This window comes from Spermophilus citellus (assembly GCF_964194105.1).
Source record: "Spermophilus citellus genome assembly, contig: SCAFFOLD_94, whole genome shotgun sequence".
NCBI lineage: Eukaryota > Metazoa > Chordata > Mammalia > Rodentia > Sciuridae > Spermophilus > Spermophilus citellus.
The window spans coordinates 446808-518896 of record NW_027672722.1 but is presented as its reverse complement, the minus strand read 5'-3'; the positions used below and the strand labels follow the sequence as shown (position 1 = coordinate 518896).

At 34.8% G+C, this 72089-nt stretch overlaps 1 long non-coding RNA gene across 2 annotated transcripts; it reads left to right on the top strand.

Moving 5' to 3' along the window:
• Nucleotides 1–31544: 31544 nt before the first annotated feature.
• Nucleotides 31545–51521, top strand: LOC308640714. 2 transcript variants are annotated; one of them, XR_014020342.1, is made up of 3 exons: nt 31545–31592; nt 45656–45782; nt 51481–51521. It is a non-coding gene; the product is annotated as an uncharacterized lncRNA (long non-coding RNA). The 2 variants fall into 2 exon arrangements; XR_014020343.1 differs by lacking the exon at nt 51481–51521 and adding an exon at nt 46711–47108.
• The last annotated feature ends 20568 nt before the right edge of the window (nt 51522–72089 follow it).

The window sequence follows — 72089 nt, the reverse complement described above, 5'->3', positions numbered from 1 at the left end:
GTCCCCCAAACTCTTTGATAACTCAATTTTTTAAGGATATTTCTGCCTCTTTGAGAATACTATTAAGAGCATATCCATTATCTACTTAATTTTAACAAGAAAGGGGTGACAAACAACTTTTTTTTCTGGGAAAATTGTTTTTTTCTTTTTTTCTGAAGTGTCTGACATATAACAAAGACATGGTCTTGGTTAGTGACACTTTTGTCAATTATTCTAGAATCTTGGGAGAGAAGGTGATTTCCTGTCATAAAATTTTGTCTGTTGTTGATGGGAATTCACATTGGAAATGTTGACAACTAAACACTAGAATCATTTTAGCAGTTTGATGTGAGAAAAGAGTTGGAAAGTGACAACAGTGTGTACTATAGCAGGTCTGAGTTGAGTAGAATATACATTCATGTCATCACTTAGGGGCTGGGTTACTTACAGGGATTGGATTGAACCCATAGGTGCTCTACCACTGAGTTATAGCCATTTTTCCCTTCTTGAAATGGGATCTTCTGAAGCTGTTGAAGCAGTCTCAAACTTGGGATCCTCCTGTTTCAGCGTCCGAAATTGTTGGGAATACAAGCAAGATGCTTCATGCCCAATTGTAATCACTTTTAAAATAACCCTTTCTACTCACTGGTGTTCATATTAGCAAATTTGAAAATGTAGATAGATGTACATATACCAGTCTTTGTGGTATGACTCATTACAAATTATCTTTTCATTTGAAACACTAGCTATGACACAGAAAAATTAAAATAAAGTTCAGCTTAAACTAGCTACAGTGTAACAAAAATTTCATCAACTTGTTTAACTCTAAAAAGGATATATATTTTGATTTTTTAAAATTCTTGTAAGGTATATGTTGCTTATTACTATTGAAAGGTGTTGTGAAAACAAACATGTAAGTAAAGACTTCTTGGAAGAGGATATATTTTCAATTGTCTAGAGATATATTGAATCTCTTTGACCTGAGAAGTCAGCCAAGTTGAAAATAATTAATTTTTAATTTTTTGAGCAAGTAAAATGTTCCATAGTAAAAGAGGTCTGTACTGTTAAAAAATACTGTTAAAAATCACTACTTTTTTTTCATATTCACATGTTCCTAAGTAAACTAAATAAATAATGAATTACAATGATATTGAAAATGTTCCAGTTTCTAAGCATAGAGGATATGTTTTCAATGGACAAAACATGCATGCCTTTATGTTGTTTTTCATTTGAGAGACATAAGAGTTAGCTAGAAGGAAAACAAATACTTTACCATACAATTTTGTGGTTTATAATTAAGACATTTCATTAATTTTTAAGATGCACATCTGAGATAGATGGAATTTTAAAATTGGCATGTTGTAACCACATGGCATTTTTTCTAGTGAGTGGTACATATAATAAGAATGTTCTAAGTGTCTTAAAGGTGATGGCATCTCAGAGGCAATGAAATATAAAATAAATAAAAATGTCAGGACATTGGTTTATATTTAGCATGAAAAACTATTCAAGGGTGACTTGCAAAAAGAAGATACACAGTTCTTTATCCTTCTTTTTTTTGGGGGGGGATGGGGAGGGCGTGAGTACCAGGGATTGAACTCAGGGGAACAGAGCCACATCCTCAGCCGCATTTTATATTTTATTTAGAGACAGGGTCTCACTGAGTTGCTTAGTGCCTCACTATTGCTGAGGCTGTCTTTGAATTTGAGATCCTCTTGTCTCAGCCTCCAGAGCTGCTGGGATTATAGTCGTGTGCCACTACATTTAAATTCTAAATCCTTCTGTCTAAACTAGAATTCTTTATTCAGAAGATTCTTATAGAGATCTTTCTCCTCATGTAAAACAAATGGAAGGCCAGTGTTCATATAAATGAGTACATTTTTTTTTTTGAAAAGGATTTGAGGAAAACAAACTTCTTGGTTCTTTTTCATGGAGAGCACATGGTGGGCAGTTAATGCATTTGAGGTTAATTTGTTCAGAAAACATGAACAGAATTTATGAAATATGGATTATTTTTGTTTCTTCTATTTTTGAAAGCTTGTAGGTCCACTCATACTTTGTTTCAAGACATCCTTAAGTTGAATTTTGATGATTCATAGTTGTTATTGTTTTATAAGAATGTGTTTGATAGCATTTATTCTCTGTGTACACAGCTTATGTGGGAAAGTAGCTCCATGATATATCTTGGCTAGGAAGCCTGTAAAAGGACTTTTTCCATTTGATACTGAGGACAGGTTTCATAGGAAACTCAACCATATGAAGGTTACATACCTTTTTCCCCCAGGAGGACTTCAGCTTTGCTTATCCAAGTGTGGTCCTAGGTCCTGGAGCTTGTTTGAAATGCAGACTGGTGCTGTTGTGAATCTGTGGGAAGCACCAGACAACATAGGTGATTCTCAGACTTGAGGGTATTACCAGGATTGCTGGACTAGTACAAAGTTTCTGATTCAGTAGTCTGGGTGGGAGCCTGAGAATTTTAATTTTAACAAGTTATCACATGATGCTCATGCTGCTGGTACAGGGGCCATATATGGAGAACCATTATACTAGAGTGTCCTCATTGTACATTTCTCTCTTCTTTCCTAATTTCTTACTCCTTCAAATAGCTTTTTAAAAACAAATTACCATATTCTTTAAATTGATTGAAGGGGGAAAAAGCATATGTTTTTGCGATGACCACACGAAGATTGATTTTCAGCATCTAATTTCAGAGCAAAAATCTATTTAAAGCTTGTTTTTAAGTCTTATCTATAGGTGTCTCTTTCTCTTCTTTTTATAAGTATTCTTTTTAGTGTTTAAAAAACTTTTTAATGTAGATAACATGTTCTTATGGTTCAAAAGTTAAAATGACACAGGCATGCTTGGGAAAATCTGATTTCCAATGGCTTTGGCGCCCCCTTCACCCCTCTATCTTAGATAACCTCCTTCCTCCTTTAATTTATTTCCCATAGATGTCAATTGTTTCCTTTTATAGTTGGAGAAATGCCAGTGTACTATATTCTTTTTATATAAACTGTAGCATAATATGTAACTAATTTTGTCCCATGGCTTTTTCTTTATATGCTCTTGAGATCGTTTTCTATTAGTATTTATTTAGAAAGAATATAATCTTTGTTTATAGAAAACACTTTTTTTAAAAAAACAGCTGTGTTTAAACAGCATCTATTAAGTGCTTTGTTTACTTAACCAGCGCCCCTTGTGGGTATTTGGGTCTTCTCTAGGTTTATTACAGACCATATTGGGGTGAAACAGCTTGTATACATATCATTTTACATGTGCAGGTACATCAGTGGGATACATTCCTAGAAGTGGGATCACTGTGCCAGTGGGCAGGGCATTATGATTTTGTTAAATACTTCCTTTCTTAAGAGTTGCACCATTTTAAATTCCCAAAAGTACAGTCGCTCTTCCTTATCCATGGAGGATTGGTTTGAGCACCCCTTTGTGGATACTGAAATTCAAGGATGCTTGAGTCTATTATATAAAAAGCATAATAATTTTTATAACCTATGCACATCTGCCGCATACTTTTAAATCATTTTAAGATTGCTTACAAAACCTAATACAATATTAATGCCATGTAAATAGTTGTTACACTGTATTGATTAAGGATTAATGACAAGGAAAAAAGTTGGTATGTTGTTCTGTATGACAATTTTTTAAAAAAATATTTTCACCTGTGATTGTCGAATCCAGTCTGAATACCACAGATACAAGAGGGCAGATTGCAGTGTATGAGAGAGTCCCTGTTTTTCTGAGGCCTTTCCAATGTACTGTGTCTTTGAATTTGTTAACAGTTTGAAGTATGAGAATTATCAATACAGAGTCGTTTTAATGTACATTACTATTATTATTAATGAGGCTGAGCTTTGAATTTGTTAACAGTTTGAAGTATGAGAATTATCAATACAGAGTCGTTTTAATGTACATTACTAATATTATTAATGAGGCTGAGCTTTTATGCTTAAAAGCTAGTTGTATTTCTTTTCCTGTAAACTCTGTTCATGTGATTTTTTTCACATTTTTGTTTTGAATTGCGTTTTCCCCATTATCAATTTCTAGAAATTTATAAATTGTAGATATTAGCCCTGTGTGATATAAATTGTAGTTTTTCCCCAAATTTTCACTCATTTTTTATTTACCTTCACATATTTTGATATACAGAAGTCGTACATTTTTTTTTGAATTGTATAGTTTATATTACTCATTATGGTATCTTGATTTTAAAAAAAAATTGTTCTTTATTTCTATGTGGTGCTGAGGATTGAACCCAGTGCCTCACAAGTGCTAGGCAAGCGCTTTACCACTGGGCTACAGCCCCAGCATAGGTATATGGATTTTAAGTCACTCTAAGGCCTCCAATAGTTTTAGAATTTGCCCATGGTTTCTTTTAGTACTTTTATGGTATCACTTTTACATTTAAATGTTCAAACTAGGATTTATTCTGGTGTTCAAAATGATGCATAGGTTCAACTTTATCTTTTTCTGTGTGCCTGTTATTTTCACCTGTTGATTTCAGAACCCTTCTTTGAATATTCTTTGGTATTGTTAACTTTTGGATGTATTAGGGTGTCTCTTGGGTTTGTATTCTATTAGTCTTTTTCTTCATATACCAGCATCACATTATCGGTTTTGTAAAAGTTTTAACATCTTTTAAAACTAGTTTCCCCTTGTTGCTTTTCATATTCCTGGGAATTCTTGCTTGCTTATTTTTCCATGAATACTTTTGATGTATTTTGTCTAGTGCCAGAAAAACAAAAATCTAAACGAAATAAACATCAGATTAAATGTATACATTTAAAATCTATTTAACTTCTCCAAACTTTTTTTTTCTTTTTTTCAGGTTCTTAATAAAGGTGCTAAGAAAGAATGTAAGACAGGAAAATAATTAAATATTTTCACTGTGATGTTTTATGATTTTACATTTTAAAAATTCTTTAATTGTTATTATTTTGTATTCTGCTTCCTTAAGTTGTAAAAGGGATATTGTTTTAGGAGTGTTTGAGTTCATAGAACCTGTGGGTGGTAAGGTGAATGCCAATAATATGGGCTGTCTGAATGATGATGTTTGTCTTTCCCTATCTCTTTGACTCTAATATTTTAATTTCTATTATCTTGTCATTTTAAAGTGTGGTCCTGAGAAGGAGATCCTGTATGACATCTACTTGCAACATTCAATGAATTCTTTCCTCTTAAATAGGAAGTTGAAAAGACTTGAAGTAATTTTGGTGATTTAGAGGCACTTGTTTATCTTAAAAGTTTGTTGTGATTTTTTATTGTAATAATTAGAAAAATCTCTACCCATAAAAACAACATAATGACAAAAGTAAGCCCTCAATTTTTTGCACAAAGAAATGGCCACCATTAACTCACTTTTGAAAACTTATTGATGGATATGAAAGTATATAGAAGGCTTCAAATAAACAGCAGTTTCTCTCTATATGAAGCTATGTGGTCATTTTTAATGAGTTTTATATATCTCTATTTGTGAGTTGAAACTGATGTGCATAATCATGGGTGATCATTTTACTGGCTGCCTAGTTTTATTTTTTTAATTATTATTATTTTTTATTCATCAGTAGATCTTTATTTATATATTTGGTGCTGAGAATCAAACCCTATTCTTCACAGGTGCCAGGCAATTGCTTTACCACTGAGGTACAACCCCAGCCCTCGATTCCTAGTTTTCCATCATTTAGAGGCATCATACTTTATCTGTCTACTCCTTTGATAACCATTTAGATTGTTACTTGTTTTTCTTTCTTGTGATTAATGGTATGTTGATGATAGTATACTTATTTATCTTCTTAGAGGCATAACTGTCAGGTCAAACATTATATATATATTAAATATGATAAATATGACTAAGCTGTTATCTGTAAAATGTCCATGAGAATCTTCAATGTCCATGAGAATCTTATTTTCAAAACCCTTCCTCACACCAAGTTTTGTTAATCTTTTTAATCTTTGCTAATCCAATAGGTAAGAAAAAGTACGTTTTTGAGATAACATGTTTTTAATTGGTACTGGGGATTTAACCCAGGGGCACTTCACCAGTAAATTAGATCCCCAGGATCTTTTATTTTATTTTATTTTATTTTATTTTATTTTATTTTATTTTGAGACAGGGCCTTGCTAAGTTTCTGAGGCTGTTCTTCAACTTGTGATCCTCCTGCCTCAGTCTCTTGAGTTTCTTGGATAACAGGTATGGTCCACTGTACTCAACTATTGAAGGAAACCTTGTGTAATTTAAAGATTTCTTTCATTCTGTATTTTTATTAACAGAGAATTCTCTCCCTAAGACCATACTTGTGATTCTTATGTGTCAGATATTCTTAGGCTTAAATGTGATTAAAATATTTAAATATATTGAGTTGTTTGTAGGACGTTTGCCTTGATTTTAACTCATTATTAATATTTGAAAACTTCAGAGTTGGGGATGTGGCTCAAGTGGAAGTGTGCTAGCCTGGCATGTATGAGGCACTGGATTCAATCCTCAGCACCACATAAAAATAAAATAAAGATATTGTGTCCACCTAAAAAGTAAATATTAAAAAAAATTGAAAACTTGATCAGCCAGCTATAATTGTTTTGAATACAAAATGTTTTCCTCTGCAAAGAGCAGTACTTTTGTGTTTCATTCACCTGAAGGGAAGTCTAAAGTAACTTTCAAAATAAATTTCTTAACAATTTTCAAACATGGATACCAATGGTTGAATAGCATACAGAATATTCTTTCAATAATTGGTTGATAATATAGTGTTTTAGAGTCATGTAAACTATGTGATTGTGTGTTCATGTGTAAACCTATGTGTATTTCTTCTGTCCAAAAGATTTTATCACTTCCTGATGTAAATATAATTTTTAATTTTATGTTTGCTTTAGATTTTATTTCAATCAAATAAGAGTTACATATAAGGATGGCCTCACATGAAGCAGATTCACAGCTTTGTCATTGACCTACTATTTATTTTTTGGCTTAATAAGACAACATTAAACTGTCTTCTATATATAAAGTACATCTAGATTGCCTTTCCTGAGGGGGCTTTTGTTTTCACTTCAATTAACATTGTCTACAGAATACCCCAAGGTTGGGACTATATGGTCCAACTGGTGGTTTATTCACCAGTTTTTATTCAGCACTGAATATCTACCTACCTGGTGGGCATCCACAAACATCCAAAGCATTATTTACTTATTTGTTTACTTTTTTGGTACTGGGGATTGAATCTAGGGGCAGTTTACCACTGAAAAACATCTCCAGCCCTTTTGTTTATTTATTTATTTTTTATTTTGATAGGGTCTTGCTAAGTTGCTTAGGGTCTCACTAAGTTCCTAAGGCTGGCCATGAACTTAGGATCCTCCTGCCCCAGCCTCAATCTCCCAATGGATGATGTGTATTCATTATTAGGTTAAAGATGTGAAAATGAATACCCATACATTTTAATTTAGAGAGTACTAACATAGTTTCATTTAATTTAGATGTGCATAACTGTATGGCACTTGCTACTATTTCACTTGATGGTACTTTGTTTCAAAATTTGATTTGGACTATATTCTAGTTAATTTTTAGAATCACATAAGCCATGCATTTTGAATCTTTTTTTTCTTTATGGGCAGAGTAAGTATTTAAACTAGGTATGCTGCTGGATATTGTTTAAGATCTGTTTATGTTTACCAGTATAGACATCGCAATATTTTTTACAATATGTTTTTTGAAAATAAAAATAAAGTAAATGCCCCCCAAATAAAGGAAATATAATTGTATCGTTCACATTTTTAAAAATAAAAGCAGAGATTTAGATTGCCAGACTATGTAGAATGAATAAGTTGTTGTCTGGCACCTGTCTGTGAAAGTTTCCTGACTCCTAAACCAGTTTTTTACAGCCAAAGTAAGCAGAGAGATGGAAAAATTGATGATATAATAGATTTAAGCAGTGTTTTAGTCTGTATTTTTTTAAAAAGAGAGAGTGAGAGAGGAGAGAGAGAGAGAGAGAGAGAGAGAGAGAGAGAGAGAGAGAGAGAATTTTTAGTATTTATTTTTTAGTTCTCGGCGGACTCAACATCTTTGTTTGTATGTGGTGCTGAGGATTGAACCCGGGCCGCACGCATGCCAGGCGAGCGCCCTACCGCTTAAGCCACATCCCCAGCCCTTAGTCTGTATTTTATATAGTTTATTTCTATTGGAATACAGGGTTCTAAAGAATAAATGTAACTAGTTTTAATTAGTATTTTTGCAGAAGTCATTTGCATGTGAAAATTTTAAAATCAAATAATCCTATAGAAATTTTTATTTGCACTTTAATTTGCCTAGGAATTGTTTCTTTTTTAATATTCATTTTTTAGTTGTAGTTGGACACAATACCTTTATTTTATTGATTTATATGTGATGCTGAGTATTGAACCCACGGCCCTGCATGTGCCAGGCAAGTACTCTCCAGGTAGAGCCACAACTCTAGCCCCTAGCAATTGTTTCTTAATACATAGTCCAAAATTAAATCAAGGCAGACTTGGAATTTTTGAGTCTTCATTATTGGGCCAAATTAATGAGGTTTTCCTGTACTTTTCCTTCTGGGATCTTATTGTGGCTAAGGATGTAATCTTATTTGTTTTCTAAAATATTGAAGTTTGATGTTTTTTAATCTGTTTTCTGTGGCAGTAAAGGAATTTGTTTATATCAGTGCCTTTTGTTTTACTGATGAGTTCATTTCTTTAATTGTGTGCCCTAAAGTCTACAAAAATATTCCTGGAAAGTGAGGGATTAAATAGAAGTTGTAACTAAAATGAAGGCTTTATCCTTTATTTCTCCTGTTAGCTTTAGCTGCATTTGTTAAAAATTTTTATACTATATTTAAATAGATATTTAGACTTTATTACAGGGTTGGGATTATGGCTCAGTGGTAGAGTGCCTGCATGGCATGTTGAGGCACTGGGTTGATCCTCAGCACAACAGTCAATCAATCAACCAATCAATCAATCTATTATGTTTATCTACAACTACCAAAAAATGACTTTATTACATATTACATGGGTTGGATTTTGTGCATTTGAAACAGTTTCTTCCTATATTAGGCATAAAGCTTAGTTTAGACTGCCATAGTAAGTGATCATTTGATTGGAAATTTGGGTAGACAGAGAAGTTTAGTCTTCCTGTGCAGAATTTGAAACTTTGTACTCTTTGCGATGAAACAGCTTTGCAATCAGGGTGGTAGTACTGAGCTGCAGTAGGAGGAGAGATGCCAAGTTCTGGTGTACAGTGTAAATGAGAGCCGCTCATCTTTTCCTTCTGTAGACTCTGCAACTGACCAGATCTCCCCAAGGGGCACTGTTAACTCAAAGTATTATGAGTGGAATTTTAGAAAGGGGAGGGAATAACAGTAGCTTTTTGGCACAAGGTCCATAATGAGCTCAGAGCTTAGTGAAACTCCCAAAGTTCTGAACATCCCATCCTCTTGAGAAATTTCCTCTCCTAACCCTGAAAGTTTTTTCCAGTGTGTGACATAATGCAAATTTGTAGGGAGCCAGGCAGAGCAAGTCTATTACTACAGAGTCTAGATGCTGTCTTTTAATGGACATCCAGCATGGGAATATGGCTGAAAACCACTATCCCCGTCCCCACATCTTATCTATAGCAGTGCAATTGGAATTTCACACAAGCTTTTCCTTCTTTGGTTTGTTTAGAGAGGACACCTAGGTACAGGTTTTGTTTGTGTATGTTAAACCCCCTGTGTTTTGTTTTAGATATATTTCAGTCTGTTCAAATATAACAAATGTTTTTAGTCTGAACATTCTAGCAGCCGTCACTCAAACATTAATTGCTGTAAATGAAAAAGGATATCTTCCCACATTTTTTCATGGTGATTAAACCATCCCACTTCTTTTTTCTTTTACCTTAATAACAGATTACTGACACTTGGAAATTATAATCATATTGGCTCAATCTTTATGGAAAGGTTACCAATTATTGCACAGCAAAATAGGCATTTCTGTCTAATAGAGTGTTTCTTTCCATGTCTTTCTCTCTCTCAGTTCAGTGCATTTAAATACATTTTAGGTGAATGAATACATTGTGTCATGCTGTGATTTAATATTTTTAAAGACTTTATTGATAACTTTTTAAAAAACTTATGTGGGAGGGGAATGAAGGGGGAAGATTATTCATTCAATGTGAAATCTTCATAGATCTTTAGATGTTTACAAGGTAGAAGGATGGCCAATGTTAATTACCCCTACTCTGGTACAAGTTCTGAAATGAGTATTTGCTGTGAAGAGTTGTGAACAGCAAGGATTTTTGTGCTGGGCTGTGGATTGAGCATTGCACTGTGCTCTTTGTGTGCATTACTTCATTTTGTTCTCAAAACAACAAGGACTCAGTAAAATTGTGAAATTTTTCCTTAGGCATGTAGCTAGCAGGTTTAAGAAAAAAGAAAAACAAACACTTGAATTCAGATCTCTCTGTCCCTAAGTTCTAGTGCTTTCTTATGCATACAGAGAAGAGTATTGGTTAGAATCTTAGAAAGTTCTATGCAACTTCACAGGCTGCAACAGGATGATGGATAGTATAAGGCCAGCTTCAGGAACTTGGTGAGACCCTGTATTAAAATAAAAAGGTGTGGGGATGTTACCCAGTGGTAGTACATCCATGTATGGTTCAATCCTAGGTTCTACACACACACAAAAAAAAAAAAAAAAAAAGGAAGAAGAATGTTGTTAGACTGTTTCCATTGTTGTATTCTAGATAATGGAAATGTTGAAAAGACTGACAATAACTCTATTCTCTCATCACCCCTGCCCTCATTCATACTATCCTTTTTATTTTTAATGTTCCTCAGCATCAACTAATAAAGTCTAGGAGCATGCCACGGTGTCTGGCTCAATGTGTTCAATACAACATACGCTAGTTTAATTTAGCAGCACTCCAAAATGAAAGGTTCATGCTGCCAAGTACAAACAGACCTTCTGTGGGATGTTAATTTGATTATAGGAGAGAATGCTTGTCTTTCCTTGCTATGTGCTAATAAAGAAGCTGGCAGATTTTCTTATGAGTATAAAAGATTTTGACTTGTTTATATCCATGTAATTGATAAGAAGTGGGTAGTCCTAATAAACATTTTTCTTTTTGTAGTCTTTGGTTAGTTTCATTCTGTAACCTACCAGCTAATTGTGAATTGCATGCTCTTTTGTTCTTTGCTATTTCTACTTTGGATCTGGTTTTATGATTGGTTGCAATAGGGATTTATTGGTAGGAACATAGATTATTTCCCCATTTGAACAGATTGTATGTTTTTATGACAGATTATTTATTCTGTCACCAGCAGAGTGATTCAACCAGAGCCTCTTGCAGACGTGTTACTATATGACTTTGTGCAGCCATTTTTAAAAATAACCACTTTATTGATATATAATTCACATTACCATCAAGGTCACTCCTTACAAGTGCAATTCACTGAGTTTTAGTATACTCACATAGTTGTGTGCCTATTCTGCTGTCTAATTCTGAAACACTTTTGTTACCTCCAAAAAGGATTCATACCCTTTAGTCATCACTCTGCACTCACTCTTGCTCCATGTAGCAATGAATCTCCTTTCTCTCTTTGTGGATTTACTTGTTCTGGTCATGTTACATAAATGTAATCATTCAGCCCTTTGTGTCTGGCTTCTTAGCCTGTTTTTGAAATAGCACATAACAGAACTTTATTCCATTTTTATTGCTAAATAGTGTTCTATTATATGGATACACTGCAGTTTCTTTATCCATTTATCAGTTGATGTATATTTGGATGACTTGCACTTTGTGGTTCTTATGATCATGCTACTGTGAATATTTTTGTTTTTGAGTTATGTTTTCTTTTGGGTAGATACTTAGGAGTGAAATTTATTGGCCATAAGTAAATCTGCCAGACTGTTTTATTTATTTATTTATTTTTAACATACATGTATTTTTTATTGGTTTTTCACAACATTACAAAGCTCTTGACATATCATATTTCATACATTAGATAGAAGTGGGTTATGAACCCCCAATTTTACCCCAAATGCAGATTGCAGAATCACGTCGGTTATACATCCACAATTTTACATAATGCCCTATTAGTAATTGTTGTATTCTGCTACCTTTCCTATCCCCTACTATCCCCCCTTCCCTCCCCTTCCATCTTCTCTCTCTACCCCATCTTCTGTAATTCATTTATCTCCTTGTTTATTTTCCCATTCCCCTCAAAACCTCTTATATGTAATTTTGTATAGCAATGAGGGTCTCCCTTCATTTCCATGCAATTTCCCTTTTCTCTCCCTTTCCATCCCATCTCATGTCTCTGTTTAATGTTAATCTTTTCTTCCTGCTCTTCCTCCCTGCTCTGTTCATAGTTGCTCTCATTATATCAAAGAAGACATTTGGTATTTGTTTTTTAGGGATTGGCTAGATTCACTAAGCTTAATCTGCTCTAGTGCCTTCCATTTCCCTGCAAATTCTATGATTTTGTCATTTCTTATTGCTGCATAGTACTCCAATGTGTATAGATGCCACATTTTTTTAATCCATTCATCTATTGAAGGGCATATGGGTTGGTACCACAGTCTAGCTATTGTGAATTGTGCTGTTATGAACATCGATGTGGCAGTATCCCTGTAGCATGCTCTTTTAAGGTCTTCAGGGAATAGTCCGAGAAGGGCAATAGCAGGGTCAAATGGTGGTTCCATTCCCATCTTTCCCAGGAATCCCCAAACTGCTTTCCAAATTGGCCACACCAATTTGCAGTCCCACCAGCAATGTACAAGTGTACCCTTTTCTCCACATCCTCGCCAGCACTTGTTGTTGTTTGACTTCATAATGGCTGCCAATCTTACTGGAGTGAGATGGTATCTTAGGGTGGTTTTGATTTGCATTTCTCTGACTGCTAGAGATGGTGAGCATTTTTTCATGTACTTGTTGATTGATTGTATATCCTCCTCTGAGAAGTGTCTGTTCAGGTCCTTGGCCCATTTGTTGATTGGGTTATTTGTTATCTTATTGTCTAATTTTTTGAGTTCTTTGTATACTCTGGATATTAGGGCTCTATCTGAAGTGTGAGGAGTAAAAATTTGTTCCCAGGATGTAGGCTCCCTATTTATCTCACTTATTATTTCTCTTGCTGAGAAAAAAAAACTTTTTAGTTTAAGTGAGTCCCATTTGTTGATTCTTGTTATTAACTCTTGTGCTATGGGTGTCCTATTAAGGAATTTGGAGCCCAAACCCACAATATGTAGATCGGAGCCAACTTTTTCTTCTATCAGACGCAGAGTCTCTGATTTGATATCAAGCTCCTTGATCCATTTTGAGTTAACTTTTGTGCATGGTGAGAGAAAGGGATTCAGTTTCATTTTGTTGCATATGGATTTCCAGTTTTCCCAACACCATTTGTTGAAGATGCTATCCTTCCTCCATTGCATGCTTTTAGCCCCTTTATCAAATATAAGATAGTTGTAACTTTGTGGATTAGTCTCTGTGTCCTCTATTCTATACCATTGGTCCATCCGCCTGTTTTGGTACCAGTACCATGCTGTTTTTTCACTATTGCTCTGTAATATAGTTTGAAATCTGGTATCGCTATACCGCCTGATTCACACTTCCTGCTTAGAATTGCTTTTGCTATTCTGGGTCTTTTATTTTTCCATATGAATTTCATGATTGCTTTATCTATTTCTACAAGAAATGCCGTTGGGATTTTGATTGGCATTGCATTAAACCTATAGAGAACTTTTGGTAATGTCGCCATTTTGATGATGTTAGTTCTGCCTATCCATGAACAGGGTATATTTTTCCATCTTCTAAGATCTTCTTCTACTTCTCTCTTTAGGGTTCTGTAGTTTTCATTGTATAAATCTTTCACCTCTTTTGTTAGGTTGATTCCCAAGTATTTTATTTTTTTGGAGGATATTGTGAATGGAGTGTTTTTCCTCATTTCTGTTTCAGAAGTTTTGTCCCTGATATACAGAAATGCCTTTGATTTATGTGTGTTGATTTTATATCCTGCCACTTTGCTGAATTCATTTATTAGTTCTAGTAGTTTCTTTGTAGACCTTTTTGGGTCTTCTAGGTATAGAATCATGTCATCTGCAAATAGTGATAATTTAAGTTCTTCTCTTCCTATTTTTATGCCTTTAATTTCTTTCGTCTGTCTAATTGCTCTGGCCAGTGTTTCGAGAACTATATTGAATAGAAGTGGTGACAGAGGGCATCCATGTCTTGTTCCAGATTTTAGAGGGAATGCCTTTAACTTTTGTCCATTCAGAATGATGCTAGCCTGAGGCTTAGCATAGATAGCTTTTACAATGTCAAGGTAAGTTCCTGTTATCCCTAGTTTTTCTAATGTTTTGAACATAAAGGGATGCTGTACTTTGTCGAATGTTTTCTCTGCATCTATCGAGATGATCCTATGGTTGTTATCTTGAAGTCTATTGATGTGGTGAATAACATTTATTGATTTCCGTATATTGAACCATCCTTGCATCCCAGGGATGAATCCTACTTGATCATGGTGCACAATTTTTTTGTTGTGTTTTTGTATTCGATTCGCCAGAATTTTATTGAGGATTTTTGCATCTAGGTTCATTAGAGATATTGGTCTGTAGTTTTCTTTCTTTGAGGTGTCTTTGTCTGGTTTCGGAATCAGGGTGATGTTGGCCTCATAGAATGAATTTGGAAGAGCTCCCTCTTTTTCTATTTCCTGAAATAACTTGAAAAGTATTGGTATTAATTCTTCTTTAAAGGTTTTGTAAAACTCCGCTGTATACCCATCCGGTCCTGGGGTTTTCTTGGTTGGTAGTCTTTTGATGGCTTCTTCAATTTCATCCATTGATATTGGTCTGTTCAAATTGTGTGTATCCTCCTGACTCAGTCTGGGCAAATCATATGACTTAAGAAATTTATCGATGTCTTCACTATCTTCTATTTTATTGGAATATAGGTTTTCAAAATAATTTCTAATTGTCTTCTGTATTTCTGTAGCATCTGTTGTGATATTGCCTTTTTCATCCCGTATGTTAGTAATTTGAGTTCTCTCTCTTCTTCTCTTCGTTAGCATGGCTAAAGGTCTGTCGATCTTATTTATTTTTGCGAAGAACCAACTTTTAGTTTTGTTAATTTTTTCAATAGTTTCTTTTGTTTCAATTCCATTGATTTCTGCTCTGATTTTAATTATTTCTTGCCTTCTGCTACATTTGTTGTTGTTTTGCTCTTCCTTTTCTAGGGCTTTGAGATGAAGTGTGAGCTCATTTATTTGTTGTTTTTTTCTGTTTTTGAGGAATGACCACCAGGCGATGAATTTTCCTCTTAAAACTGCTTTCATTGTGTCCCATAGATTCTAATATGTTGTGTCTGTATTTTCATTTATCTCTAAGATTTTTTTGTTTTTTTTTTCCTAAGAGAGAGGGTGGAGAGAGAGAGAGAGAGAGAGAGAGAGAGAGAGAGAGAGAGAGAATTTTTAATATTTATTTTTTACTTCTCCGCAGACACAACATCTTTGTTGGTATGTGGTGCTGAGGATCGAACCCGGGTCGCACGCATGCCAGGCGAGCGCGCTACCACTTGAGCCACATTCCCAGCCCTCTAAGAATTTTTTGATTTCCTCCTTTATGTCTTCTGTAACCCATTGATCATTCAGTAAAATATTGTTCATTTTCCATGTGATGTAGGATTTTTCCTTCCTTCTTTTATCATTGATTTCCAGTTTCATTCCATTATGATCAAATAAAATGCAATGTATTATCTCCACCCCTTTATATTTACTGAGGGTTGCCCTATGGCATAATATATGGTCTATTTTTGAGAAGGATCCATGTGCTGCTGAGAAAAAAGTATATCCATTTGATGATGGTTGATATATTCTATATATGTCAGTTAAGTCTAGGTTATTGATTGTGATATTGAGTTCTATAGTTTCTTTATTCAACTTTTGTTTGGAGGATCTGTCCAATGGTGAGAGAGGTGTGTTGAAGTCACCCATAATTATTGTGTTGTGGTCTATTTGATTCTTGAACTTGAGGAGAATTTGTTTTATGAATGTCGCAGCACCATTATTTGGTGCATAAACATTGATAATTGTTATGTCTTATTGGTGAATGGTTCCTTTTAACAGTATATAATGTCCTCCTTTATCCCTTTTGATTAACTTAGTCTTGAAGTCGATTTTACTCGATATGAGGATGGCCACCCCAGCTTGCTTACGAGGACCGTGTGCATGGTATATTTTTCCCCATCCTTTCACCTTCAGCCTTTGTATGTCTTTTCCAATCAGATGTGTCTCCTGGAGGCAGCATATTGTTGGATTTGTTTTTTTAATCCATGATACCAGCCTATGTCGCTTTATTGGAGAGTTTAAGCCATTAACATTCAGAGTTACTATTGATATATGGTTTGTACTTCCATCCATGTTTGATTATTTATCCTTTTTTAAAAAAAAAAATTAGTTTGTTTCTCCATGATTATCTTTCCCCTCTTCCTCTGTCTTTACCAAGGCACTTCCTACTGGTGGTTTTGGTTATTGTTTTTCATTTCTTCCTCGTGTAGTGTTTTGATCAAAATGCTTTGCAATGCTGGTTTTCTGGCTGCAAATTCTTTTAACTTTTGTTTATCATGAAAGATTTTTATTTCGTTGTCATACCTAAAGCTTAATTTTGCTGGATACAGAATTCTTGGTTGGCATCCATTGTCTTTCAGTGTTTGAAATACATTGTTCCATGACCTTCTTGCTTTCAGTGTCTGTGATGAAAAATCTGTTGTTAACCTTATTGGTTTACCCCTGAATGTAATCTGTCTCCTTTCTCTTGTAGCTTTTAATATTTTCTCTTTGTTCTGTATATTGGATATCTTCATAACAATGTGTCTTGGCGTTGGTCTACTGTGATTTTGTGTGCTCGGTGTCCTGTATGCATCTTCAATTTGTATATCTGTTTCCTTTTTTATTTCTGGAAACTTTTCTGTGATTATTTCATTCAGCAGGTTACTCATTCCCTTGGTTTGAATCTCTGTACTTTCTTCTATCCCGATGACTCGTACGTTTGGTTTTTTTATGTTATCCCATAACTCTTGGATGTTTTTCTCGTGATTTTTTTTACCAGCCTTTCTGAGTTGGCTAGACTGTTTTCAAGATGATATATTTTGTCTTCATTATCTGACGTTTCGGCTTCTACTTGCTCCACTCTGTTAGTGATACTCTCAATTGAGTTTTTAATTTGGTTTATCATTTCCTTCATTTCTAGAATTATTGTTTAATTATTTTTTATAATCTCTCTCTCCTGATGAAGATGCTTAACTTCTTCTTTTATCTGTTTATGTAATTCATTCTCAATGTGTTCTTTCCCTGCTTGAATTTGCTGTCTTGTATCCTCTTTAAGGTCCATTCCATCTGTCTAAGGTGTTCCTTGAGTTCTTTATATGACCATTTTTCTCATGACTCTAGGTCCTCCTGAATATTTAGGCTGTCCTGCATTGTTTGAACTCCTTTTCTTCCTTGCTTTTTGAAGCTGCTCATGTTACTTTTTGTTCTGTTTGACTGATGAGTTACTGTTTACTCCTATAAATTTATTATATGCTTGGGAGGAAAGGTATTAGAAGGGAAGGGAAGAAGTCACTGTAGCCGCAGGTTTCAATGAAGTTATCTCCTCCGCCCCAGTCTGATGACGTCAGTTCTCTGCCATGGTCGTATCTCCTGCCAGACTGTTTTATACAGTGACTCTATCATTTTGCATTCCCTTCACCAATGTTTGAAGATTCCATTTCTCCATATCCTTGCCAACACTTTGCCATGGTATTTTTCCATAGTAGTCATCCTAATGGGTATGAAGTGGCATTTCATTGTGGTTTTGATTTGGATTTCCCTCATAACTAATGATATTGAATTTTTTCATGTGCATGTTATCCATTGTTTATCTTTGTTAGACAAATGCCTATTCAGATCCTTTGCCAATTTTAAAATTGAGCTCTTCTTTTCTTGTTCAGTTGCAATAGTTCTTATGTATTCTGGATATACACAAATGTACTCTCATCAGATATGTGAAGTATAAACTTTTTCTTATCCTATAGTGTTTTCACTTCTTATGAAGCATGTATATTTTTTTTTTTGGAGTCTAATTTACCCATTTTTTGTCTTCTTATGCAGTTTCTCTGAAATTGTCTATAAGTTAAAAAAAACACAACAGGTCTGGGGATGTGGCTCAAGCGGTAGCGCGCTCACCTGGCATGCGTGCGGCCCAGGTTCGATCCTCACCACCACATACCAACAAAGATGTTGTGTCCACCGAGAACTAAAAAAAAATAAATATTAAAAATTCTCTCTCTCTCTCTCTCTCTCTCTCTCTCTCTCTCTCTTTAGAAAAAAAAAAACACAACAGACCATATTTCTCAATGTCCCATTAAATTTTTTTAAGAGAGAGAGAGGGAGGGAGGGAGGGAGGGGAGAGAGAATTTTAGTATATATTTTTTTTAGTTTTCGGTGAACACAACATCTTTGTTTGAATGTGGTGCTGAGGATCAAACCTGGGCTGCACGCATGCCAGACAAGTGCGCTACTGCTTGAGCCACATCCCCAGCCCCCATTAAAATTTTTTTCTACAGAAATAATGGTCATTTAGTTAACTACACATGAGTTAGAGATATTAAAAAATATTTTGTGTTTTCAAATATTTTTATCAAATTTAATGGGAGAAGCCTAAATTTTCAAACCTGACATCTAGTGCCCTTTTTTAAAATCAGAAAATGTCTTTGAGTGTTCTGCTTAGCTCAGAATGCACATATTATTCTGTAGACATTTTTAGGTGTCTAATGTATTTTGAGGACTTGACTGGGTTTGGAGATCCAGGGATGCTGGGAACATGGTCCTGTCCTTAAGGAACAAGAGGTCATGTACCAGGCTACTGATTTCTATAGAGGGTAGTGGCACCAGTGGAGGAGGAGGGGCACTGTCTGGGTGAGAAAGCCTCACAGGGAGTCAGTGCTGGTGCTCTGTCTGCAGAGATGTGTGGGTGATCAGAACCTTTTGTTATAATCTGTGATTCTTCCTTTCAGACACTTGCTGCTGTGTGTGTTGTGTACATTGGCACCAGTTATCTGTAACAGCAATATTTATGGATATTAATGTAATGATATGTAGACATCATTGTGATGACTTTGATACCTAGAAATAAGCCTGAAGAAAGCCATTTTTCTTGGTTTTCTTCAGGATTTCAAGAATGGGGACCTCCTATTTACTAATTAATTCATTGCGGTGTGTTCGTGTATCTGAGTTCCAGCCCAAACCCAAGCAGTTCTGGGTAGTCAGAGCTACAATGTGAGTCAAGGAGGAAAAGCTGTTTGGCTGGAGGGAAGATTGGAATAGAGGGTGGGGTGAGTCCTGTTAAGGAATTTAGGTCTATCTTTAATAATGGAGAGCTATTGATGAGTTTTGGTGTGTGTGGGGAACATGCTTTTTCCTGTTATTGTAGCACAGATGCTGGTTGTGAGGACTAGAAAGGTGCAAGTCTGGATGCTTGGCTGCAGTCAACCATCATAAGTTAAAGGAGGCTTACTAAAGAAGGAAGACTTCTGAAGAAGGTTTCAAAGGAATGAAATGCCACAGAAGTCAACATGATTTTAGGACCTTGGGGTTAAAAGTGACAGAGCAAGGGCCATCCTCAGGCTCTTCCACAAGAGGAAAGAAAGATGGTCTCCTCCCAGCTGTGCTTTTTAAAATCCCAAGAGCATACTTTTTTTTTAAACTTATATATTTTTTTTAGCTGTTGATTAACTTTATTTTGTTTATTTTTATGTGGTTCTGAGAATCAAACCTGGTGCCTCAAACATGCTAGGCATGTGTTCTACCACTGAACCACAACCCCAGCCCCCAAGATCACTCTTAGGTTTGGAATTTTTGCCCCCTGCTCAGGCAGAAGTTTTGCTGGGAGCTCCCTGCCATCATCAGTAGCATTCCCAGAATTGGGGAAGCATTGTGGAGCAGAGCCATCTGTTCCTCCTTGGTAATTCAAGCTGACTTGGGCAGTTGTTAAGATCTGAAGCAGAAGGTTGAGAATGCCTCAGAAGTTTGTGGCCTTGACAGTCTGTGATGACAGCATTTCTGTGCAAGAACAAGGTCCACAATTGAGTAGACTAGAGTGCAGGAAGTAAACAGAGTTTACTTTAGACAAGCTTAGTTTGGGAAGTGACTGTCCAGATGTTACATTCCTGTGACTATTTACTTGACTTACTTCCCTAATAGAAGCCGCTCTAGGGACAGGTTATTTTCTTTGCTCTGACTTTCCAGAGCCTAGCATTACTGTACTTGGCACATCTGTGAATGAATGCATACAGGTGTTCATGCATAGCAGGCTGGGATGAATAATTTGATCAGGAAATATAGATTTAGGAGCCCCATGTAGAGCTAGGTGGTTGAAAAGTCTTGAGATTTATTCTTATTGGCTAAGAGACTTTTATGAAAGTTCAGCTATTGCGTGGACCTGTAATTTTAATGTCTAAGTAACAAAATTGTGCCTGTTATCTTTTTTCCTTTTTGCTCTGCCTAGAATTTAATTACAGTAATTGTCTGTTGATTTTGTGTGTGTGTGTGTGAGTCAGATTAGAATCAGACTTGTGATAAATAGGGAAATGTAAGTGATAAAGACATAGAAACTCTATTTTCTTTTAAGAATAACTGACTCATAGGTTGAAATTTTGGAAGTGATTTCAGATCACTCCTGTAAACTCTCACAGAAGATGTTTATAAAACACTTGGAACAATACATACTGTACTAAGAAAATGTGCTTTTATCAACTCTAGAAATACAAAGCAGGGAACTTAATAAATAAGGCTTTATTTGTGAATGGAAAGGACTGAAATTTCACCTTAAAAGTAAGAATTCAGTTGATATCAAGATTGTGTATTCTGAGTAGCAGAACTTAATGTAGTTCCATTTCTTCTTTAAAAATAAAATGATTACAGATTTCAGATTTTGGCATCTTCAAATCTGACTCCTGATTCCTATCTCTTAATAATTATTGGAATACCAGTCTAGAATGGAATTCAACTTTGATATTTTTACTCTAATTTTGAGATGACTGTGGTTCTAATTTTATCTCCACTCTACATTCAGTAAAGACAAAGTATTGTTAGCTTGGGTATGCCATAATTTTTATTATTTCTATTTCAGAAAAACATAATTGTGTTTATATAAATTAGTAATATTACTCTTCTACTTGGGATAGGTTTGTGTTGCTTTCAAAAATGTAAGGCAAAAATACAGTTGTATTAACTTAGAGGCTAAATATTTTTGTCCTACCACCCTACCATATAACACAATATCATAGTGAGTTGCATATTTGTTTGTCCCTTGGTATATGTGGGAAATTGGCTTCAGAACCCTCTGTGGACACCAAAATCTGTAGATGTTATACTCTTATATAAAATGATGTAATATTTGCATGTAAGTTATACCCATTGTTCCAAGTACTCTTCATCATCTCTAGATTATGTACAGTATCTAATATAGTATAAATATGGTGCAAATAATTGTGATGTTGTATTCCTTAGAGAATAATGACCCTTCAAAAAGTCTGTACATGTTCAGAACAAAAGCATGTTTTTTCCAAATATTTTCTATCTGCAGTTGGTCAAATCCATGCATGTAGAACCCTGAAATATTGAAGACCAGTTTTAAAATATTTGTTTATTTTTTAGTTGTAGTTGGACACAATACTTTATTTATTTTCATGCAGTGCTGAGGATTGAACTGAGGGCCTCATATGTTAGGGGAGTGCTCTATTGCTGAGCCACAACCCCAGCCCACCAATGTGTTTTTAACATTTGTGTTTATTGTCTCAAATCTTCCTATTCCCTGTAGTAGATGTGAGCCTTTTAAAAAAATTTTACTTTTTTTTTGCCAAAAACTTTCAGATTCAGCAGTGTCTTTTAGCAAGTTGTAATAGACATTTCTAAGAATTAAAATTAAGTTATAGCATCTCAGCTTTTGAAATTACTGTAAGATATATTGCTATAATATATTATTTATAATAACTCAGATTAACTTTTGCTTGAATTGTAGATTAATTCTTGTTCTTTCAGTTAGAGTTTGAAGAAATATAAAATAGAGACTTTGTGTGATCTAAATTTTAACAAACCTACTCAGTATGGAAAACAGTACATTTCAGATTTTAATGATGAGATCAAAATCATGAATCTGAATTGTGTATGAAGTTAAATAACTACATGAAAATTTTTTGAACCAAGGTCCTAGAACCTCACATTTTATCACTTTTAAAATCTGTTACAGAGCTGAAATTAAAGAACATGGATTTTCAGAGGTACCCTTATCAGTCTCTAGAAAAAGTAATTAAAATTCATTTTATACAGTGCAGTTTACTCTGTTTTTCTATTTTCTGACTTTTTTTTTTACACCAGGAATTGAGCCCAGGGTGCTCAAGCACTGAGCCACATCCCCAACACTTTTTTCTTCTTTTCTTGAGACAGAGTTTTATTAAGTTGCTTAGAGCTTCACTAAATTGCTAAGGCTGGTTTTGAACTTGCAATCCTCCTGCTTCAGGTTTACAAGCCACTGGGATTACAGGCATGTGCCACCAACTTGGCTGAACAATCTTCTTAATTGACAAAGAACAGTAGATGCTGTTTAACTGCTTCTTGCTCTTATGTTAGTGAAGTCTTAATTTAAATATCTTTCTGCATTTCAAAGAGAACAAAATAGTTACAGCAATTCTAAAAGGCTAGAAGTTATTTAGTTTCTGTAAACTTCTTTTTTGGATGTTAACTGTGTGTAGCAGTTAAATAGGAATTTTGGTCAAAGGACAGTGGAAGGCAGGGCTGTCACTACACTGTTTCTCACACAGAATCATTTCAAAACCAGCATTGTGGGCTGGGGATGTGGCTTGCCTCACATATGTGAGGCCTTGGGTTTGATCCTCAGATCCACAAATAAATCATTATTCTATGTTTTCATTAAAGAAATACAAAGTCGTGTTTGGAGGAATGAAGGACAATTACTCATTTATATATCTTATTTGTTATAACTTGACACATATCATTTGCTTATGTGATAAACAATGCTTCACTTAAGAGCAGAATTGTTTTGAATATTTAAAATAACTTTAAACATGGTCAGAATTAATAATAGCACTGCTAGTAAGGCTATTCCATAGATGTAATTTTAATAAAGAGATCTTGATCTTACCTGAAATTGTAAGATATGGCAATAAAGGCTAGCTGAGAGCCAAAACTTGGAAGATAAATTGTAGCACACACCCAGGTCTGGCACTATGTTGTTTCTTCTCCATGCAAATGCAGATGGTCAGATTAAGATGAATTAGAGAAAAAATAACTATACTGAGATTAAATGGGAGGACTTGTGATGAGATGAATCCATATTCTCTGGCAGGTGTGGTCCCATTTGAGGCCTTCTTAATAAAAGGTTCAAGATATATTCTGTCCTATTAGTAATGGAAATTAGCTCAGTGACCTTGGACAAGTTATTTAAAATCAATGACACTTTACCTGTCTATAATATTCTCCAGCATAGCATTGTTGTGAAGATGAGTGGGGATGCTGCATATAAACTGGTAAGCACAGTGCCTAGCACATTGCAAGTTACATACATCTTACTCCACAAAACAGTGGTTTTCTTCAAAGTAAAAAGCAACAGGAGGGCAGTAATTGACAGTGGAGGTGTCAAGAGGAACCACAAATTGGCTCTTAGCTTCAATAGAACTCAAGCTGTAGCAGGTGTTATTTCACAATTTTAATTACAAAAAGTATCAGAGGTGAGATGTAACGTTTTATAACTTTAATTTTAAGTGGTTAAATGTCTTTGCTTTTTTTCACCAATTTACCTAAAGCAAACCATTTTCATTTGTAAAACTCCAAAAATCAATAAATAGAAGATGCAATGAATTTTATGAATACTATGAATACTGAATACTATGGTTATCTTCATCTTTTGTTTAGTGAATATTGCTTCTCAGTGAAGAGGAGAATACTTGGATATTGTGCTTGTAGAACTCGTAGTCTGGATTCCATGGTTACTGAACACTCAGGATTAGTGGTGTTTAATGTAGATATGAATTTGGGTATGATGTGTTTGAAACACGTGTAGAGAAATCATGTCAGTCAAAATTTATTAAAAGCTTATTGTTTAGCAAAATTGTACCTTTGAGAACACAAAACATGATGGTTTTGAAGAACCTGAACAAATTTAGAAGAAGAGTAAGTTTTTAAGAGAATCTGAAGAACATACCATCCACAGTTACTATTGACAAGTGATTTTTATAGATTTTTGGGTACCTTGAATGAGTTCCTGAGTTCTTTTTTTTAAATTATTCATTAGTTGTACTCAGTTATACATGACAGAAGAAAATGCTTCAATTCATTGTACACAAATGAAGCAGATGTTGTGTTCTTTTAGAGAAACAACCTTAAAGGGTAGTATCATTGTAAGGGAAAAAGATAGTGGAAGGTTTTCAAATGGATGCCCTTTCTATGCTGTAAAAGGTCTTGTATATTATGGCAGAGCTATGGGTGGTTTTATTTGTGATGAGTAATTAAGCTTGTATCTTCTATAAGATATAGTAATTTCCATTCTTTTTTTAAAATTTTATTTTACTTATTTTTTTTAAAGAGAGAGGGAGAGAGAGAATTTTAAGACTTATTTTTTTTAGTTATCTGTGGATACAACATCTTTGTTTTGTATGTGGTGCTGAGGATCAAACCCGCATGCCAGGCGATCGCTCTACCACTTGAGCCACATCTCCAGCCCATAATTTCCATTCTTGGTCCAGTTAGCCAAGTTCAGTAATGAAGAATATGCTGTTACAGAATATTATCTTTGATACCAGCTGTTAGAGAATTTACTTAAAAACTTCCTATTTGTTATTGGTATTAAAAAAAATCATTTGGGGTCTGTCTTTTCACATCCTTGTATATTTCTAAGCCAGAACCACCACTTAGAACTGGCAGACTCCATACTTGCTGTGTGTGGAAGTAATTTTTAATCTTTGTTATGAGTTCACGTAAGATATGAGAGATACTTGTCATTTTGGAATTCTAAGCTGTTAGTATACAGTTCTTCAGTCATGTTATCATTGAAATTTATTATTTTAACCTTTAATTAGAAGAATCACTGTTCTTGGCTGTCTGTGGCCTGTTTCCATTGCTATTCATTCATCATGTGATTTAAGTGTTGCTAAACCTTACAAATTATTCCAAAAGAGACATGGACATGGAATAACTTTGTAATTTGGTACTGTCCATTCTGCATAAAATCCAGCCCTTTCAACCGTGACATACTGAGAGCACATGTACAGTAAACATTTATTTGAATTAATGAATTGCTTTAGGGCAGCTTGCAAACATAGTGTTTTAAGTATTCAGTGGTAGTGTAGCTAAACATTAAGACTTCATTTGAAGCCAGTAAACAGACAACTGTGCAATCAAGGGAGACCAATTTGCAATTTGCTACCTTTTATATACAATAATAATTTAGTTTTCTTTTTAAGAGATAGAGTGAGTTTTTTAATATTTATTTTTTAGTTTTTGGTGGATACAACATCTTTATTTTATTTTTTTGTTGTGCTGAGGATCAAAGCCACCATCCCGCACATACCAACCTACTGATCTGCTGTCACTGTAGGTTAGTTTGTTTATTCTAGGGTTTTATGTAAATGGAATTATATCACATGTATTCTTTTTTTTTGGCTTTTTCACTCAGTTTAATTATTTTGAGATTTGTCTCTGTTTCTGATTATATCAGTAGTTTATTCTTTTATGTGCTCAAAGTATTCCATTATACGTATGTACCTGTTCACCATTGACGGCCATTTGCGTATTTCCAGCATTTGGCTCTTAGAACTAAATCCATCTGAACAACTTTATTCCAGATCTTTGTGTGAAATTAGGCTCTCTTTTCTATTTTCTAAATACCCAGAAGTGATTTGAATAGATCATGTGGTACGGTATTTTTAATTTTTAAAACTGCCAAACTGTTTTCCAAGTTGTTGTTTCCCTTTTTTTTTAAGAGAGAGTGAGAGAGGGAGAGAGAGAAAGAGAGAGAATTTTAATATTTATTTTTTAGTTATCGGCGGACACAACATCTTTGTTGGTATGTGGTGCTGAGAATCGAACCCGGGCTGCACGCATGCCAGGCAAGCGTGCTACCGCTTGAGCCATATCCCCAGCTGTTGTTTCCTTTTACATTCCTACTAGAAGTGAATGAGGAATCAGTTGCCCCAAGTCTCTATCTTAAATACTTACTGTGGTAGTCTTTTTAAATTTTATTTCTCTAATAGCTACATAGTATTACCTCATTGTAAATGTTTTTTTTTAAATTTTTAGTTGTAGATGTACACAATATCTTAATTTATTTATTTTTATGCAGTCCTGAGGATTGAACTCAGTGCCTCATATGTGCAAGGCAAGTGCTGTGCCAGTGAGTCACAACCCCAGCCCCTCATTGTGATATTAATTTGCAGTTTCCTATTGCCTGATGATGATATTGAGCATATTTTCACGTGCTTATTTGCCATTCCTTGGTAAAGTATCAAATCTTGAATGCTATTATTTTTGGAATATTTCATTTTTTTATTTATTAAGTTTTAAGTGTTCTTTATATATTCTGGATACAAATTCTTTATCAGATTTATGTTATTTTGTCCCAGTCTGACATGTTTTACATTCCCCTAGCAGTGTCTTTCAAAGAACACATGTTCTTAATTTTGATGAAATTCAATTTACGAATTGTTCTTTAATGCACTTTTGGTATCATACCTAATAACTCTTTGCCTAACCCCAAGTCACAGAAGTTAGCTCCTGTTTCCTTGAGGAGGTTTATTGTTTTAGGTTTTATACTTAGGTATATGACCCATTTTGAGTTAATTTCTGTATGTGGTGCAAGGCAGGGGTCAAAATTCATAAGTTTTTGTATTTGGGTATTTAGTTCTAGCACCATTTATTAAAAATGAACATTGTTTCTTTGCTGAATTACCTTTGTCCCATTGCCAAAATCAGTTTTCTGTGTACATGGGTCTATTTTGGCCTCTATTTTGTAGCATGATCTGCTTGTTTATCTTTATACCAGTACCACATTGTCTGAATTAGTTTACCTTTGTAAAAGTGTTTTTCTTCCATATTTTTTCTTTTGCAAAGTTCTTTGGACTGTTCTGGGTCCTTTGCATATGCATTGGAAGTTTATAATCAACTTACCTGTTTGTACAAAACAGCCTGCTGGGATTCTGAGATATTGGATCGATGAATCAACTTGGAGAGAATTGACTTCTTAACATCATTGAGTCTTGCAACAAATGAACATGTTATTTCTTCCCATTTGTTTAGATTTTCTTTATTTTCTCTCAGCAATCTTTTAAAGTAGAAGTCTTGCATATCCCTTTCAAATTTGTCTTAAATATTTGACATTTTTGGTGTTATTATAGTATGTTTAAAAATTCAATATAAAATTTTTCATTACTAGCATAGAACAACAATTCAGTTTTGTATCTAGCTCTTGTATCATGCAGCTTTGCCAAACTCACCTTCTAGGAGTAGCTTTTTAGGGGGTATATTTTATTGGATTTTCTATATAGATAATCTAATCATTTAAAAATATGGTTTGAATTCTTCCTTTCTCACTTGAATGTCATTTTTTTTTTCTTGCCTTATTAAACTAAGCAGAATCTCTGGTATATTGTTGGATAGAAATGATGGGATTGGTAATCCTTGTCTTGTTCCTTATATTAAAAGAAAAACGTTCAATCTTTTTTTTTTTAATTATGTGTGCTGTTAACTGTAGGGTTTTTTTTTTTTTAATTCCTTTTATCAGAATGAGACTGTTCTATTCCTAAGGTTTTTATTGTTGTTGTTTTTGAACTAAGAGTGGGTATTGGATTGTTATTATTTGTTTGATAATATAATGATGTACATTGTGTTTTGAATGGCAAACCAGCTTTGCAATATTAGCTTAAATCTCATTTAGTCATGAGGTATTATGTTTTTGTTTTTGTTTTTGTACTTGAGATCAAGCCAGGGCCTTACACATGGTAAGCACACACTGTACTACTGAGTTATACCACAGCCCAAGAACCAGCATTTAATTAGTTTATTTTTCTCTATTTTTTTTCTGTTGTTTATTTATTGATCTTTCTGCTCTTTCTTCATTACTTCTTTTTCTCATTTACTCTCTGCATGTGATTAATTATTTCTTTTGCCATATTTAAAAATTTTTATACATAAAATATGGTCCTTTGAAGATTGTGATTTAAATTGTTTCGTCTCTGAGACATAACCATATTGAGGCACAGAGAAGTGCGCTGTATCTCAGTGGTAGAGTGCTTCCCTCACATATGAGGCACTAGGTTCAATCCTTAGCACCACATAAAAATAAATAAATAAAGATTATAAAAAAGAGGGATTAGGAGAAACTAATGTCTGAGGCACCTTACTTTGTTGAAATCTGTGGAAAAATTCCTGAGAGAAAATCCTAAGTGTTATTTTTTTGTCACTTTCTTTTGCTTTTTTTGCAGTGGCAGGGATTGAACTCAGGGATGTTCTGCCACTGAAATACATCTCCAGCCCTTTTTATTTTGGGGCAGGGTCTCAGTTGCTGATGTTGGCCTTGAACTTATTATTCTACTGCCTCTGTCTCCCAAGCAGCTGGGATTATAGGCTTGCACCTGTGTGTCCAGTTTTCTGGTGTTAGTTTTTTTTTTTTTTTAGATGGACATAATACCTTTAATTAATTTATTTATTTATATGTGTTTCTGAGGATCTACACGAGAAGAACATGACCCTCTGAGGATTGGAAGGTAAATAAAATTTGTGATTTCAAAGGGATTTTCTGGAATTAGTGAAAGTAGTAAATAAACCACATCTAATAAAAAGTTGGCATAGCACATTTGAAAGGAACCCTGTTCTATGATTTTTAGCTCCAGAATGTGTTGTCAATTAGATACTGCCTTTGCCTGATTGAGAGATTTGCATCTTCATGCAAACTTATTTCTGACAAGGGTGACACTGATGTAGCTCAGTGGTAGACTAGCTAATCTAAATAATCTATTTATTTATATTACTACATTTCAACATGTAGTAATATAAATAAATAGGCCCAACATGTTGACCCCATGCTTTATTTTACAAGAAAGTTCTGGCTTAACTGCACAGGATATGTTACATTTCTTAACAAACTGTTATCTACAGAAAAAATGCAATTTCAAAACAATGTTTACAAGACCAACTTAAGTTACCCTGAAGTGAAGACTTTTGTGACCCTGCTATAGACCAGATTCTGGAACTCAGAGAAATAAAAATAATTCTTACTAACCATGAAATCTGTGAGAGTTTATGCTTAAGAATTCAATTAGAAATGGTGAACATGAGCCTAATTAACCTAAAGTTGTCATGGCAGAGGATACTTGAGAGTTTGATGTTATCCTGCTGTCAGTCCAAAGTCAAGAAGTGTACCTGGGCAGGACACTTTGGGATTTTTATTAGATCTTAAAAAAAATGGACTTCAAGAGAGTCATGCTATTTTCTTTTCAGAGAGAACACACTTTCTTCTGTCAGAGTGTCACCCTGTTCCTCCTTCACATCACTTCTAATAAACTCATTGCCTCCCTGAGATGTATTTTAGTATCTCTGACAATACAAACAATAGTGTTATTTCTTAAGAAATTCACAGGGAAAAGATTGCAGATCAAGGTTCCTGAGAAAAGCTTAACAATTTACACTTAGCCCCTCATCTAAAGCTACAACTTGTTCAACATACATTCCCTTCACTAACAGAGCCTTCTTTGCCCTACACAGGAATTATGATGAAAATAGGAAACACATAGTTAATACTAATAGCAAATGAGTTGAAGTCCCCACCTAGCCTGAGTCAGTGATACCTGGCGCAGCAGATCTCTCCTGTCATTTGTAGACAAACAATTTAGCAGGGTGGGAATGTGCCTAGAAGTGCTCTGTGGGTCTTTCCAAGGCCAAATGTGATACATAATCTCAGTGAGGTTCTTAGGGCCTTGCCATTGCTGAGGCTGGCTTTGAACTCACTGTCCTCCTGCCTCAGCCTCTCCAGTTGCTAGGATTGCAGGCATGCACCCCTGCATGTGGTAGTGTAAAGGTAAAATTTCTAAGCTGATTCTAAGCTGCAAAGCTTGAGTTAAAGTGTAAAAGACTGGGCATTGTAAAGCTTCTAAATTGCAAAGCTTGGGCTAAAAAGTAAAAGACCAGGTATTGTTAAAATTCCTCTGCTACCCCTGGAACCTGTAAATCCCTGTAGCTGTTAGGACAATACCTGAACTGCCCAGGAAATATTTCTCCTGGTTCCCTGGTTGTTTAATAGCTAAGGGCTCCAAGTAGCTCGGCACGTAAGCATCCAGGTTCCAAAACCAATCAGTTTAAATGTGGACCCCGCTTAGGAGTGACCAATCACCCCTGCCCAGACTGTTCCCGCCAATGAATCTATTAATCATGTCTCAGAGTTGTTGTTCAATTTTCCCGTGCCTCATGATGATTTGTTCTGATGTATGCAAAGCCCCCCCCCACCCTCTCCAAAAAGTGTGCTTAAGCTCTGCTTGACCTCTGCTCTGGGCTCTGGGCTGCTCTATCTTCCTGAGTGAGCCTGGAACCTCAGCATGCTGAATTAATAAATCCCCTTTTGCCAATTGCATGGAGCCAGTCTCTTGTGTGGTCTCTTTCTCCAACGCTCCGCTAGACCCTTACAATAGATCCCAAGGGTTTGATCAACAAAAACAGAGCAGCCATAAACCTGTCTTTGTGTCCTTACTTGATTCTGATCTGTATGCAACTTACTGTCACTCAAACAGTAGGCCTACTGAATTAGACAGGCACTCAGTGTAGATAGGTGAATTGAGTCAGGTTGAATCTAGGAAGCCAATTTTGTGTGAATCTGGATAGTTAGAGACAGTCCCCTGAGGGATATTATCAGGAACCTGCCCCTGCTCCAACCTGTTGCCAAGGTAACCTGTCCCAGGTTTTCCCCTCCCTACAGAGAGCTATAAGATTGTAAATGTGTCCTTGTCTACTCCATCTTGCCCTTCCCCTTCAGCCCACCTATTTCCCAACTTTAGGCCATCCCACCAAGCCTTTCTGAGCCTAGGCAGTCCTCAGGAAGAAGAAAGATAAGGGAGGAAAGGCAGGAGAACAAAGGAAGCCTAGGACATATAAAAAGGGCAGAACACCTTGCTTCTTAGGATACCCAGATACCAGCTATGGCCCCCTTCTCCCTTGTGGGAGAAGTCTGTGTTACCCTTTTCTAAATAAACCCTGCTTCATATGCTTCCCTCAGCATGCTTCTCTAATGTTCAAACTTCAACATGTGGAAAAGTAAGACTTGTCACCAGTAACCAGTGGTATTTCTACAAGGCTCAATTTGGAGGAAGTTCCTGAAGCCCTTTCCAATCTGTCTCTTGGGTGAGAACTGTCCAGTCAAGAAACAGTCAGTGATGAGGGGGAAGACTTCCACAGTTTTCTATTCCTTTTGTTTTTGGAGCCTGCCATTCACTGAATCCATTTCTTTGCTTCCAGGTTTCTGTGCTACACTGAAGCTGAAAAAAAAATATGTATATGGGGAACACTAAGCATACTGAAAGCCAGAAAATGGTAAGTGTGTGTTCTTATTTTGAGACTGGGTAGGGAGGCTGTTTGAAGCCAGTGGGATTGGCAATGGTGGCTGGAAACTCCTTATAATTGTCTCCAGACTCTGGTGGATAGAAGGTCTCTCCTTGGCAGCTTAGCCTTTAGTTTTCTCTGACTAGTGTAGTGGAGCTTAGATTAGCTTTTCTTCCATAATTTTATGGTGTTTTCAGGGCCTTCCTGAATTCCTATGTGGGCATCTGTGGGCCATTAGCTCAGCATGTCCCCAGAATGTGTGGTGAAGACTGGGATAATCATCAGAAGAGGACCCCAACTTCATTAGTTGTGTTCCTGTGTGAGAGAAGCTGTGGCTTTTTTAGGGACCCCTGTTCTTGTTCCTCCTAAGTTTTTATTTTTTGTTGTTTATATGTTTGTTTACTTTAGACCATGAATTATTCCCCTGGGTGTTTATCTACTGACCCACATTCTCAACCTTTTTCTGTATATTTATGTAGAGACAAAGTCTCACTGAGTTTCTTAGAACCTCACTAAGTTGCTCAAACTGGTTTTGAACTCAACATCCTCATTCCTCCTGAGCTTTCTAAATGTAGACTATGAAGTATCTCAAATCCAGAATGGTTATCTGATAGTTTAGCTATTTATAGGTCTGAGATTAAATCCCAAATTTCCAGCTCCCTTCACATTCTCAAAGGCAGGGTTCTTGCACAACTTGATTGAGAAAAAATAAAATAAAATAGTAAAATTAAAAAGCAGCTGTATCATGGACATCTTATTTAACCACACCTGAATGTTAATGGATAGATATGTTAATGAGCACCATTAAGGCCTATTCAAACTAAAACAAAAACACTTGAAACTCACTTATGGGAATACCTTCAATCAAATTCTTTTTCCTTGGGGTGAACCCAGTTGGAAGTCACTGGAAGGAGGATGGGATACATTAAGGACAAACTTGAGCCTAGTTGGTAATAAAAATGCCTTTTTCAATACTCATTGTAAATAGATATTAACCAAAGCTTTGCCAAAAACCATATTTAAACTTCGAAACTGACACACACAAAAAAATGGGTTCTTCTGCTAACATGCCCTTTCCCACATTTTGGGAGTTTTATTTTTTCTTGCTAAAATAAATCCTATTCTTTTTACTACTACCTTCCCTGAGTGTCCATAGATTTTATTCTTCAAAACTTGTGAGACAAGATCCCAGAGAAAATTGGTTAAATGGGAAATTTAGTTTCATCTCAAAACTTCTGTTTCAACATAATTATGTTTTCCCATATTTTGTTTTAAAGGCATGCTTTATTTGTATTTTTATTCTCCAAGAACTGGATGACAGTTTTAAAAGATTTTGCTTTATCCTTGTGAGACTTTCACATAAGAAAAAAAGCAGGAAAAAATTAGATGACATTAAAAATAATGACTTTTTTCTTAATAAAATAATATAGTCAATGTGTCCCAGTCGCCAGGGGCAAAATTGTGACATATGCAGTCAAGGAGAGAAATAAAAAATGTCCAAATGCTTCTGCCCCTTTTAATGCTTTATTCACTTTTTTTAAATGTACCAGGTTTCTCACATGGCTTTTGATGTTCAGATTCACTATGTACTTTATCTAGCCTTTGTGATTAAACTTCCTTAGAGTTGAAATCAAGTTCAGTCCCATCTTTATTTTCCTCCACACTAGGACACAGATGTTTCCTGGAAATGTTTGGAATGCTTCTACAGGTCATTTTAATAAAGTGGTCTTAAATATATGGAGGGAAAAAACTCAATTAAGGTCCCATTACATTTTTAAAAAGTCTTTAATTGGGACAGTGAGGATGGCCTTAGCCCTGAGCTTAAACAACTCCATTTTAAAAACTCCAGTTTGAAACATGCAGTGGCACCAGGCACACCCACAGAGTCCTCCATTATGGCCTAAAAAAAAGTTACTTCCCCTTAACTTTATAAACAGAGTGAAATATCTGGCAGGCTATACTTGGCCTGATAAGAGAGACAGACAAGAAAATCAGAGTGGAGACCACAAGACCAGAAGTTTCTGACCTCAGGGTAAATGATGTCATGGAGAAATCCCATGATAGCTAAGAAGAATTGAAAGAGGTTAAAAGCCCCCAAATTTAGTATAAATAATAGAGCTAATGAGCAGGGATTTAGCCAGCAGAAACCAGCATGCACTCAAGCTGAAGAGCCGGATGAGGACCTGACATGCCATCACTTGTCATTTTTCTTCTGATCCTCTGCATGATTTTCTCATCTCTCAAACTCTACCACTTCATCTGGACTGTGGTGAAAGCCACAACTCCTCCATAGGTTCTCTCCTCAACCTGTTGTCCACTCCAAGCCAGGAGAAACCTGCCTTGGTTCTGGACCTGGTCACCATGGTCTGAGTGAGTGTGCATCTGCTGGACTAAAAGCCTAAGGCTTAAGAATTTTGCTCTAAGATTTAAACTTAGTACACAGAGGGAATGTCTGTAACTAGTCTGTCATGATTAAGTTACATTTGCAGTGTCTAAAATTAATCTACACTTCTTAGCAGTAAATTAATCAACCTTTATTTTTTCTTTTGCTATGAATGGATTATCTCTATTACAGTGCCTAGCATTCAGGATTGTTATTTTCTTGAGTAAGAACCTATAGAGTATAATTGCATTGTTTTCAGATTCTATGAAGCTTGAATGTTGTAACTTGTTATGACAGCACCATTCTCTCTCTCTCTCTCTCTCTCTCTCTCTCTCTCTCTCTCTCTCTCTCTGTGTGTGTGTGTGTGTGTGTGTGTGTGTATAGTCTCTTTATTCTTTTGAAGGCTGTATCACTACTAGGAGAAGGGAAACATTTGTAACCACAGAAAAAATACAATAGCCATTAAAAGCTGGAATGATTTTCTTCCAGAGTTTCTGAAGGAGTGTGTCTTTGCTAAAATTTGTTATTAATCCTCTGTTTTGATAATAAAACATCCATAACTATAAAAGAATGAGTTTTTATTATTTTAAGCTGTTATATTTGTGATTATTTCTTTTAGTAGCAATAGGAATCTAGGGATTTTTTTGCAAGTTTAATTGACAATGTAACCAAACTGAATCCTCCTAAACTGGTAGGTATCAAATATAAATACTGGTTGTTCAGGTTGTTTATATATATTTGCAAGTTTAATTGAAAGCTGCCTAGCATATTTTCAGAAACAGAATGAGCTTGGTAAGGCAAATTCTTCAGTATTTTATTTATTTATTTATTTATTTATTTATTTATTTATTTAATATCTTACCTGCTGCTTACTGCAGATGCGACTCTATCTTTTATATAACTTCTCATTACTTATTCTTTATAAAATATTTTGTTCTAAAATACTTTTAATATATTTTATTTTCAAAATTTTCAAAAGTGTAGGGCTGATTCTGACAAACTTCCTGAAAATATGTTTTTATTTTTAAAAATTGGATGAATTCTTCATTGCTTCTGTCACCTACTTAATTGAGAACAGAAAATTTACTGGTTCATGTTTCTTTCATTTCTTTCACTGAGTGGATGTATTTGTGTCTCTTTGGTGGTCTTGTTTATTTTTTTGTTTTGTTTTGTTTTGTTTCTGAATTGTAGATTTTTGAGATTCAAACCAACGTATTTAATATGGTAAAAGTAAGGTATATACCAAGTAGCTTCCTTGTGTCTCTTGCTATTTAATTTTGTTTTTTCCCTAAATGAGTTATAAGAAAGCTAAAAAAAAAGTAGATATCTTCAAGGTCACCATAAATGAAGTGTGTAAAAATAGAAAAAAAATAGATAAAATGGAAAAATCAACAAAGCATATGCACTTGGGCTTCTGACTAATGTGGTGAATTTCTGGCTGAATGTTGTCTAAAGTGTGCTGTCATTGTGTACCTAAAAATTTGAGAGTGAAGACTTAAATTCAGAATGGTCACATAGAACTGTTTTTCATCTCTAATGTGTCTTAGAGTTTTTACCAGGGGTATTAAAGGATCTCTATACTCCTTATTGTGTAGTGTTCAGTGACTTTTTCACTTTCCTGAAAACTTTAAAAAGCTGAGAAAAAGTGTCTTGTAAAACATAAAACAATCAATATAAAAGAATACTATATTCTGTTTTTTAAATGGTACCTCAACCTATAAATAGTGATATTAAAAATCTATACTTAGAAATATGTGCACATAGCAAAGAAAATTTACCAAATACTACAAACCTATTAATATTGCAGCCAAAATTTCACTAATAACATTTTATAATTTCTCAGTATTATCTATTAAATTCTGTATGTGCTGTATTATTGTCAAAGTTTTACCACACTGCCTAACTTTTGTAATATATTAGAAATCTTCTTTTTTTTTTGGTACCATTGATTGAACCTAGGTACACTTAAGCACTAGGACAAATCCTGTGCTCCCATGCCCTTTTTATATTTTTATTAGAGACAGTGTTTTGCTGAGTGACTTAGAGCCTTGCTAAATAGCAGAGGCACTATTTGTCTTTGTGATCATCCTGCTTCATCCTTCCAAGTCATTGGAATTATAGGTGTATACCACCATGGCTAACATATATTAGTAATCTTAAGATTGACACTTGTTTCTTTTTGTTTTATAATAACCTATGGTTATTTTGTACAAAAAATATGCAATGTATTTTTGGATGTATAATGTGTACATAAACATTTATAGTACATGCACAAAGGGTACAAGAAAATAAAGAGTCTGTGATGAGGTTTTTATTTTGTATTTAGTAAATTCCTATAATATTGGCTCTAATTAAATGGGAATGATAAAATGGAAATTATAATTTTCTTAGCAACCAGTACAAATAAAATATATTCTCATTGAAATACTAGGAAAGAATAAGCTGCATGGAATAATTATTTGTTTAAAATTATTGATGGCCCCACTCATCCTAATGGTCCAAAATAAGAAATAACTCAAATGTTCTTGAATGTTGAAATGAACAATTTGTAGTGCATCCATAAAATACAAAATCAGTCATCAATATAAAGGGACATTTTACTGATGCACACATGCTTATTGACACTTACAGCAGCTGTATTTAAGTTATAATGCATTATGCCAGGCAAAATAAAGTTATAGTTTTTATAATAAATTACAGTAACATCATTCTGGGGAAAACATAGTTGCATGTAAAAGAAATTTTTTTTTGGGGGGGTGAGCAATGATGTAAATACTCTTTGCCTAAAAGCAGTGAAGGTTTTAACATTTTAATTTGTTAAAACTGTATAATGTATTTCTATTACATTCAAGATATGTACATATGACCTCACCAAAAAATAAATATACAAGGAGGATGGCTGGCCTATGTTGTGAAATGGGTAGAAGCATAGAAAAAATAAAAATGGCATATAATATAGAGGTATTAAATCTGGGTAACTGGTAAAATATTTACTTTTTTAAGACACATTTTTACATTTATATAATAATACATTTTACATTCATGTAATAAAACATTCCCATGCTAGTTATTAAGAACATTTTTGCTCTTTGGGAGAGTAGATGAAAAAACTGATTTCAACTGTCCTGAGTGAGGCTGATTCAAAATGTGTTTACTTTTGAATAACTTCTGAATCTTTACATAAATGCCTTATGTGGTTTTATATGTGCATCATACTTTAATGAAAATTTTAAAAGTTATGTTTCTGAAATAATGTTTCTCAGAATACTAGTAACAATTTATGATTTGCTATAAATCTCAAATTGTTTTTTTTTCCTATTTTAATATTTTATCATTACTAAGCATTTATCCATGTTCTAACACTTGGTTGTAACTTTATTTATTTATTTAATTCAGCACCCATTTTGTAAACATTATTTTTTTATTCACTTTTTTCCCCCAGTACAGAGGATGGAAGTAAGTATCACCAATTACACACACACACACACACACACACACACACACACACACACACACACACCAGTGGGGGGAAAATATTCACTGGTAAAATATTCACTTTGTGAATATATTTTTTTTCTTTGAAATGACACCATACTATGTTATGAATTCTGTCATTGAACTTGAAATCCAAAAGCATAAGGCACATTTATAGCTAGGATTATTGGTATGCAGCACAACACATGGTTTAACACATTTTTTAAATAATTTTCTCCAGTTAAATTATTTGAAAAAATGATGTGGTTCATAATCAAGGCACTTAAAACTGTGCCTGGTGTATTCCCAGTAATTTTTAACTGAGTTGAATTGGCAAAATTAATATCAATGTTCAGTGTGTGCAAAGGATATCAATAATATAATACAGGCACTCTGGTTTGAATAATTGTCCAATAATAGTCCATATATTTAAGGTTTATTTTCAAGGGTGTTTTATTTAGTGGAAACTTTGCAAAATAAATCATATTTGGAATTGTTTACTTCATTGTAGAGTATGTACTGGAAGGGAATTGTTGACATATGGTTATTCTGTTTGCCATTGGCTTCTGCCATAATGTGCTCATGCACCTCAAACATAAAGAAATAACACCAAGCATTTATCAACAATAATCTCCAGAACTTTGATTTAAAAATAAGATTTTTTATTTGTTAATTGATTATCACAAGTATATTTCATAGCTAAAAAAAAATACACAAACAAAAAAATACTGAGAAATTGGGTGGCCAAAGTCATGAGCACATATCTTATATGTCTTTGCAACTCATTCATCAAAAGATGTTAATTTAAAGTAGTGGTTTTTTGTATTTACTATACATGGTAATTTATTTCATATCTTTCAAAGACACACATACCTGGGTTTTTCTCCAGGGATATGGATTACATTGTTTTAATGCAATATTTATTTATTTTTATTTTTGGAAATTAAGGAGCCCTTCAGGTGATTGTACAGTTTAGCAAGAACTAGGAACCATTGGTTCATAGTTGAAAACACATTAGCTTTGTGTGGTTTCCTTGTGTGTTGTGTGGAGTTGTCCACTTCAGCCTTTCATGTGGGGGTATATAGAGAATAGATTTGCCATGTTGAAAAAAAAAATCAAAGAAATTTTTTTTATATCTCCAGGTGTTTAGTCAAACTCCTTGTGGAGGAAATATTTTTTCAGTATACCTATCTTGTTCTCTTGCTTTTATATTAAGAAACTCTTTTATAAAAATAATATCTAAGGTTATTCTAGGTTAAAAATCATAAGTAGACTATGAACACCAAAAAAAGAGAATAAATTAAGTTGAAGATACATTGTGTGTTATGCACATTTTTACTATTATCTCATGATGAAAAATAAAAATGAATCATTTAGCTTTATTTTCAAAACATAGTCCAAATTGATTTACCCAAATTACTCCCTATTAAACACACACACACAAACTTGAATGTTCTTAAAAGTGTTTGAATAGGAAAAAAAATAGTAAAGGATATTGTGATTCTATAGCATAGATGTAATTCTTCAGTTTCTTAATTATTAGAAAATTTTTTTATGATTATTTTTTGGTGCTGGGAGTTAAACCCACAGTCTTTTGCATTCAATTGAACTATATCAAGAGCCCTAGAGAAGTTTCATGATTATTGTGTCCTGGGGAAAATCTGAATTCTTAAGGCAGGCTGTTGTGATTCTAAGTTTAAAACTTGAATAACCTTTTAGTACCTGTGGCATTGTAAAGTTTTATTAATTTAGAATAAAAATAAAAATTGTTCTCTGAAAGAAAAGAAAAAAAGCATAAAATGCAAAAATATCTTCAGTTCCATATCCTTCCCTGTATCTCAGCAATTGGCAATACTCTTTTATAACTGTTTTTATGAAGAGGCAGAGTATCTCTTTTCCAATATGTGAATTTAAAAATGGCTACTATATTACACCAAGTAGAAGAAAGAGAATATGCAAATGTACTGGTGTTGTGCTTAGATCTAAAGTGTCTTGAATTCTTCCTGTTTTTGTCTTTGTAAACCTCATCATCTTGAGAAGAAGAAGCTCATATTAGGCTTATGAGGGAGAAGAGGCTATGTGGATGAGAATGAAAAGACCACAGTGGACAGCCATCTCTATTCCAGAAACAGGGTAACCATGTGAAATAGCTGAGCTTACACTTGTAAAGTATCTGCTGAAATCAGAATAGCCCAAATAAACCCAGTCCAAATTTGGCTTGCTCATAAACTGCTCATTTGAATCATGAATTAGTTTGCTGGTAGTTTGTGATACTTAACAACTTTGTAATACTTAATAGCTTAAATACATTTAATAGAAACAGGAAACCAGAATTCAAAACATGCTAATTTCAAGTTAACTGCATAGATTTAGGCTTGGAAAATGCACTGAATTTATTTTTCTTGATTTAATGTTGAAAGTCCTATAAAATTATATTGAGTAATGCCAAAATTCATGTAGACATGAAAATTTTATTAGTACTTTAACTCAGAGCATAATCTGCAACAAATATAAACCAGACAACCATAGCTGGATCACTAGGATGAAGGCCAAATGGCAAAACAAACAAAAAAATGATATTTTTGTTCACAACTAAATTTCAGTTTCAAGGTGTAGACAGATATGAAGACATGAGGACACTTTTCATTGGATTTGCATCATCCTTTGTTTTCTGTCTAATATATGAAAAGGCTACTGACCCTAACAGTTTTCAGTTTGGAAGAATGGCCTGCCTTAGGCAACTCTCCTCACCTTATAGCACACTCCTGGGTCTAAAAATACCATTTCTTTCTCATTTGGTTTAAAGGAGAAATATTGTTAAGGAAGACATATTTTCTCACCTCTGATAAGAAAGGAGGGTTTTAGTCATTCAATTATCTGCAGTCCAGAGAATCACAGCATATCAGATATACACTTGTGATATGACAGCCCTTTGCCACATGTGCTAATGAGTTCTAGGAATGTGGTTGATCTTCATTGAGAAGTATTAGAAGTAGAAAGAAATGTGAGATTTGAAAAATTAATAAAAAATACATGTAGTTAACTAACAATTTTCATTGTTTCTATATTGGAATGATAAAATTATGGATATTTGGGTTAAAAATATTTTAAAAAATTACTTAGAAATTATAAGGATGATTTTATTATACAATGTAATGTTTAATTATTTTATAACTTAAATTATTATAAATTACCAATTATGTGTAATAACCTATAAGTTATAAGATTTTATAGGAATTTATTTATACATTCTTATAATTATTTATTTTATTTGTTTTCCTTACAAACTCTAAAAGTTCAGTTACATATATACTTATCATTTTATTTCTTCCAACTATGATGCTGTAGAAGAATGTCTACTTTTTCTAAAATCTAGTTGCTTTAAAATTTCTGAACATGAGCTGGGTGTGTTGTTGCATACCTGTAATGCTGGTGAATCAGGATACTAAAGAAAGTTAATCATAAGCTTAGGGACAACCTCAAAGACTTAGTGAGATTCTGGCAAAAAATAAATTGAAAAGAACTGGAGATGTTCCTCAGTAATGCATCCCTTGGGTCTATCTCTGGAACAAAAACAAACAAACAAAAAGCCTTATTTAGCCAGAGTATGAAGGTTATGAAATCCAAAAATGTAAAGTAATTCTCACTCTATTATTTGCATTTGTGAATCTGTCATTGGTATTACTGTCATTGATAATTGATATCAAATTATATTCAACATTAAATACTTATGTCCCCTTTTATGGCCAGGTATTCTTGCACATAGAAAGCTCTGTCTGAGAAAGAATATAATTAATTTTTTGTTATTTTGGGGTCCTACAGCCTGAATTGAAATTACTCACCTTACACTCTCAGGCACAGGGGTCTAAGCATGGTACTTTTCTATTCAGGTACAAAATTATAAAATAAAAATGATTGAGGTGATAATTATTGAATCAGAGGAAAAACCAAAGAAAAGAGGTAAGGCTTCAAAATCTGGGAAACATTTCATCTCTGTCTCAGGCAAATCTCTTGATCCATCTCCAGGTTTTTGGATGCCTGGGTGGCTCTGTAATGGGCCCTTTCCTTCTGACTTTCAGGGTCTACAATATTTAAAAATAAGAAGACTTCAGGGCTGGGCATTATAAAATAAAAACAAAAGGGGTTAATAAAAGTATTCATAACTAATTGTGAGAACCTACACTTTCCTGAGGTCACCTTTGTAATCTTTTCACCCTAAATTTGATAGAGCTCAATATACTGCCACATCTGTCCCTAAGAATGGGGTTGAAAGTCAGGATTCTACTTTTTGTCCTCTGAATGGTGACCTCTGTCTGGCCTGAAACCAGCTGTGTACTTTCTTACCTACACCCCTTCAGAGTGGTTATTAAATACAAGGACATGAGAATTTTGACTCATAAATAATTCATATTTGAGAGGAGTTGTGGTCCAAGGAGTTTTCACTTTCTCTTTCCTTATCAGGGGGCACCCACTTTTTAAGTGCATATTCCAATGTAGGCAAGCATGATTTTCCTAAATGCCATATTTTCTCTGCTATATATTATGAAGTATTGTTCCCTGGAATATTTCAAATTACATGGAGTTTTAATTCATTTTTTTCTCTTAGTTTTGTGTGGAATTTTAAAAAGTGAGTGTGTGTGTGTGTGCATTTGTGTGGTTGTACTTTTACATGAGAGGAACATGTTGTTATAACATGAAACTCTTTAAAAATTATTTGTACCTAACGTCAGCTGTGAAGATGCAAGTTCATAATCTCAGCATTTTAATAGGCTGATGTGAGAGTATTAATATATTGAGAATAAAAAATATAAAGGGGAGGTGAATGATGCTTAGTGTGTAGGCACTGCTGAGTTTAATCCTTGATATTAAAATAAAAAAAAATCTTTGAACTTTTGTTTATTTGTCTTTCATAAGCATAGACAGCAAGTTTAGGTCCCCATTAAGAAAGTTTAGAGTGTGATGTCTCTTCAGTATCTGCCATGTCTTTGAGTGGCTATGGGGTAAAAATTACATGAAGCTCACCCAAGGTGTCCACAGGTTCCATATTTGTTGAATTACCTAGAGAATGCTAACCTGTGTGTAATCCTCTCTTCCTACAGAGCAGCTTGTGGTCAGAGAATGGAACACCTTGTTGGACTAGCTGGATACTCTAGATACTCTAGAGATTACAGGAATATCCTTTATAGGTTTCATCTAAATAATTCATATATTGGAATATTAATATTATTTTCTCCAACAGTTCGGTTCAGCTCCCCCGAAACACATTACTGTTCCGATCTACTGATTCTGTAACTGAAAAGAAAGGGAAATATGATTTTGGTCCTCCTTTTTCTTACTGATGTAGGGAAGATTGAGTATAAGGGGCCAGAATTTGAAATGAGAATAATCTGTAGCAAGGATTTAGGAAAAAAAAAAAAAAAAAAAAAAAAAAAACAACAACAACAACAACAACAAAACCTAGTGTGTTTGTGCAGACGTCTTCAAGGAAAAACTCAGTATATGCTAATTGGAAGACATAATTTAATGCCTCAAGTTTGGGGTGGTAACTAAATATTTAAATAAATAGGATGGTGGGTTTAGCATGTCTCACTTAGTCTAATATTTTATTTCCTATAAAATGCAATTCATCACTAATATTTGAAAGATTAAGAAAAGTTGCCAAAGAGAAAAGATAGAGGCAAATTTCAAATAAAATTGTATTCAAACTAAGGTAATTTTTTGAGCCTGAAAAAGAACATCATTGAAGGTTAAATTAGATCTTAGTTGTATCTGTGGCTATAATTTTTATTGCTGTGGAGCTATTTCTAGAATGTCAGACTGGAAAAAATTCAGAGATAGGTAATAAGCATCTTTTGTTTTTCTAAATCTATTTTGCAATACTTCAAATTTATCAAATATAAGATATGGATGCATCCAAAATCTTAGGCTGTCAAGGATTTCTTTTTAGAAGAAATAGCAAATAAATAAGGTGAAATGAAAATGGACCAAAGAAAGTTAGAGCATTCATATCTTTCTTGGCATATTGTGACATGCCAGTAATCACAACAACCTGGAGGCTGAGGAAGAAAGATCAAAGCTAAAGCTTAGTGTAGCAACTTAGTGAGAGACTGTCTAAAAAATAAAAAATAAAAGGTCTAGAATATATCTTAGTTGTAGAATACCCCTGTACCAAAAAAAAAAAAAAAATCAAAATTCCAAATGAAGTATTCTTTTCCCTGAAGCCAATGAATACTTAGGAGTTTTAATAAAATTGTGTGTATGTTGGTTTGGGCTGCCATGAGATGGCTTAGTATTCTTAGAGTTTCATATAAAGGAAATTATCTAAAGAATACCAACCTGTTTTTTTAACAAATATTTTGTTCTTATCCCTGAATGTAAAAGTGTTCAATTAAATATTATTTTATGTAAAACAATGGGAATATTCAAAATGAGTATCTGAATCAGCATATTTAAAATAGTGAGGATCTTCTAAGTCTTATTGGGAAAGGGGCTCTTCTATGGCAGAACATAAAAATTGGAGATAATATCTTCAACCACTTATTTCCTCAAATGGCCTATATAGTGTCCCACTTTCCTCTGACATTTTTTTTTTAGATTCTATGCAAGATTTCAATTGTCAACTTCCAGATTTATATAATTTATAACAAGCTGGTATACATAAGTGTTCTTTTTTTATCAGAATAAGTAACTTGAGTGAGTAAATGTAGAGACCCCTAATTTATAGGAAATTAATTATAAATATGAATATTGTTCTATTCTAGGGCTTGAAACTGGAGCCTAAGTTAGTAAAATTTGATAGTAGCGAACACCAAACTTATGGGATCTGTACTAGATGGTATCAGAACTGAATTATTGGACTACAAGTTGTTGAAATATTGGTTGTTGTGCAAGTTTGCACATTTGGTATCAAAAGTGGTTGCAGAGTCAGGAAAGGTGGCACAAATCTGTAATTATAGTGATGTGGAAAAATGAGGTAGGATAAAAGTAAATATGATTCAAGACTCAGTAATTCAGAGACCCTAAGCAACATCGTAAGCCCATTTATCACAATAAAAAAAAAATCAAAACTTCTCGAAATGCATTTCAGGGGTAGAGTGCCCCTGGATTAAATCTCTAAAAAAAAAAAAATAATGCTGAATCAGAAGAAAGACATCACAGATCAGAATGTTATACTAATTTCATGTATGTGTTTGTTCACTACTGATAACTGAGACCCTGGTAAAAGGAGTATTTCCAAGCTGTCAGAGAGGCATTTAGGGTGCAAGAGCCTTTCAGAATTTTTTTCTTAACTGCTTAGTATTCTCTCAATTTCTACTTTGAAATGAGCCAAGTGAGGTTACAGTTTCACAGTGAGAGTGGTTTTACAAATCTGGGAATGTTACACCTGATATGTCAGTTTCTTTATGAACTGAGAGATTAATAGTCTATTCACTTAATTTTTTTTTTATTTTTATTTTTTGTTATAACTTTGTGCCATGTGATTCAAGTTGACCCAAGTACCTAAGTGTTCTGTAATAGTTTGATAGTTAAAAATTTTATTCTTTTGTTTTAGAAGTGAGTTGTGATGTTGTAAAAGTAATTTTTAAAATACAGTATAGATTTATGGTATATTTAAATAACGAGAAGATAGACAACTTTGGAGATAAACATTCAAATAATTTATGGACTGTTGAAAGTTTTGGTGTGTCTTTAGTGATCTATTATGTCTTCTACACACTAAGGTAACCACCATCATTTGAGTATTGTTATTACTTATAATTTTGTTATGCATATCTCAAGTATCATTGCTTTGTTTGGTTGTGCTTCTTTTGAATATTCAATAACTAATTGCAACTATTATTTATCCTTTGGAATTATGTTGGATTTTTTCCCAATTTTTTGGTTCAGTGTTTTGCTTCACATGTGCTGCTTCCTGGGTTTCATTATAAAAAAAAAAATTATCCACCAATTTTACTGCTTAAAATGAATTATTGGGGCTGGGGATATAGCTCAGTTGGTAGAGTGCTTGCCTTTCATGCAAAAACCCTTGGGTTCAGTCCCAGGCACCACAAAAAAAATGTATCTTATTGAATGGTTGACATCACTACCATATGTGAAAGCCACCACTTTTAACTCTCATTAAAATTTGTATGAAATTAAATACTATGTCATTAATCATATGGTTTATGTGTTATGTATTTCTTCATTTTTATTTCAGGAACCATTGACATTAAGGGATGTGGTCATTGAATTTTCGGAAGAGGAATGGAAATTCCTGGACCCTTCTCAGCAGACTTTATATGGAGATGTGATGTTAGAGATCTGTAAAAACCTACTCTTTATTGGTGAGCCTAAATTTCATTCAGAATCTTTAATTAAAAACCAATATTTATTTTTTAACTTTATAGAGTATGTTATGGTAGCTTCTATTCTGCATTAAAAAGTTTGTTTCTTGTTTTTAGTACAAAGATTGGGCATTTGTTTATGTAGAAAAGAAAATGCTAAAGATTTTTTTCTTTTTAGGTGTAACTTATCTTTTCTAAGTAGTGATTACAATGTAGAGAATGAAAATGGTTTCAAAGTATTTTAGTGTTTTTGTCTAGAAAAAAAATGTTTGAGAAAATAATTTTGTAGACTTTTATACGATATTTTCTCTTTCTTTTTTTCCTAATGAGGGTAACATTAAAAAGACTTCTTTAGTTACCAAGAAAATAACAAAATGTGACATATTCCATCAAAAAAAAATATTGATGTCTCTATGTAATCTTAGGTCACCACTTGGTCTCCAATGAAATAACCTTGGGATTTGAAGAGAAAAGTGACAGTAGACATATCAAACTGGGTAGAAATTAATGAAGCAAAAAATACAGATAAGAGGTCCAAAATTAAAGAGGAATTCACATTTAAAAATGTTAATTGATAATCTAAAATCTGACAGAAAATATTTTTTCAAGCCTAGGTTTGTTTCAGTTGCAATCATTAAAGAGCATTTCATACTCTCTGTTTACCATGCATATCAATTATTTAAGCTCCTTCTTGTTCTTCAGTGATCTCCCTACATTTCAATTAACAAAATATTGTAGGAAAATCAAAAGAAGAGGGGCTGGGGATGTGGCTCAAGTGGTAGCTTGGTTTCCTGGCAGGCATGCAGCCTGGGTCCGATCCTCAGCACCACATACAAACAAAGATGTTGTGTCCACCGAAAAAAATAAATATTAAAATTCTCTCTCTCTCCCTCCCCCCCCACTCTCTCTCTCTCTTTTAAAAAAAAAGAAAATCAAAAGAAGACACAGATAAGTGACAGGAAATGTGGCATAGTGACAGAGAGGCCAAACTGCCAAGCTTTATTTATATGAACAGGTTAATTTAGGTCATTGGCATCACTAGTACATACTGTTCACTTTATTACTAGGCAGATTACAAACTTAGCACCATTATGCAGCTTATTTATCAGTTATATACTAAGTTGCAATGTGCAGTGTTAGGAGTTTTGTGTAGCTCTCAAGAAAGTCCATTGTATAAACTTACTGTTTTATGAACAGGTTTAGACTCAGTGAACCATTGTGCTTGTCTAAAAAGAGAGTTTCTTTATTCCAAGGAGTTGTGTGCCAGAGATTATGTTTCAGGCTGATAATACTCTAGTGCAGAGCCTTTTCAAGCAGAGCACTGCCATAGCAGCTTTACATTGTACATGTATTTAATTACTTGACTAGTTCCTACGGAAAATTGCAGGGCATTCTAAGGCAGGGAAACAAAGTCTTGTCACCCCTACAAATTATTCCACAATGACTGTGAGAATATGCATAACCTGACATTTATTTGCATTTGGAGGCTCCCTAGAAAATCTGCTCAATTCCAAATATCTCTAGGCAAACCATTGTAAGATATTAATATTACAGGAGAGTTTCTTTAATATAATTTAAATATTTATTCATTCAAATTTTTCTCATCAGAACTTTATATGAATGCTTATATTGAGTATTCTGTAAAGTTTTTCTGCCATGTAATGAATAGCAGTATTTCACAATACCTGCTCCTAGTGGTTCTGTAAGTATAGCTGATCAATGTGGTTTAAAGAATTTTCAGGGCTGGGGCTGTAGTTTAGTGGCAGAGGGCTTGCCTCACACATGTGAGGCATTGTGTTTTATCTTTAGGACTACATAAAAATAAATGGATGAAATAAATGCATTCCATCCATCTATAGCTACAAAAATTAAAAGAAAGATTTCTACTGTAATACAATTATTCATAATATTGTAGGTAACATTTCTCTAATTCTTGTGTCTTTTTTTGACTCTCACTCTTTAGAGAGCTTCAGTGTTGTTCATTATGTTTTCTCACATTAGTGATACTGTTTTTGTTTTTATATCTATATGTAATAATTGAATAGAAAGTATCATGACTTGTCACTTTAAGACAGCATTAGGTAAAATTAAACTGCATGTGACCCATATGCCAATTTTCAATCAAGTTTTCTATGCTTTTACTTACAAGTACAAATATTACCCCTGTTTTATATATGATTGTATATTGCCTTGATTATTTACTCTGCTTTTGTGTTTAATCATGTAATGTATCTAACGTTTGCAATATATATATATATATATATATATATATATATACACACACACACATATATATATATATATATACACATATACATATATATATATATACATACACACATACACACACACACATACATACATACACATACATACATACACACATACACACATACACACACAGCAGATTGAACACAGAGGTTCTTGTAATATTGAGCTACATCATCACCCCCTTTTGACTTTTAATTTGAAATAGACTCTTGCTAAGTGGCAAAAGTTGGAATTGTATTTCCATGTTTCAGCCTTCCAAGTAGCTAGAATTAATGGCATACTCATCATCTCTACATATATGAATCTGTTCTTTTGTCTAGGAGTAAGACATTAGCTTTTTAAATGTACCATAAAGATGTTTACAATTCTTTTATCTTTTATATATTTGTCAAATATGTAATTGTGGTCAAAACTGTATATCTTTGCTGAACGTATTATCTTATATATTTTAAATTTACTGGTCAGTTCTGTTCATTCAAATTTTTTTGTAACATTTTTTTTCTAGAAAATTTGCATCACATTTTTTCTTCAAACAAGTTCTCCTTTTCCTTACTTTTTCATCCCTAATGCCATTCCTTTTGGTCTTTATATTTGGCTACAGTAGAGATATCTCAGAAGTAGAATTACCTGTTTTTTTTTTTTTTTGGGGGGGGGTGAATTACTATTTTCACTTAACATACTCTCCTGAATGTTGATCATTGTAGATATTATATAGTTTATTATCTTTGAAAAGATTTCTAACATTTTCATTCCAAATTACCTTCATGTAGTCATTTGAAATGATATTTGATTTGCTTGCCACATTGGTCTATTTTGAATGTTGTTTAATGAGAATAGGTCTGTAAATATATTTTGATTTGACCATCAAGTTGAGGGCTAATTGATATACTTTCAATTTTATTACCCATGGCTTTCTCATTTAACCTCATTCCATTGAATATTGTAGCTTGTATTATTTTATATCAGGAATTACTATTTAAATGTTTTTAGTATGTGTAGTTATTGATGTACCAAGAAAATTCTAAAGAATTGTTCAAGTAACTTATTTTGTTTACACAAAAATAATATTGATTGTTTGGTATTACATGGGCTTCTTAGATTTTTTGGGGTGCTACTGGCACTTTTTTTTTTAGAACAGGTGCTTAACCACTGAGCCACATCAACAGCTCTTTTGGGGGAAGGGTACTGGGGATTGACCTCAGGGGCACTTGTTCACTGAGCTACATCTAAAGCCCCATTTTTTTTTATTTTACATAGAATCATGGTCTCCTTGATTTGCTTAGCACCTTGCTGTTTATGAGGCTGGCTTTGAACTCACAATCCTGCTGTTTCAGTCTCCCAAGCTGCTTGAATTACAGATGTATATTACTGTGCCTAGCTGGCAGCTGTTTTTATATTTTATTTTGTGACAGTGCCTAGGTAAGTTGCTTAGGGCCTTGCTTAATTGCTGAATTTGGCTTTAAACTCATATTCATAAATTTTGAATATCACTTTCACTTTTGCTTTCCAACTTATTATTTTATGTTACAAAGCAACTTCAATATTTTAATATATTTAACATTTGTTTTGTATTTTTAACCTGATCTCTTTGGAACAATATTCCATACACTATAAAGAAGATTGTCTCTGTAAACCTAATTAGTTTTTAATGCTTTTTGAAGTTTTTTCATTCCCTGAGTACTAATGCAATGATATTTTTTTTTATCTACATCAACTGGGGATTGATGTATCCTACTATTACTTTGTACATATTTTTATGCTGTTGAATTTTTTTCTGTGATTACTTTCTATATATAAAAAATATGATTGGAGTTACAAATATTTCAACTATGATTATATTCCAGTGATTAGTCATATTTATCTTTATATGATATTGTACTTTGTCTCTCATTTATATAATTATTATCACCTTTGCAATTTTGAATGTAATATTTGTTATATCTTTTTGTTTTTAGACTTTTGTGACCTTATATCTTAAGAAAACATTATGTAGATTTGCATCTGACATAGTTAATATATTTTTAGGTTTAATCTTGTTAATCACATTGTTTTCTGTTTAGTTTTTTACAAATTAGTTTATTTCTACTTAAATTCCTGATGAGAAAGAACTTATTTCTGTAGATTTCAAATTTTGTTGATTTTTTTTATAAATTTTTGTACTATAAAAAAAACTGACTTAATTTGTATTTCATAGATTTTATGGTGATTATTTTATTTTATTACCTTCAATGTTTATTTTATCATTACTTTGGAATTATATAAAAGTACATGGGATCTCACTGAGGTGCTTAGTGCCTCACCATTGCTGAGTCTGTCTTTGAACTTATGGTGCTCCTGCATCAGTCTCCCCAGATACTGGGATTACAGTCATGTACCACATCTTCCAGCAGTACCTGTGTATTTTAATTAATTCTAGCCTTTGATATATTTTCTTCCTCAAATTTCTAATTTATGAGACTGTGTGTGTGTGTGGTGTTGGGGATTAAGTCCATCCTTTTGCATGTGAGGCAAGAATTCAAACATGTGAGCTGTGTCCCCAGACTGAGACATTGTTTTTAAAAGAATATTTTTAGTATATAATTTCTAATTTTTCTGTTGCTATTTTTTCCTAATTTTTTTTTCAATTTTCTACATTGATATTTAGTTTATTAAATACATTTCAGGTGGTTTTCTGGCATTACTTAGGTAATTAACAACATCAATTTTTGAACTTTCAATTACTAGTATTACATTGTTTGTTTGCTTGAGTTGATTATACTTTTTATTGTGTGAGCTATTATTTTCATTGGGATATTTTTATTCAAAATCTGTTCAATTAAATCATTATAGTCATTTTGGAAAATATTTGGAAGTTACAAAGTAAATAAAAAAGGTGATGTGCAATGCTATATAAATTTAATTCCATATAACTGGAAAGCTGAGACAGTGGAATGCCAGTTTAAAATAAATTTCAGCATCTTTTTCATAAACTGTCTTTAAGAAAAAGTATAGATATAGATATAGAAATATAGAAATGCCTGTGGATCTAGTTTGGTGATAGAATATGCCTGTGTTCTCTTATGAAATAATCCCCCCAAAGATAAAAATATAAATAAACAAATAAGAGATATTCATTTCCTGAAACATTTGAGTCATTGGTGGATTCTGAATATGTTGAAGTGAAGGGCTATGATTTGACATTGTTGTAGTAATATTAGTCAGTTTGCATTTTGTCCTCATCTGTGGTGCTATAATTTCTTAAGATAATTTTCAAAATTCTCAAAGCTTTTGTCATCATGTTGTAGTAAATTCTATGTATTTCTTGAGTAATAATCACCTTGAATCATACTGTTCTGTGGCTATTCCCCCCCACTTTGATAAAGTTTTATACAATTGCAGAGTTATTCACCATAGTAAGTGAAATAACTTCCTATTTTTTTTTTTTTAGGTATGTCTTCTAATCAAAACCAAGAATTTTCAGGAGAGCAAGAAATAAAATATTTTTTGCAAAGGTATGGTAAGCAGGACAGTTAATACTTGGTTTTAAACAAGAAATTGAAAGAGGGAAGTTCAGAATTTGTCTTAATGAATGGAAAAAAATATGAAAATTATTTATTCAAAAAATTACTAGTTCATCAGGTTATATTAGTACAAAAATCTCAGAAGACTGACTGCTCATCTAGTGCCATTCAGTTTTTCTTTCATTAAAATTTTAAATTACACTATTGTAATTGTAAATGTTTTACTACTCAGTATTTTTTGTAAAACCACTTGCAATACATAATATTTTAAATTGCAAAAACATGTATCAAATTACATTTACACAATGTTTACAGGGCATTATGAAGCTGTATCTTAAAAATACCTTTAGGATAATAAAGACTCAACCAGTTTGCTCAGCTTTAGAAATAGGATTAGAATAGAAATAGGCATTTTAATGAAATAAAAAAAAACTCAAAATGTTATAAAATGCTTATAGTCAGTTATGTTTTTAAAACTTTTAATAATCTCTACATAAGTGCAGGTTAGAGAAAAGTGTACAGATCATTAATTTAAATTTGCAGCATTCTAATCTGTCTTTTTTATAAAGTAATAAAAAGAGATTTTCTACACAGTATAGACAAATTGTCTAATTTAAACACATGCATACTATTTCTACTTAAAAGAAATACATGCAGATTAAGGAAATGCTGAAACAAGCCTTAGTAAGACATTTCTGTTGAAAAGAACAATTCAGTAATTAAATGTACTTAGAGTAAAAGTTTGGTAGGTATTGCTTTTAAATGCAATAATAATTAGGCAAAAAAAAGAAGAGAAGCAGTTGAATCTTTCTAAAACACATCAAATAATCATACAGCTCATCTGTCATGTATGACAATCCAAACACAGGAAAGTCCCAGGAACTTTTAGCACAGTCTCCCAGAAAGCCCACAGCCCAAATGTCTTGCAGGAATCACACCCCAAAAGCAGACATGAGGGTCTTGTGAGAATTGTGAAAGGCTTCTGACACTTTTCTGGGATCTTGCTAAGAGGTATAAAGCAAGCCTGAGATAGAAGTAGTAGGGATGGTGTGGGGCAAATGAAGAACAATGAAGGGCTTAAGCTAATAATTGTATAACCCTTTGAGAAAAGTAAAGCAGCCACAGTGGTGATTTAAGACAACCTTTGAATGAGGAATGGCTTACCATTAAACTTCTCCTCTGTAAGGAGAAAAAAAAAAAGATCTATAATGTCTTTTTCATTTTATGATTCTGTCTACCATTGCAGAAGCCCGCTTTTGTAGAACCTTCTCCCTGAAACTTGATAGTTTGAGTCAAAGGTGCTTGTAAATATTTATTTATAATTTTACTTCAAAGTGAAGCAGTCTTTGTGTAGTTACCAATGTATTTATGGCTCATAAGTTAGCATAATTACTCCATTTCATGGGACATCAAGCATCCCACCTGAGTAATTTTTTTGGAAGGTGATGAGCCCTCTGAAAAAAAAATGAATATGTGAAATAATTAGTAAAGGAATATAAGACCAGGCAAGAACTTATGTTAAAAGTGGTAAAACATCTTATAGATTCTCTAGACCACATAAGTTCTGCTAGATAATTTTTCCAGTTCTTTATTTAAGGGAGTGTGCATCAAAGTAGGAATAACATTTCAACAGGAAGAGTCTTTCTTGAGACAGGTTGATTGGCATTCTGACATGTCTTACCCATCTCTGTGATGCTAAGTGGCTATAGGGCTCCAATGGATGATACCATCTCCAGTGCCATGCTTAATTTAGACAAAACTAGGTAGTATATAACATGTACTGGATAGTCTCAAACCAGCTGGTTTTCAACTGTGGGTTCCCAGATACCAGACTTTTTTCCCTAAAGGCTTCCATGCCTTTTTTTTTTAATTTCATGCACAGTTTATAGATATCTTTCAGCAGCTCCATCTGACATGCACTGCTTCCTATCAACAGGGATTTTGACCAGACTCCAAGAGAATATCCCAAAAGATCTATGCATTTTTGTGGTTTTGGGTGGAATGAGAAAAACTTTCCAAGTGTGAGAAACAGAGACTTCCTGGATCCTATACATGTCCCTAATGAACTAAATCCTGTTGCCATTTGATTTTTCTGAGGCCCTAGGACTACTTATCTGTGCATCTCAAGGAATATGTTTTCAACAAATCAAAAGTATTCTCTAACTTCTTTCAGTGAGCTAGTTACATAGAAAGAATTTTAAAAACACCCTCAGTGATAGATATTTTTGCTGGAAAGTTGAGCAGCCCAGCTCAGATGAAGTTTGCTCTTTGGATTAATGAAGAATGCTATCCACATCAGGGCAATAATATGTCCCAGTGCCTGCAGGATTCCCCCAAATTAAAACTAGATAATAGTGTTTTGGAGGAAAGGTGGAACTGTAGGGATGTGGGGCATTGGCTAAGGTGGAGAGAGACAAGAACACATATGGCAGTCACATTTGAGGACCTGTGTGTGCTTTTAAGTATATTTGAACAGCATTTGTAATTATACTGTTCCTCTAAAAAATGAGAGTCTATTTCATGTTTTAGTTAGTCACTGGAATAATTTAAAATTCACCATTGAGTAAATATACACAAATATTTCTTTAGACAAGATAGAAGAAAAAGAAGGAGAAGAAGAAATTTCTGAGTTTTAGTAGTCTCTCTGACTGTTACTTTACAAAAATGATGAACAGTTTCTCCTTGTGGCAATGCATGGAATTATAATGAATGTGGGAGTATTTGTACTTACCTAATATTGCTTAATTTAAAAGTAGAAAGAATTTTAAAAACACCCTCAGTGATACTCAGAGAGACCTATATTTATGATAAATCTTTTAGGACCTGTAGATAGACTCTACCCTAGGTAATTCGCAGCATAATAGATTTGGTGTAAAACAATGTAAATTCTGTGAAAGTCATTAAAATTTTCTTCTTTTTTTTAAATCCTAGAAATCACCCATGTGATAGTTCAAAAGAGCTTTTCAATGAGAAAAGTGAAAAAGTTTTTAATCCATACCCAAAAATTATTTATCCAAACTGTTATAATCAAGAGACAAATTACAGCTATAAGGTATGTGAAATCATTTTTAATAAAACTATAAGAATTTCTGAACTCCAGAGAATTAATATTGGTGGGAAGCTCTACAAGTTAAAAAAAATTGTAAAAGCATTTAAAAATTCCTCAATTCTTTATCAGAGCAGTGATAAATCCTCCATAAGTAAAGAATGTGAAAAATATTTTACTCAAATTCTATGTGTTACTAAAAACAATAGGCTTTACAATGGAGATAAACCTTACAAATTGAAGAAATGTGAAAATGTATTTAAGTGTTGCTCAAAACTCTTTAAACACTATAGTAATCATGCTAGAGAGAAAATCTGGAAATGTAAAGAAAGTGTCAAAGCTTTTAATAAAAAATCACACCTTCCTGAACACCAGAAAATTTATACTGGAGAAAAGCCATACAAATGTAAAGAATGTAGCAAAGCTTTTAATAAAAAATCACGCCTTACTCAACACCAGAGAATTCATACTGGAGAAAAGCCATACAAATGTGAAGAATGTGGCAAAGCTTTTAATCAAAGATCATGCCTTACTCAACACCAGAGAATTCATACTGGAGAGAAGCCATACAAATGTGAAGAATGTGGCAAAGTTTTTAATCAAAAATCAAATCTTACTCAACACCAGAGAATTCATACTGGAGAGAAGCCATACAAGTGTGAAGAATGTGGCAAAGCTTTTAATAAAAAATCAAATCTTACTCAACACCAGAGAATTCATACTGGAGAAAAGCCATACAAATGTAAAGAATGTGAAAAAGCTTTTAATCAAAGATCATGCCTTGCTCAACACCAGAGAATTCATACTGGAGAGAAGCCATACAAATGTGAAAAATGTGGCAAAGCTTTTAATCAAAGATCATGCCTTACTCGACACCAGAGAGTTCATACTGGAGAAATGCCATACAAATGTGAAGAATGTGGCAAAGCTTTTAATAAAAAATCATACCTTATTCAACACCAGAAAATTCATACTGGAGAAAAGTCATACAAATGTAAAGAATGTGGCAAAGCTTTTAATGAAAAATCAAACCTTACTCAACACCTGAGAATTCATACTGGAGAAAAGCCATACAAATGTGAAGAATGTGAAAAAGCATTTAATCAAAGATCATGCCTTGCTCAACACCAGAGAATTCATACTGGAGAGAAGCCATACAAATGTGAAAAATGTGGCAAAGCTTTTAATCAAAGATCATGCCTTACTCGACAAGAGAGAGTTCATACTGGAGAAATGCCATACAAATGTGAAGAATGTGGCAAAGCTTTTAATAAAAAAATCATACCTTATTCAACACCAGAAAATTCATACTGGAGAAAAGTCATACAAATGTAAAGAATGTGGCAAAGCTTTTAATGAAAAATCAAACCTTACTCAACACCTGAGAATTCATACTGGAGAAAAGCCATACAAATGTGAAGAATGTGGCAAAGCTTTTAATCAAAAATCATGCCTTACTCAACACCAGAGAATTCATACTGGAGAAAAGCCATATAAATGTGAAGAATGTGGCAAAGCTTTTAATCAAAAATCAAAACTTACTCAACACCAGAGAATTCATACTGGAGAAAAGCCATACAAATGTAAAGAATGTGAAAAAGCTTTTAATCGAAAATCACACCTGACTGAACACCAGAGAGTTCATACTGGAGAAAAGCCATACAAATGTAAAAAAAAAATGTGGCAAAGCTTTTAATCAAAAGTCAGAACTTACTCGACACCAGATAGTTCATACTGGAGAAAGGCCATACAAATGTGAAAAAAAGTGAAAAGCTTTTAATCAAAAATCACACCTTACACGACACCGGAGGCTTCATAGTTGAAAAATGCCGTACAAATGTAAAGAATGTGGCAAAGCTTTTGATCAAAAATCATGCCTTACTCAAGACCAGAGAATTGATACTAGGGAGAAACCATACAAATATCTATAATGTAGCAAAGCTTCTAATTGAAGGTCACTTCTTAGTCAACACCAGAGACTTCTTATGGGAGAAAAGCCATACAAATTTGAGATTGTGGCAAAGATTAATCAAATATAACTTATTTGACACCAGAGAATTAATATTAGGAAAAAGCCATACAAGTTTAAAGAATGTGGCAAAGCTCTTTATCAAAGATCACACATTTCTCAACACCAGAGAATTCATACTGGGGAGAAAACATACAAATGCAAAGAATGTGGCAAAGCTATTCTATTAGGAAAAGTATTGTTGTTCACCAAATATCTATACTGGATAAGAACCATGTAAATATTAAGAACGTGGCAAATTTTAAGTATGCTTCAAGTGTTAACAAGAAACAGGTCATTCATACTTGCAACAATTCTCACAAATCCATAGACTGTAAAAGTCATTTCCTGTATGATCAAACCTCATTGGTCACCAGAAACTTCATACTAGGAAGAACAATTACAATTGCCCAGAGATAGCTCCGCAGCACTGACTCCATAAAATTCCAATCCTTGCCCAACTGGCCATTATTCATTAGCCCATGGAAGTGGGCAGGAAGCATGATTGGATGCTCCGGCTTCTTTCCTTCTGTGGACCTCTTTAGGTTCAATTGTCATTTCCTCAGTTTCTCTGTATTGATTGAATTCAAATCATCTTTTTATTTCCAAAAGCAATATTTGGACTTAAAGGCCTATTTGTACAAAACCAACACATTAATAAAATTATCTTATGCCTGAAGTCTATGATCACATCAATAGTTTTCCCATAATCTCAGCTGGACAGAATAGTCCTATGTCAATGTCTTATTTATTTATTTTATTTTATTTTGGGTGTATACCGAGGATTAAATTCAGGTGCACTCATCCACTAAGCCACATCCCAGCCCTATTTTGTATTTATTTAGAGACACAATTTCACTGAGTTGCTTAGGGTATCACTTTTACTACTAAAACTGGATTTGAACTTGTGGTTCTCCTGCCTCAGCCTCCTGCACTACTTGGATGCAAGGCATGCATCCCTGAACCCAGAAATCAATGCCTTTTGGTTTGTAGTTAATTAAAAAATTTTACTCAGGATTTCATGTCCATAAAAAGCATTCAAAAGATGGTTTTGTCACACTTCAGGCATCAGATTCTGGCTTTTAAAATGTCCTGCATGATACATCTTAGCTTTCTACATCAAATGCAGAGTTCAAAAGTTTGAAACCAGGTGGCTGAGAAACAAAGTTATAGAACAGGAAAATGCAACACATGTTGTGGTTAAATCCACACATGTAGTGGGTATAAATGCTCACACTAAATAGACATCAAGAGGCCTGTACATTGACCCCTGAGGTACCTGAGCCTCCATTCAGACTTTGAGCCCCTGAGCCTTCAGAGGGTCTGCACAAATGAGAAAGAAGCATACTACCTTTTCCCACCCCTAAACATACTATAGCATTTACTAAACATACTATAGCATTTACTAGACAGACCAGAGGAAGCACTGTGTGTCTTTGTACCAAAGTGTGGTTCTACTTGCATATATATGACATCTGTTTTAGAGAACACTGGGACAGTACCTGAGGAAACATAGTTGCTTTTTTTCTATTAATAGAAAACCACAGCCCTGCACATTTTTGAAACAATTTTGTTACAGTTGAAAAAAATAAGAATGGTTAAAAATGGTGTCAATGAAAAGCATTTGTACTGATGAGTCCATCCTTCCAGTAGCACTTACAAGGATACAGTTTTGTCACCCAGAAAAAGGCAGGTATGTCCCAAGCCACACTGTGAAAGCTCAGAAAGTTACATCTTTCCCTGGACCCATCCTCAGCTCTTCAAGTTGCTTTACCATGTGAATGATGTTTTTAACAGTTAATAAAGTATGAGGAAATCTCTTCTACTGCAGTACTTCAGGTTCTTTCAGGATTCTGGAAGACTCAAACTTCAGCTGGGCACACTGGTACACACTTTTCATCCAAGCAGCAGGGGAGTTCAAGGAAGGAGAATCACAGTTTCAAAACCAGCCTCAGGATTTCACATGAATCTAAGCAACTTAGAAAGATCCTAACTCTAAATAAAAAGATTTGGGGATGTGTCTTAGTGGTAGAGAGCACTTTGGTTTGATCCCTAGTTAAAAAAAAAAAAAAAAAAGACAAAGACGCTCAGGTTTTGTGGTCATCAGACTCAGTTTATTCTGTACATAAGTCTGAATTGCATTATTTAAAAACATTAAAAAAATTATACTAGCCATAGTTACTTAGTGATCACCATAGTGCTATAAAGCACAGATACCTCCACTAACTTTTACTGTCATAGAAATACCTCCATAATAATCCCACAATATTAAGATGATGCCTCTGTTGATGGAGGGATTCATTTGGTAGCCTCTGTTCAATTACTCTCTCACAACAGGTGTGCACTTAACCCCTGAAAGTTTCAGTAATTCAGACTCAAAAATCATGCCTTACTCAACACCAGAGAATTCATACTGGATAAAACCCATACAAATGTAAAAAAGGTGGCAAAGCTTTTAAGAAAAGATTATGCCTTATTCAACACCAGAGAACTCATACTGGCAGTGGTTACACCCAGTGGACATTGGGCATTCTAGAGGCAGTTTTATTTTCAAGTAGGGAATAAGATTACTAAACATCATCATGATGGGCAAGGCTCTTACCAAAAACAAGTCTTTGGTCTCTAAGTTTTACCACGCTGAGGCTCAGGGTAGATCATACATGCTGAAAAAAAAAACTGGTATTTTTCTAATTTATTTTTTCTCCCAGTGCTTTAAGCACAATGATTGTCTCCCAGTAGTGAGGAAGGGAGGAAAGAAACAAGAGAAGGAGACACACAGCATATTATCAGAAGAAACCTAAAGCCTTCAGGCAGGAGAATTATTAATTTGGGTCTGATTGTGGTGCTACTAACTCTATGTCAAAGAGTTCTACCAATCTTCCCAAACTTACCAGTCTAGGGTCACTTGTCAGTATCAAGCCAGATGCCCCTACTTGAACAATAGGCAAGATTCTTCCTTAGCAGAAACCCCATTGAGTAAGTAGTCTTTCCACCTCTTCTTTTCCAAGAATGAATAGTGAGTCATTGAGGACTTCACCTGCATTCTTTTGCACGTACGCACACACACACACACACACACACACACACACACACACAAAAATTAATATTCTGACCATCAGCATCTACAACCCCATGCTGGAGCTGGTGACCTCGGACATTATCTTGCCATCTCCAAGAAAAACCTCTGACTTCTGATCCTGCACATTCCAGAATTTTCTGTGCAGTGTTTCACTTTCCCCTTCCAAAATGGCATCCGAGAGAAAAAAAGCTACAGTGAGATTCAAAGCCTTTTCACTGCCATCTTGTCTGTATCTGAGTAGTCTTTCCTTGTCCCATACATCCTGAGTTTGTGCCAGGCAGTTATCACCTGGTGTCAAATTGAGGATAAAAGGACAGAGGAGAGATTGTTGAAAGGCATCAGAATTCTGGCCAAGATTTATGGCTCACTGGAAGACACTCTATTAAAACAAAGAGTCCTGTTGCTCTGCATAGGGTCCATTAAGCAAAAAAAAAAAAAAAAAAAAAAAAATGATCACAAACACCTTTCCTTGCCTGAGGGAGCAGAGAGCAAGCCTCTAGAAGAACCTACAGAGTCATTTTCTTTTTCTTTTTTTCCTGGAAATACAAAGTACTTGTGTTACCAAGGCCTTTTACAGTTGTGACTCTCTTCTTTGACAATGGGGCTTTGCTTACCATCAAGGGGATAAATTCTTAAACTGTGTATGTGTGGGTGGGTGGGTGTGTGTATTGTGTGTGTGTGGGTGGGTGTGTGTATTTTGGGGGAAGAGGAAGTTACTGTGGATTTAACTCAAGAGCATTTTACAGCTGTTCTACTATACCTGAAGAAGATCCCTAGATGTGTTTTTGAAATTTTACTGTGAGCCAGGATGTCACTAACTTGTTCAGGCTGACCTTGAACTTATAATCCACCGGCTTCAGTCCCTTGAGTCACTTGATTTGTAGGCATGGACCACCTCACCCAGGCATGCATCACTTCACCCAGTCATGACCTTCTGGAGACAGCTAGTTTTTAGAGATAGTCAGCCGTCTTCCCAAGTTGTTCATGTCAAAATTAACTAATATAATTATCATACTACCAATATCCTTCTAATTTTGCTCCCAGCATCCAAAGTCAGTCTTTGTGTGATATAATAATAGCATGTCCAGTTACCAGAATAACAGAGAAGGCTCCTGCTCCCTAAAGCTCACTGAAAATATAACAACATAATAACCCTAAATCCACTTATGCTGTATCATCTTTTCTTCCTGTGCAAATAGAAGAAAGTTCTTTTACATGTTCTCCATCACCTCCCACACCCCTGTCTCCTGACCAACCCTCGAGCTTCCCAAATGGCTCTTCACTACTGCTTATAGAAAGCTGTAGCTCTCTGTGACACTGATTGTGATCATGTGCATCTCCTATATGTGATTAAAACAAACCCTATGGACTCTTATGACAATGGCAAATCTATAAATCTCCTCAAAAGGGCCAGAACAACTGCATCTGTAACCTGTACCACTTAGACTTGGTCATAGGGAGGCCCTGAAGCCCCTGCTTTCTGTTAGGTCTTCCCCATCTTAGTGCTTGGGAACACAAAAAGCTTCCAGAGGTGGGAGCAAAGGAAGGGCTCTGCACCTGGAATGTGGGAATTGTGCAGGCACTGTTCCTGTTGCATACAGTCTCTTCCAGCATTGTTGTAAACGTGGATTGCAGAAGAGGTACATTAGCAGATAATGTCCACAATAGTCTGGAGTAGAGCTAGGCTTAGATTCAAATTTGAGATATCTTCCCACCTTCTCAGTTACCTTCCTTATAAACACTTTAAAGCATCAAAAAAAAAGGGGGGGGGGCAGGCCATATGTTCTGGGTGTTCATAAAACAGAGTATACCTTTCAGGAGAAAAAAAATATTGTCTCTACTTTTCTCTTCCAAATTGGTATTATTAGGGACTATGACCATATCTCTGCCACTATCAGGACTTCAGGCTGTGGGCAAATAGTCAGCCTTTCCTGTATGAGGAGGAGGACCTGCACCATTTTAAATAAATTTCCTGCTGCAGTACTATAGTAGTACTGTAGTCAAAGTCCCTGGCTTCATATCACTTCCTGGAATCTGCAGTAAAACCTGCCTCAGCATAGGGACACTTCAGGGACTCTGATGGGAGCAACCAAGAGAAGCCCCCAGCCACCTGCAGAGTGCCTCCACTGGCAAACAAAACAAAACAAAACAAAAACAAAAACAAAAAAACCAACGCTCGCCATCTAGTGGTCGTATCGGGCATCTGTGGGGATCTGCACATCATGATCCAGAAACTTTATTTAAGAAAACCATGGTCCATCCACTCATGGTTACAGTGCAGTAACATGGCCTTTAGAGATTTTTTTATCTTTTTAAAATATTTTGTTTTTAGTTTGAGGTGGATGTAATTTTTTTTAAATTTTATTTTTATGTGGTGCTGAGGATCAAATCGAGTGCCTCATGCATGCTATGAGAACACTCTTCCACTGAGTCACAAATCCAGCCCGCTTTAGAGTTTTTAAACAAGAGATTAGGTATCACTTTAATCTCTGGAAGTGAAGTAAAGGTTAAAATGTTTACAGGGATTGACTCTTAGCTGTGGGTGTTGTGGTGGAAGGTCTTAATGAGGTCATTGCTACAGTATTCCGTGAACATCTCAGCGGTAGAGATCCATGCACCCAGCCCCTTGGATCTCAGGGTCTGCTAGCCAGGGCTGAAACTAGAAAATTTTGGATGCAGGTCATTAAGGTGTAAGTTAGTGAGGTCATAATAACTTTTTTTTTAAGTGGTGAAAAAAATTGTTCTTGGAGGAAAGACCAAATCAGGGCACAGATTGTAAGCCCCAACCATGCAACTGAATGGATCATAAATATTAAGATTTGTGAGCCACTCTGAGTCTCAAATAATAAAGCTGAGCTGCAACCTGAGAACCCACATTTCTATCCAGTTCTCTGGTAAAACTGATGTTTGTCTGGGGCCCAATCTTTGGGACATAGGATCAACAACAGTATTATTTAGGCTAAACTACTTCTTGCTAAATGATAGGGGACAGATGTGAGTGGTGAGAGCATGAGGTTCAGAGAATAATTCTATAAAGTGGGGGTCACTGTGCTGACCCCCACATGCTTTTCTCTTCATGAAGAAATTAACCTTCTACCCTGCCTGCCTTAAGTGGACGTGGTAGATCACATTTATCAGTAAACTGTTATCTGCAGGAGAAAGTCAGGTATAAAATAAATGTCCATAAGAGGAAGCCATGTTACCCTAAGAAGGGAACTTTTGTGACTCTTTCCACATACCAGATTCTGAAACCCAGAGAGATAAAAATATTTTTCCTAGCTCTAAAATCTACAAGAATTTATGGTTAAGAATCCAATTAGAATCAGTTGCATTGGCCAAGGTGACCTAAAGTTATCATAGTAGTGGGGACTTGACAGTGGGATGCCATCCAGCAGTCAGTTCAAAGTTAAGTAGTAGGCCTGTGTGGGACTCTTTGGAAACTTCTCTGGGATAACCAACAAAAGTGGATTGTACGAAAAGCACACTGTCTTTCTGCCCTCTCAGAGGACCCATTATCTACTATGAGAGTGTCATCTTTCCTTGTTTATCTATTCAATAAATTCATGCCTGTTATTCTGAGTGAAATGTCTGAAATCTTTTTGACTTAGTTATAAGAATTAGAGTTTGAAAGGGGGCCTTCTTACTCTCTCAGTTTATATGAAGTCACCAACCTTGTATCATTAAATATTTACAAAGTTCTCATGATCTACATTAAGCTTGCTCCAGCTACACTTTCAAGATTTACAAAGTTGTAGTCTCCAGCTCTTTCAGGAAAAGCCAAAAGATAGAGCTAAGATCAGCTAAGATAAAGCTAAATGGTGTGACTGTCTTTTTCCTCACACTCTAGTGGCTAGGACCACCAGGAGATAAGTTTGAGCCCAGTTCCTGTGCAGCAAAGACCTTTGTTTCCCACTTCTGCATCCAAATTACCAATGAGGTTAGAATGGTCATCATCCACAGTATGTGAGGCCAGATATGAGATGTTTTCACAAGATACGTGTGCATTTTCATCACTTTCAAATAAAGATTTGCATGTGAGGTGTTTTATGCTAGAAACTCACTAAAACAAATGGTAAGCCTGTGCACTGGACAACCAGAAGAATATCATCAGAGGATCAGTTCCATCCTGTATCTCCAGCATAAGGGGCTCTGGTAAATGCTTGGCTCAATAAACCACTCTTAGTTTAGAAATAAGAAATAATCTGATCTCCACCCACAAATTCTGTTCAGCCTATTCAAACCACTAGTACATGTAGCCAATCAGAAGTTATCCCTGCTCAAGGGACACTCAAGAAACTGGAATCCATAACCTGGCTTTACCTGTTCTACTCACTCAAGAAATGTATCTCAGTTGATATGGTTTTTAGTATGCATTGCAGAACTAGTAAAAAAAAAATAATAATAATGTGCCTGAAACTAGAAACAAATTATTGGTTATAAATATATAACAGTAAAACAAACTAACAAAAAACACTTTCAGAGTTAGTTTCTCCACTGAGCAACATCCCCAGCCCCATTTTGTGTTTTATTTAGAGACAGAGTTGCTTAATACCTTGTTATTGCTGAGGCTGGCATTGAACTCAGGATGCTCCTTCCTCAGCCTCCAGAGCCACTCAGATTATAGGCATGTGCTACTGCACCTGGCCCCAAATTTGTTTTTTTTTTTTTACACGTAAAATATCTGTGGATATTTGTGACTGAGGCACATCTGACTTCAGGAATCAGTGTCTTTTCATCTCTCACTTTCCATTTTATTTTCTGGCCTCCCCTGTAGTCATAGTTGGCAATAAACTTTTCATGCTCACTTTCTATTTTTATTGGTGGCCCTCTGGAAGAGTATGTTCAGACCAGCTCAAACCCACTTTGCAGGTTATGCTATGAATTCCTGGTCTGGGTAACCTGTCTGACTCACCCCACATGGAGCGGAAAGCAGAAGGGGATTCCCAGGAAAAAAACACAAGCAACTTCTGGAAGAAGAGAAAAGAGATACTGGTGATAAATAACACATCAGACTCCCTTCTGATATCCAGGGAAGCCATTGTCTATACTGTAAAGCTGAGAATCTATGTTAGTTCATGACACTGTCCAAGCACTCAGGGCTCAGAACATCTCCACTTTATAAATGAGGAGACTAGAGCTCACAGGGAGTTTAAACTTCCTGTCAAAAGCCATTGGCCTGAAAGTGGTAGACCTCAATATGAAGACAAATCCAGACTGTTTTGAATCAGTGTTGACCTCCCAGCTCAAGGCTACTCTCCATCAAGTACAAGAAGATTATCATTGACATAGAGGAGGAAGAGGGGAGGCAGGAAAGATAAAGATCTCCTGATAGAACTTCACATAGACCCTGTACTGGTAAGTTTGTTCCTGAGTTTGGGAGGTTTCCTGCCTACTAATATCTTCTAGTGGTTGATAAACATATATATTTCCACATCACCTTCCTAATTTTGGCATTCATATTGTTTTTTTTTTTGTTCACTTATTTTTCTTAAGTCAACTTCCATGGTATACTTACAGAAATGTCCTCAAAACCTTAAGTGTTTGTGGCAGTTTTAAACCAAAATGAGTAATGCTTGCCTCAAATAAAAATTACATTAAAATTCCATGAAAGAATTTAATAAAAGGCTAGCCATCTGTTCACCATTTAATATCATCCCACAACTGAGGTAGGGTCTTCAGAATCAATTTGAATAATTAGAGCTACCAGGTCACAGAAGAACACAAATGACCACTATGCTTCTTCTCCATATGCAGTTTTCCATTCCTGTAATTTCCTCTGCACTCTAAGAGCAAGTCAAAGGAAGTACCAGGTCCTCTAAACCAGGATTCCAGGTTATCCTACCCCAAATGTGGCCAAGTCTCCACATCGTTCCTCAGGTACTAGATCCTGGCCACTGCACCCTCTAGTTTCTGAACACATACTTTTATAGGTGTATAAATTTATTCAGGGGCCTTGGTTTCTTCCAGCACTATTTTGTGTGAACACTGTATAGTGTTGTAACTTTCATTTTACCTTTAGTGTGATTATTGCTTTAAGTGCCCTGGGAAGAAGTCACCAGGTTTGCAAGGTGTATCCAGGAAGCCAGGCAGTGCTAGGCCATGCACATCTTTTCCAACTTTTCTTCTGCCTATCTGCTGCACAAATGTCTGACTTAGACCAATTTTCAGGGGAAGACACAGAGGATACCAACCCCAGAATAAAAAAGGGACTTTTAGAGTAAGAACAAACACCAGTCACCGTAAAAAGAAAAAAAGTCAGTCCTCAGGGACCTGGTCTAACTATCTTGCACAAACAGCTAGGACAGAGCTGTATTTGATCAATATTTCCTGATTCCTTGCACAAAGTTTTCTTTTATTCAACTGAGATTATTTCTATCACAAATGACATTGATCTCCTTTCTCTAAGGACAGAGTGTGCAAACTTCTCATTCTAAAATTGTCTAGTCTGTGGAACAGCCATGTAGTCATAATGACTTTCTCTCACCTAGGAGATGAACCATGTGACCTCCTAGAAGCTAATGATCGTATAGAAATAGAAATTAAAAAAAAAACTTGGAAAAACAAAAGGATATAGAGATCCCCACCACATCTTGCCCTCATCCTGAAGACTCTAAGAGATTTCATCCTGTGGATGGAGAAGGCTTCATGTGATTGCATAAACCAGAAGGCTGCACATAAAGTACATTTCCTTTGTCTCAGAAAGCAATATGAAGTCGTTGTGGCTTGAATTCTTTTCTCTCACAGTTGGCCACTCAGCTCCCTTCTGCTCAGCCCTGTTTCACAACTGGGTTTCAGTCTGGCTCCTCTCTCAGTGCTGGTAAGGGTCATCCTTAGGAGGTCAATGAGTACCACCTGCTCAAAATCTGTACAACTACACCAGAAAGATACCTGAGTATGGGTGAGAGACACAAAGAGTCTAAGGAGTTGAGAGCCCAACAATTTAAGGACAGATATTATCCCCAAAGCCTAGACTTCCAAGAAAGTGTGGTCTTGTGAAAAGGGAAGGGAGAGGAAAGAAATCATTCCCCAATCAAGAATACTACCTCTACACTCACTTCTTGTTTTATTATTTAGCGTAAGATGTTTATTATGATTATTTTTAGAATGGCTAAAAACTATAAGAAACCCAATCACCCAATATAGCAATATGGCTGGGTATCTATGGTGCAACTACTCTACAAGCTCTTATGCAGACCTAAGAATGATGGTTTAAAAGTATGGATGGTTTATTTCAGATATTGTTCATATGTAAAAACAAATTGTTAATTGCATGTGTGATGAGATTACTACTGTGCTGGTTGATGCTGAATTTCTTGAGCAAAATGTTTCAACCCATATACAACTATAGTGGTCCTAGTGAACTTCTTGCTAGTGCATACAAATATAGAAATACATGACTGAAGTATAATCCCTGTTTCCACTCAGTGCCTCAGAGTGGCCTGGGATACCCAACTCTGGCCTGCATGCCCTGTACAGCTGTCCCTAAGAATTTATGCTAGGAAGCTCATCCAGGTACCAAACCTGTCCTGCTTCATAGGAGGTACCACACCAAGAAGAATGACACTGTATTTTTCAGAGTGCATTTGGTCTTGAGGAATTTTTTTTTTTTTAATTTAAGGCTTGGAATGGACATTCCTATGAGAATGAATGTGTCAGTGTTGCTTGGAGGTTGAGCCCTGACCCTAATCTCAGGGGGTTTACAATTCAGGATGACTATTCACAGGTCTTGCTCCTTCTCCAGTATTGTAAGAGAACTCAAGGTCACTAGTACCTGTCAAGTACCATGACCACAGTTCTCTGTGTCTGTTTCTCTGTCTCTCTTCTTGCCCATTTTTTTTCAGCAGGATCCCACAGGGAGTTCCTTCATCAGCAGTATGTAAAGCCATATTTGGCATGCTTCTTGTTAACACTGGGTTGAAACGAGAGCTTCCTTGTTGGGGCTGCTACCTTTACTGGTTAGAAAATACAAGGGGAGTGTGGGTCATGTCTGCCATTACCAAGAGTCTGTGCCAGCAGTAATCTCAGCTCTTGGACCAATGTGCCCAAAAGGGGTGTGTGCATTAATTAAACCTTGAAAATTCAAGAGGATACTTACCTCAAGTTGTGACTTCCAGAGATACATTGTACACCATAGCTGGGAGCATCTTGAGCACATTGCTACCAGTCTCAGCTTGGCTTAGCTGAGGAACTGGTCTTTGGAGAAATGGCCCATCCCTCTCCTAAACATCTGAGGACCAGGCCTCATTTGGATTCACTTACACTTAATTGAGGAAGGTGTATTTTTTGTCCCCAATATGTTTCATTTCTTTCTTGCTCCCTATTTGTTTTCCCTCTTCTCACCCTATATTCATTTTTTCCCTAATCATGGTCATGACAACAGTGTTAAAGTCATCCATGGATTCATGGTCATGTGTATTAAGCTTCAGAGTCATTCCTTCAAGTGAAATCTTGTCCACACTTCATAAATAAAGCAAAACTGGTTCCCAAAATGCCATAGATGCTGTTACCAAGAAGCAAAAGTCAAAAACACTGAGAAGGCAGCACCTCTAGCAATTAGAGAAATGCAAATTAAAACTACACTGAGCTACCATCTCATTCCAATTATAATGCCAATTATCAGGAATATAAGTAAAAGCAAATTTTGGTGAGGATGTGGAAAAAAAAGGAAACACTCAAACATTGTGGTGAGACTGCAAATTTGTGTAACCTCTCTGGAATGCATTGTGGAGATTCAAAAAAAGAAAAATCTAGTATTTAACACCCCCCACTTTGAACCAATTATCACATTCTTCAATATAAAATATATATATGTGTGTGTGTATTATATATTGTAAGAGAACATATATGTATATCATATATATACATATATGACTTGGTATCAGCATAATATAGTGTGACAAAGTCACATCAATATTTATAGCAAAACAATTCACAAGAGTTGAACTATGGGACAAAGCTAGATGCTCATCAACTGATAAATGGATAGAAAAATTGTTCTATATATAAACAATAAAATATTACTCACCCATAAAGAAGAATGACTCCATTACATATCCCAGTAATTAAATGGATATGGAGACTCTCATTGTGTTTGAAACAAGAAAAAAAAAAAAACATAGGTGGAATGTTTTTGCTGATATGTGGAGGTTAAACCACAATAAATGAGAGAGGAAAAGGGGAGAAGTTCAGTAGATTATCCAAAGATACCTTCAAGAAAGGTAGAATAGATAGGAATAGGAAAGACATTAGAATGAATAATTAGAATAATTATGAATTATTGTTTTAACTGGACAAAATATCATTATTTATTTTTCTGGTGCTGAGGATTGAACCAGATCTTTACATGTGAGGCAAGCACTTTACCAATGTAGTATATTCCCAGCTCAAAATAATTATGAATTATAAATAAGAGTTTCTATTCTTGTATAATTTTATCAAAATGGATTCTATGCCATTAAACTTAAGAATAACAACTAAAATAAATTAAAAAACAGGGAATAGGAACATGAAACAAAATTGATAGAATAAAAGTCTGATGATTAAATGTCTTTAGGTTTATTTCAGAATTTTTTGAATCTCTCCCTATGTGGAGTCTGCCAAAGGTATTCAGGCCTGAAAAGAGAAGAAGAGACTGCACCCCTTCTGCATTGATATACAGGTGAAGGGATCCAAATGAGAAGATAATCTCAAGGTCCCCCATGTTTAACTAGGGCAGAGAGGAGCAAGGTGCTTGATTATATATTTATTTAATGGCACATACATGGAGATATATATAGAATTATAAAAATCTGGAATTAGTTTCCTGGATTTACAATGAAGGCCAAATGTTTTTTTTCCTTGAAGAAAGAAATCCTTGACCCTCTTTTAACAATAAGTCTCCTCTGTATTATATGACTTTTTGCACCCCTGATATTTGGGGAGCAAGATACAGAGCTCTCTTTTGAATCGTATCAAAACAAGCAGGCAGAGGTGAGAAGTAAGTAATGCTGTTTTTTTTTTCTTTGTAAAGTACAGAGTGTCCATCTGCAATTAAGGATGCACCCCTTGGCAGGGATTTTTTGACTCTTGTAGGAAGGAAAGTGAGCACCCAGGTCCCAGGATCCAGGTGAGTGGTGGGAGCCAGAAAGATTACCCAGGTTTGCCTTGTTCTGTGGAAAGCTGCCATCATGTGGCCACCATAGGTATTTCTTTCAAAAAATGTCTCACCAGTGACCAAGGGAGCCCAGGGACAGCTGGATTTTACACATGCCTCTGCTCTCTGATGTCTCTTCTGTGCTAATCTTCTTATTCTGCCTCCAGATTAAACCACTTAGAGAAAAATCAGGCTCTAATGCGGACACCTACATCCAAGTCTACTACAGGGCACCTGTCAAGCCTGCTGGAAGCACTCACCAATGTGGGCAAAAGGCAATGTGTTTATTTGGCACTGAATATTTCTTTTCTGTTTCTACTGTTTTTGTTTTAGCTACCTGCCCCAGGTAGCCCATGCATGTATCAGTCAACTCTACTGGCTTTCCAGTACTTTTACAAGTTGTATTGACAACTTTCCAACAAACTGAAAGGTCATATTCATTTGAATATGTTTAAATATATAAAAGATAAAAAGTCAGCACTCCAAAGAATGCTTTGAGATAGTCTTATTATAGGAAGTGGCCCAGGTAATGAAGCTTTGAAATCAACCTCAATTTTTTAGCATTAGAACCAAATAGAACTCTGGTAACCAGGCACACACATTCCATTGCGGGTGCATTATTCATCTCATTTAAAGAGAGATGCACATGATAAAGAGATGTTTTCATGGTGTATTCAAACCTTCCAGGGTTCTAGGCACAAATATGTCCAGAGCACATTTGCATGTTGGCTCAGCCTTCACACCAGGACCTATGACTATTTATCAGAAGGCATTTATGGGTAAAAGAGAGCAGTTTAGAGAAGACCAATCCAGGCAAGTCCTCATCTGGGATCAGAGCTGGAATGTTTTTTGACATTCCCCTTCTGTGTGTGTGGGGTGGGGGAGGGAAGTAATTGAGGGGCACCTTCAATGGCAGAATTAGGTTATATCAGGACATGGGTGGTAAGGTGGATATTTAAATATTGGATTCTATTTTGTTTTTTTTTTACTAAAATTACTATCCAAAGACCTTATTCTGTAATCCAATGTGTGGAGGTCTATGAATATATTTCATCTATTTCTAATCTGTGTATAAAATTTTTCAGTGGGAATGTCATCTTTGGAAACAGCCAGTATTAATTATTGTCCTACATGTAAATCAAAATTTTTGCCAAGCTCCTTGTAGACCATAGTAAAGCTACTTGTTAATTCTGTCTCCTGGGGAAAGAGGAAGTGCACCAGAAAACTCACAGTGATATCTGTGGTGTAAGGTTAGCTAAGCCTTCTGGAAAATTGTCTCTTCAAGAGAAAAAAAAAAAGCTGGAGATGGCCAGAATATGCAGAACAAATACCCAAGATGAGGAATCTCCTAAACTCTAAGAATTTCACCAATTGAATCATCTACATGGACATTCCAAAAGAATTCTAGATTGTATTATTCTCCCTGACAACATAATACATGTAAATCTTCAGATTATATACGTGGAGAAATAACAGAGAAATCATTTTCACTTTGTTGTCAGTGTTTATTGGGCACTTATATTTCTTTTCTGTTGCTACTGTTTTTGTTTTAACTACCTGCCCCAGGTAGCCCATGTACCAGTCAACTCCACTGGCCTTCTAGTCCTTTATGAGACTTATATATGAACATCCTTACTAAGAAAGTTTTGACACAAAGAGATTACATAAACAAAGGAGGTAAATGTAGTCTATTGTTTTATGGATGTGCCATACCAGAAAAGAAGTCTCTTTAGCCCCATCTGGTAAGAAGCTATGTCCTTGAATGCCTTTAGAATATTCTAGTAAGAAATGTATTTATTGTTGCAGCAGGTCATCCTTTCAATGCTGTTGGAATGTGATTTGATCCAATTGTACATTCATTCAACTAAGGGGCAGGGACAGTATATGTGTATCCTAATGGGCTGCATCAGTGTCACAGGGATCTCATAAGACAATGAATAGACTGAGTTACACAGATATTTATTTGTCCTAATTCTTGAATTTTTACATCAAGATACTTGCTGGAATGATTTCCTTTGAGACCCACTCTTTGAGATGTAGATTGCCATCTTCTGTCTCCATGTTTACAAGACATTTTTCTGGGCTTCTCTGTGTCCTTAGAAAGTAGGTTGCTCTAAACATTAAAGCTTCAAATACAATTGATTATACTTTCTGGCACTATTTGCATATTAAGTGAACCAATTAAAATTACCAATAATTTGAAAAGAATATCCTCATTTAAGAGTCCTAACTCTTTAATGAAGAGCTAACTTGAGAATAGCTTGGTTATTT